Source organism: Pelodiscus sinensis, chromosome 1 (assembly GCF_052426305.1).
Source record: "Pelodiscus sinensis isolate ZL-2025 chromosome 1, ASM5242630v1, whole genome shotgun sequence".
Lineage (NCBI taxonomy): Eukaryota > Metazoa > Chordata > Testudines > Trionychidae > Pelodiscus > Pelodiscus sinensis.
Window position 1 is genome coordinate 356657626 of NC_143052.1, and position 70291 is coordinate 356727916.

The window sequence follows — 70291 nt, forward strand, 5'->3', positions numbered from 1 at the left end:
CCCAGACTCCTTCCCCGCCATCAATCCCCACCCTAAGTTTTGCTGCTATTTTTGGTTTTTTGGCCCCGGTCAGTTCCGGTTTTTGTTACTCAACAAGTTTTGCTGTTACTGGGGTGGGGGAGAGCAAGGATGTCTCAAAAATCAAAAATGGGGTGTGATACCGAAAAGTTTGGGAACCACTGCTCTACAGCATGAACTAAAAGCCAGCTGGCTTCCAGCAAAGGCAGTAAAGCAGACTCATTATTGTCTCTGTAAGTGGTTTAAATGTCACTAAATGGGATACTGTACAACACCCAGAATATGTGCGGGTTACACCTCAACTTTAGCAATAATACAGGTTTTCACCCAAAACTGTCCACTATCTTGACTGTGAAAGGTGATCTTTTGTGCTGTTTAATAAACTCTTTTTCAAGAACTTCCAAATTTCATTCCTGGTTTTTTGGTCTATTTTTTTTTTACTTCAGATATGCGGAACCAGTCCCTTTTGAAGCACTAAGGCTGTGTCTACATTGGCATGATTTTGCACAAAATCGGCCGCTTTTGCGCAAAAACTTGCTGCCTGTCTACACTGGCGGGGAGTTCGTGCGCAAGAACACTGATGTTCTAATGTGTGAAATCAGTGCTTCTTGCACCAGAACCATGATGCTCCTGCTCAGGAAAAAGCCTTTTTGCGCAACTGTTCTTGCGCAAGAGGTCAGTGTAGACAGGAAACATGAATTTCTTGCACAAGAAAGCCCGGTGGCTAAAATGGCCATCGGAGCTTTCTTGTGCAAGAGAGTGTCTACACTGGCACAGATGCTTTTGCGCAAAAGCACATCTCTTGTGCAAAAACACATTCCAGTGCTCTCTGAGCAGATACTTTAACGCAAAAACTCTTGCGTTAAAAGTATTTGCACTAAAACTTGCCAATGTCGACGTAACCCAAGTGTCTATAAATGTTACCAGTTGGGAATTGTTCTCAGTCTACCTTAGGCAATTAATTCCATTCTTTATTCTCCCTTCCTCTGTCATATGTCCTCTTCTGTGTCTCTTCTCTGAACTGGACAGCCCCAGACATTTCAAACTGTCTGCATATGGCAGCCTTCCCTATTCCTACCGACCGTCTTTCTTTCTATCTGCTATATCCTTTATAGCGACTGGGTGACCAAAATCACCATGTGCCCAGAGCAGATTTTTCCCCACCGCAATCCTTAGGTATCCCAAGATTATATTTTGCTTTCTAGTGCATAGAAAGAGGTGTTTCCATTCAACTGCTAGGAGACACCCAGGTCTTTTTCCTGAGATGAGTTCTGGTTGGGAAGTTTCCCTCTGGTACATATCATGGCAAAGATTATTTTTCCACTCTCAGATTTTGAGCAATGGGGTGAATGTGGAACACCCTAGAGCACAGATTCCTTAACCCAAGATTCAATTGCAATTCCTACTTGTGTTTCCTACAGGTATAGGAAGGGTTCACCATACCATGACGTGTAGAACTTTTTGGGTGTGTCTAGACTACAGGGTTTTGTCGACAAAAGTGGACTTTTGTTGACAAAACTATACCTGCGTCTACACTGCCGCTGAGTTCTGTCGACATAACGTCGACAGAACTCAGCAGTTTTGTTGACGGCTGTAAACCTCATTCTACGAGGAATAACGCCTTCTGTCGACAGAGTTCTGTCGACAGAAGGCATTATTGAATCTACACTGTCCTTTTCATCTACACTCTCATGTCGACAAAGTGGCTTGCTTTGTCGACAGAACTGGATGTAGTCTAGATGCTCTTTGTTGACAGAAGCTTTGTCGACAGTATCTGTTGACAGAACTTCCATCAACAAAAGCCTGTAGTCTAGACATACCCTTTGATGCACAGACCACCATCAAATATGGATGTGGCATTAGCAGGGTCAATTGTTTATAATTAATTTCTCCAAATAAAGTAAGTCATTTTACAGTCTGTGAAACGAGACCATGAGGAAATACTCCAATTGTGCATGTAGTAACATGTAGTAACATTGTGTCTCCATCCAGGTATATGCAATGTGTTCTTCAGCTTAGACACTGACAACCTACAGGAAGTCAGGTCAATGCACGGTTCATGAAGAAGCCATCGTTTTGCCTCAGAGTTGGACACCTTCTCCTCTTCTCCATGGCAGATTCCAACACAACCGACTTCACCAACCCCTCCGTCTTCATCCTGCAGGGCATCCCTGGCCTGGAGACAGCCCATGTCTGGATCTCCATCCCCTTCTGCATCATGTACATTATCGCCACCTTGGGGAACTTCACCATCCTATACATTGTGAAGACAGAGCCAAGACTCCATGAGCCCATGTACTATTTCCTCTGCATGCTGGCCATCACCGACCTGATCCTATGCACATCCATTGTGCCCAAAACACTGAGCATTTTCTGGTTCAATTCCCAGGAGATAAATTTCAGTGCCTGCCTCACCCAGTTGTACTTCGTTCACTGCTTTTTAGTGACAGAGTCGGGAATCTTCGTGGCCATGGCTTTGGATCGCTACGTGGCCATCTGTGATCCCCTGAGACATTCCACCATCCTCACAAATCCAGTCGTGGCCAAGATTGGCTTGGCTGTGGTGCTGCGGGGTGGCATCCTCGTACTTCCATATCTCCTCTTGACAAGGATGTGGCCGTATTGTAGAACCAACATCATCCCCAACACCCACTGTGAGCACATGGCCGTGATGAAGCTGGCTTGTGCCGACATCTGCATCAACAGATACTATGGGCTCTTTGTGGTATTCTCTGTGATTGGTTTGGACGTGTTTTTTATCGCTCTGTCCTATGCGCAGATCCTCAGGGCCATCTTCCGCCTCCCCACCAAGGATGCCCGGCTCAAGACTTTTGGGACCTGCGGCTCCCACCTCTGTGTTATGTTAGCCTTTTACATCTCAGCTCTTTTCTCCTCCCTCATTTACCGCTTTGGCAATAACGTGGCTCCACATTTCCACGTTCTCCTTTCCAATGTGTACCTGCTGGTGCCCCCAACACTAAACCCCATCATCTATGGGGTGCGGACCAAACAGATCCGGGACAGCCTGCTCCGCCTTTTTACTCATAAAGAAACCTAATTTTTTCTCCAGGAGCTCTGCCTCTCCAACAGAGCTCTTTGCAGAGTTGGGTAGCAACAGGGTGGAGGGCCCTCTTCTCTGAATCCCTGACTGGGCCATCAAAAATCTATTCAACCCTTTCCTGACTGCACTGTGCTGTGTCAGCGTGGCCACCTGGGTAATCCTATTGTGTACAGCTCACTCATTGATATGGATTTCCCCTCCATAATCCCTCATCTCTGAACCCCTGAGATCCTGCCCCCTGTCCTGCCTCTTCCTTCAAGGCCCCTGCCACTTTCTACTGTCCTTCCTTCCCCCACCATTCCCTGGATGATTTACCACCTTCTTCCCCCTCACCTGGGCTCCCTGGCTCCAGGGAGGGACTGGGGGCTGGTGCAGCCTGACAAGGAGACTGCTGTGAGGGCAGGGAAAATGCAGTTCTGAGGCCAAGAAGTCAGTAAGGAGCGGAGGAGGAAGACAGGCAACAGGGGGTTGGGGCTGTGTGGCAGGTGGAGAGGCTGAGCATGATACAGTGTATGGGCCTAGCACACAGCTCCAAAGTCCTGAAGGAGGAGACCTTTGTGTGGCTCATTTTGTTAGCTCTCATTTCCCGTTGGTTCCTCCTGATGGAAGGCAGGTGAAGGAGAAAGGAAGAGCCTGAGTCATGGGCCTGGTGGAAGGCCTGAGACCTGAACCAAAGTCAGCAAGAGTGATAGACAGGCCTTGTCAAAAGCAGATGTTTGCCTGCAAGTCAGTGTCTGGGGCATGAAGTCGGCACTGTGATAGCACATGAAATATGTAAATACATTCCAGCAGGACAGGACAAGGACACCCTGAGACAAATGGACACCCAAATGATAACATGCATCTGTAAATGTTGGGCTACCTCAGATTAACGCTTAGTCTGGCCTAGAAGGTAATAAGGATCCCATACTAATGACTGAGCAGAATCCATTGTCACGGGTCCAAATGCATAGGGGCTCGGGGGATGTCTGATTACTGACAAATGTTGCTTCACAACACACCTGACTCGGGTGCCTTCGTATCTTATCTGAGTCTGTGGACTTTGGGGGCTTCCTTTAAACCTATTGTGCTAGTTACCTGCACAGAGCTGGCACGATATACTGAGAGAGCCTACGAACACGCACGCAGATGAACATTTATCATCACTGATGGAGCAGGAAACCTGTGAGGACACCACACCAGTGAATCCTGAAATTACATAAGAACATAAGAACAGCCACACTGGGTCAGAGCAAAGGTCCATCCAGCCCAGTGTCCAATGCCAGGTGCCCCAGAGGGAGGGAACACAACAGGTAATCGTTACACGATCCCTCTCCTGTCATCCATTTCCAGACAAATAGAGGCTAGGGACACCAATCCTACCCATCCTGGGGGGACCTTACCTCCATGAATCTATCTAGCTCTTTTTTGAATGCAGTTAAAGTCTGAGGGTACGTCTACACTACAGCGCTAATTTGAACTAACTTAGTTCAAATTAGTGAATTCGAACTAAGAAATTAGAACTAACGCATCTAGACTAAAAAACTAGTTCGAATTAGCGTTTGGCTAATTCGAACTAGCATGTCCACACAGAGTGGACCCTGAACCGAGGTTAAGGATGGCCGGAAGCAGTGCCGGCAGGGCATCAGATGAGGACTTAGAGAGTGGAGCTGCTGTCTCAGGCTAGCCGAGGGCTGTGCTTAAAGAGACCCGACCCCTACCCCACCTCAGGGGTGCCCCACTTGCAAAGCAGTCCTGGCTTGGATTGCCCGGAGTACCCACACTGGGCACATCACAGCACTCGGCCATCAGACCGGCTGCACTTGCCGCAGGCTGCCATCTGGGGAGAGGGGACAATTGGGGGGCCGCAGGAGAGCTTCCACCCCCAGAAGCCCGCAGAGCCAACCCAGTCCTCCCCATCGGGGGCTCGTACCCCATTCCTCCCTCACCTCCTTCCACTTACCCCTCCCTAGCCCCCCCTTCCTGATGTACAAAATAAAGAAAACGTGTGTTCAAAAATAGAATCTCTCTTTATTGAACAAAACTCGGGGAGACTGGGAAAAGGAGGTGGGAGAGGGGAAGCGAGAGGGTGGGAGAGGGGAGGGCAACTAAAATGATCAGAGGTTTGGAAGAGGTCCCATATGAAGAGAGGCTAAAGAGACTGGGACATTTCAGTTTAGAAAAGAGGAGACTGAGGGGGATAGGATAGAGGTCTATAAAAGCATGAGTGGGGTGGAGAGGGTGCATAAAGAAAAGTTCTTCATTAGTTCCCATAATAGGACTAGAGGACACCAAAGGAAAGGAATGGGTAGCAGGCTTCAGACTAGTAACAGAAAGTTGTTCTTCACAAAGCAAAGAGTCAACCTGTGGAACTCCTTGCTGCAGGAGGCTGTCAAGGCTAGAACTAGAACAGAGTTTAAAGAGAAGTGAGATAAAGTGATGGAGGTTGGGTCCATGGAGTGCTATTAGCCAGGGGGTAGGAGTGGTGTCCTTGCCCAAAGTTTGTGGAAGGCTGGAGAGGGATGGCACGAGACAAATGGCTTGGTCACTGTCTTCGGTCCATCCCCTCCAGGGTCCCTAGGGTTGGCTGCTGTCAGCAGACAGGCTACTGGGCTAGATGGACCTTTGGTCTGACCCAGTACGGCCATTCTAAGCTCAGGGCTCAGGGTCAGGGGTCTCAGTGAACCACCTTGATTTTCATGCACACCTGCTCCTGGGTGGCCAGGCTGGCAGCTCTCCTGCCCTAGACGGCCACTTTCCTGTGCTTAGTGCAGAGGTCGTGGATGAGGTCCACGATGTCTGCACTGGACCAGGCGGGTGCTCGCCTCTTGCGGTCCCGGGCAAGCTCCCGGGAGCCGCCAGCCTGGTCCCGGGAAGAGGGGGAGGGCTGGGGGGCATCGGGTGGCTGGCTCGAGCCGTGCCAGGTGCAGGGTCTGCTGGCTGGGTGCTGACAGGCTTGCACCTGGCACGGGCATCATAGCCAGCCCGTGCCCCTTGAAGGGGTCCGGGGCCGGGAGGGGGGCAATAGAGTTTCCAAGGTGTTGGCCAGAGTGGCCACCAGGGAAAGCTGGGGAGGGCTAGCCTCCCACTAGTTTGAATTAAAGGGCTACACACCCCTTAATTCGAACTAGTAAATTCTAACTAGGCTTCGTCCTCGTACAATGAGGTTTACCTAGTTCGAACTAAGCGCTCCGCTAGTTCGAATTAACTTTGTAGTGTAGACATACCCTTAGTCTTCACCACATCCTCTGGCAAGGAGTTCCACAGGTTGACTTTTCCGTTAAAAGCATGTGTGGAAAATCATGCCAGTCTAGACGTAGCCCTGGAGGTTAGATCTATCACTACTCATTAACCAGGATGGGTAGGAACGGTATCCCTAGCCTCTGTCAGGTTGGAAATGGGTGACAGGGGAGGGATCACTTGACGATTCCCTGTTCTGTTCACTCCTTCCCAGGGATTTGGAATTGGCCACTGTGGGCAGACAGGACACTGGGCTAGATGGACCTTTGGTCTGACCCAGTCTGGCCGTTCCTATGTTCTTATGACGAAGTGGGCTCCAGCCAATGAAAGCATATGCCTAAAGAAATGTGTTAGTCTTTAAGGTGCTACCGGACTCATTATTTTTGAGGGAAATTGGAGTCCCTTCCATTTCCAGAGGACAGAGACCAATGAGATAAAAGAGGTTGGACACTGTTATGGACATGCTGAGAATAGGCAGACTCACCGTATAAAAAGGGGGTGTCCAGACTCGAAAAATTGAACTCGCTCTAGGGGAGACTCCAGCAGGAACCCCTCGTTTACTGGAGATCAAGCCATGGGTGACACTTTGGACCCTGACACTGTTATCAAAGTGTGAGTATGACTGTATTTGTAACGGGGTCGCAGGTCTGTACAGAAATTGTATATACTTGGGTAACTGTAACTTCAATAAGACGTAGACAGTAGACTAGGCCTTCTACTGATGAGTGTCATGGCCCTTGGTTGGTATGAGTTCCTAGAGACACCAACACCAAAGCAAGTGATTTTCACTCTGGTCAGCGTGGAACTGTAGCGGCCAGAGCTGAACTCAGCATGAAGCAACACGAAGCTATAAACACAGGTCACATAGGCTCACCCCACCATCAATCACTCGCGCGCCAAGCAGGAGGACTTCCCGAGGAGTCATGACGCCCCTGTCCATTTGTGCCAAACCCACTGGTCACGTGGTCTCTGTGTTCTCTTGGGGGGCGGAAAAGACGGCACATCGATTGACACATTGCAAAAGATGCAAATCACTTTGTCAGATGCACGAAGAGAAAGAGAAAGAAACAGGTAAAGGGATACAGAGAGGGGAGAGCCACATTAGGGTGGGTGTGGACAGGACGCTGAGAATACCAACAGTGAAAAATTACTTAAGAACGTAAGAATGGCCAGATGGGGTCAGACCGAAGATCCATCCAGTCCAAAACCCTGTCTGCCCACAGTGGCCAATGCCCGGTGGCCCCAGAGGGAGGAATCATCAAGTGATCCCTCTCCTATCATCTATTTCTATCCTCTGACAAACAGAGGCTAGGGACATCATCCCTGCCCATCCTGGCTAAGAGCCATTGATGGACCTAGCCTAACTAGAATATATCTAGTTCTTTTTTGAACACTGTTAAAGTCCAGGTCTTCACAGCATCCTCTGGCAAGGAGTTCCACAGGTTAACTGTGCGCTACATTAAAAAACCTTTCCTTTTGTTTTTTCTAAACTTGCTTCCTATTAATTTCATTTGGTGACCTCCTAGTTCTTATATTATGGAAACAAGTAAAAAACTTTTGATTATTCACTTTTTCCAAACCTAATGGCTGTGTCTACACTGGGCCACTTATTCCAGAAAAGCAGCCGCTTTTCCGGAATAACTTGCCAGCTGTCTACACTGGCCCCTTGAATTTCCGGAAAAGCACTGACGATCTACTTTAAAATTGTCAGTGTTTTTCCGGAAAAACTCTGTTGCTCCCATTCAGGCAAAAGTCCTTTTTCCAGAAAAGGGCCAGTGTAGACAGCACAGATTTCTTTTCCGCAAAAAAGCCCCGATCGCGAAAATGACGATTGGGGCTTTTTTGTGGAAAAGCACGTCTACATTGGACACGGACGCTTTTCCAGAAAAAGTGCTTTTCCAGAAAAGCATCCTGCCAATGTAGACGCGCTTTTTCCGGAAATACTTATAACGGAAAACTGTTCCGTTTTAAGCATTTCTGGAAAAGGGTGCCAGTGTAGACGTAGCCAATAAGATTTTATACACGTCTATCATTTGTCCATGTAGTCTTCTCTTTTCTTAGGTGAGAAGTCCCAGCTTTATTCAGTTCTTCTCATATGACAGCTGTTCCATCTCCTAATCATTTTTGTTGCCTTTTTCGGGACCTTTTCCAATGCTAGTATGTTACATTACCTTTCATTACATGACGTCACATTACTTATTGAAATGTAATGAGAGAGCCATTCCAAGTCCCTATTGTGAACTATTCTGGTGGTATCAAATTTGTATACGAATTCCAGCTCCGTTGTTTCCTATTGCAGCTGTTCCATACCTCTAATAATTTTTGTTGCCTTTTTCTGAATTTTTTCCAGTATTAGGATATAATGTATGAGATAAGGCAACCACATTGGCAAGCAGTATTCAAGATCTGGGTGTACTATGAGCTTATACAGAGGCAATCAGATATTTACTGTCTTATTTCTATCCTTTCTGAATGATTCCCAACATTGTGTTTGCTTTTTTGACTGCCGCTGCACACTGAGTTTATTTCAAAGTGAATAGTGAGGGGGGATTTCATAGCAGCCTTCAACTTCCTGAAGGGAGGTTCCAAAGAGGCTGGAGAGAGGCTGTTCTCAGTAGTGACAGATGGCAGAACAAGGAGCAATGGTCTCAAGTTGTGGTGGGAGAGGTCCAGATTGGATATTAGGAAAAACTATTTCACAAGGAGGGTGGTGAAGCACTGGAATGGGTTCCCTAGGGAAGTAGTGGAGTCTCCATCCTTAGAGGTGTTTAAGTCTTGGCTTGACAAAGCCCTGGCCGGGTTGATTTAGTTGGAATTGGTCCTGCCTAGAGCAGAGGGCTGGACTTGACCTTCTGAGGTCTCTTCCAGTTCTATGATTCTATGATTCTATGAAATTGGGAGGATCTACACAACACTTATTTCAAACTCGAGCACTCTTCCTCCGACTTCCTTTACTCCTCGTTCAATGAGGGTTAAAGGAGTTGGAATACGAAGTCCTCCAGCTTGACTATTTCAACATTATTTCAAAACAATGCCTGCTGTGTAGACATGGACTAAGTTACTTCGAAATAATGCTAGTGATTCCAAAATAATTTTGCTGTGTAGATGTATCCTTAGTCTCCATTACACATCATAGGGATTATATTTTCCAGCATTTATTGCTTTGCATTTCAGTCCACATCTGTAGATCCACTAATCTATGCTGGGCATTTCCAGAGTACCTGACTCAATGGAGAAATAAACATTCACTCTAATTTTCTTCCAAATCAACTATAATTTTTACACAAGTGCCCAGAGCAGCCAATTCCTCCCTGACTCAGCCCAGAGCCCAGGAGTTCCCCTCGTCCTTTGGGAAAGGCCCTTAATTGCTGTTTGCTTCTAAAACAGAACAAACAGCTCAGAAGACCAGACAGGCTGGTCTCCAGCCTCTTTACATTCGGATGCTGCTTCTCCCTTAGGGGTGGAGCAATTGCCTCTAGGACAGCCCAGATCTATATTATTCACAGTGCAACCCCTGCGTTGCTCTGGCGCGGGACGCTGCTGCAGACGCTGGGCTGAGAGAGGTGCGGGATGCAGCTGCCTGAGGGGGTTCCCAGGGAAGACACGTCCCTCTCAGCACTTACAGGTACCAGCTCTAGCTGAGGAGCTTCCCTGCTCCACAGCCCCAGGGCAGCGTGGGTGTGATGAGGGAGGGAAACTGTCGGTGACTCTTTTCCTCCTTCATAGTCTGGATGATGCATGGACTCCAATATTATGAGCCAAAATTTCCTACTTTTAAGTTCCATCCCTTTTCGATTGCCTTCACCTCCAAATTTGCTGCTGTGATGGACCAACGCCCTCTCCAGACATGAATATACATAACTCAAAGGTGCTTTGAACAAATGATTTTGTATAACCCATCACTCCTGGAGGGAGGGATAGCTCAGTGGCTTGTGTGTTGGTCTGCTAGGCCTAGGGTTGTGAGCCCCATCCTTGAAGGGGACATCTAGAGAAAATCTGTCAGGGAAGGTACTTGGTCCTGCAGTAGGCTGGACTTGATGACCTCTCAAATGTCCCTTCCTGTACTATGATATAGGTATATCTCCATGTTATAATCTGCTGATTCTGTTTCTTTACTGTGTGTGTAAAAGTAAACATGTGGGCTACATCTACACTGGCATGATTTTCCAGAAATGCTTATAACGGAAAAGTTTTCTGTTAAAAGCATTTTTGGAAAAAGCGCATCTACATTGGCAGGATGCTTTTCCGCAAATGCACTTTTTAAGGAAAAGCATCCGTGGCCAATCTAGATGCGCTTTTGCGCAAAAAAGCCCCGATCGTCATTTTCGCGATTGGGGCTTTTTTGCGGAAAAGAAATCTCTGCTGTCTACACTGGCCCTTTTCCGGAACAGTTTTCCAGAAAAGGACTTTTGCCCGAACGGGAGCAGCATAGTTTTTCCGGAAAAGCACTGATGATTTTACATTAGATCGTCAGTGCTTTTCCGGAAATTCAAGGGGCCAGTGTAGACAGGTGGCAAGTTATTCCGGAAAAGCGGCTGATTTTCCGGAATAAGTGGCCAGTATAGACACAGCCATGGAGAGGGGGATACTTTGTGGGGTTAAATGTGTGAATGAAAGACATGGAGGTTATGTCTACACTGTCAGGTTCTTGTGCAAGAACACATCCACATGGCCATGTGCTTTTGTGCAAGAGCATCCATGGCCGTGTGGATGCTCTCTTGTGCAAGAAAGCTCTGATGGCCACTTTAGCCCTGTTGTGTGTGTGAGAGGGCTTACACTTGCTAGAAAAGAGTGTAGCTCTTGCACAAGAAGTCCTCCCTTCCCACACTTTACTGTAAAACTTCTTGTGCAAGAGCGGATGGGCAGTGTGGATGCTCTGTGGAAGAACGGCCGTTCTTGCTTAAGAACCTGCCTATAGACACAGCCGGAGGGTGTTACCCTCAAGGTCTTGATGAGCTACTGTTAAACAATCTCTTTTGTCCTTATATCTGAGCAGGGGTTGGTAGGAAGTGGCCTCAATTCCTTAACAAAGAATAGGGAAGCAGAGGCCTGGGTCTTTTGGCCGGGCTGCACCTGAAGGAAGGAGCCAAAGACCCCAGGGTCGGGGAGACAGGCCTGGTTTGGAGGGGCAGCTGGAGAAGAGGTTCTAGGGTGAGTGTGAAGAGTTTGTGCCGAGGTTTCAGTGGAGAACTAGCCAAGCGGTTTTGTTTCTCTTGATTTGTAACCGGCTTGGCTCGGCGTGTTCTCAATTATCACCACTTCAGTCCTACTGCTGGTACTTCATAAAATCACTTTTATTTTCTGTCAAACCCAGCGTAAATAATTGTTACGTGCAGGGCAACCAGTGTGCACACACCCCCTTTCATTGTTAATGGGGGCTTGCCTAATTCGTTGGGGGTTGATCCCTTGTGGGGAGTGGTACCCCAGGAAGCTGGGCCCTACGCTGCACTGGCCTTGGATATGAAGAGGTTCAGTGTCTGCTCGGGTGATGGGGTGGACTCGATCTCAGCTCACTGTCTTGGCTGGGGAGACCAGCAGAGTTGTGCCAGTGGGACTGGGCGGTGAGGAGCCCCAGAAAGCGGGAAAGCGAGTGGTAGAGGGCATGTCAGCACTCTGGGAGCCCCCCCCCCTGCAAGGGGTCATCTATGACCACCCCCATCACAGCTGCATTTCACTGGCCCATTGTTTGCTCAGGCAAAAGTCCCCATGGAGGAAGAACTGATTAAAGCCCTCAGGAGCCAGCTGTGTGTCACTGCCCAGACACGGTCACCTCCACCCCTTGCATCTCAGCGCGCTGGCTGTTAACAGGGGGTTGTTACCTGACGTTTGTCTGCTGGAGAGCAGGGAGGAACTAGAGCTCTTCCCTGGAACAACTGTAAGAATGTTTCAATGTGGGCGAGACACCTTCTCTCCTTGCTTCATTGGCGAGGTCTCCTGAGCTGTGATGTCTCAGATTTAACAATCAGACAGAAACAGACAGAAAACAATTCAGCCAGAAGCAGACTCCCAGGGTGGGAAATACCCGTTCAAATGCGAAAAGCTGGGCAAACTGATATCCATCAGATAATGAGCTCTTTTACACGGAAGGTGCCGGACGTCGTATCAGTAAAAGTGGCATTAACGGCCCTGTGAATTAGTGAATCCCATTCACCTAAGCTTTTAGCGGGAATATTATCTGTAGCAAGGAGTTCCAGTGGCCAAATATGTGTCATGTAAATCACTTTAATTTCACAGAATCATGTTCAGAGTTTCAATATAATTCAATGTCCCCTTGTACCTGTGTGTTTTAAGACACAGTAACAGTGAAGGACAGCTCTGTTTGTTTTTTGATAATGTCATAGGTTTTGAGGTCAGAAGGGATCATTAGAACATCCAGGCTCACCTCTTGTAAAATTTGGGGCTTCAAATGTTACCCATTTACCCTTAACTCAGCCCAATGACTTGGGTGTGACTAAGACCTGCCTTCACTAGGATTGTGCATCATAGAATGATAGAACCAGCAGGTGATGAGTAGGGTCAGCTATTCTATCCCCCTGCCAATATGCAGGGCTTCTTGCTTCTGAACCATTAGAACGTGAGATTTAATCCGAAGTAAAGTGTAGGATCTTGTCCAAGAGGTTAGTATAGCTGGACTGCTGGGAAAGAGTGACCATAATATAATTCAATTTAACATCCCTGTGGTGGGAAAAAAACACCACAGCACCCAACACTGTGGTATTTAATTTCAGAAAAGAGAACTACACAAAAATGAGGAGGTTAGTTGAACAGAAATGAAAAAGCACAAAAGGCACAGTGACAAAAGTAAAATCCCTGCAAGCTGCATGGAAACTTTCCAGGACACCACAACTGAGGCTCAACCTAAATGTATCCCCCAAAGAAAAAGAAAAACCTACAGGCAGTGTCTACACTAGCACCTTTTTCCTGAAATGCTTAAAACGGAACAGTTTTCCGTTATAAGTATTTCCAGAAAAAGAGCGTCTACATTGGCAGGATGCTTTTCCGGAAAAAAGCCCCGATTGTCATTTTCGCGATCGGGGCTTTTTTGCAGAAAAGAAATCTCTGCTGTCTACACTGGCCCTTTTCTGGAACATTTTTCCGGAAAAAGGACTTTTGCCGGAGCGGGAGCAGCATAGTTTTTCCGGAAAAGCAGTTGATTTCTTACAGTAGATGTCACTGCTTTTCCGGAAATTCAAGGGGACAGTGTAGACAGCTCACAGCTTATTCCGGAAAAGCGGCTGCTTTTCCGGAATAAGTGGCCCAGTGTAGACACAGCCACGCAGTAAGAGACCCAAAAAGTGCCACCATGACACAACAATGAAGTAGAAGAAGTGGAAGTTACATCCAAGACAGGAAAATAGAAAGGAGCATAAACTCTGTCAAAGGAAGTGTAAAAATATCATTAGGAAGGTTAAAAAGGAATTTTAAGAATAGCTAGCCAAAAATTCAAAAAGTTATTTCTGAAGCAATTTTTTTTCAAATACATCAGAAATTTCTGTCTGACACTGTGCCCTTTCTTTCGTTCTTTCTTTCACTCTCTTGCTACCCAAGTACATACTGTGGTTCTGATCAGGTGTGGTTAATCAGTCAATTCATAACTTGTCTACTTGTGATTCTACGGTTCTACTAATATCCTCCTTCCGCTAAAGGACGGGCTAGCGTTTCATCACCTGGGCTGTGTCTACACTGGGCATGCAAAGAGCATAACAAAATCTGTATTTAAAGCAGTGTTCTTCACAAAATTGACAACTTTGATGGCTAAATTCAATGAGTCACATAGGTTATCTGGAAGAGTTTTAGCAGCCAACTCTTGTCTATGTATGACGCAGTGAGTTGTAGTTACGGCTGGATTTTTTTTCTTTCACCAACGTCACAAATCCAGAGTGAGAGCCAAGCATCACTGGAGCACTCTCTGTGCACACACCAACCAGTTTTCCCCATGAAAGTCTATTTTCTTCAAAAAAGTCAGAAATCATTTTCATAATATCAAAAGCCTTTGATGTGGTCATCAATTCCTTCGAAAAAAGTAGTTCTTCCTTCACAGTTCCATTGTTAACTAATCGAACGTAGACATGCAACGGACAGCATTGTGCTACATCAGTGGTCTCATCGCACAGAACTGCAAAAAAACGAGAAGCCAACACTGCCTCCACAACTTGAAGTTCATTATCTTTCGTCAGCTCATCGATGTGACGTTTCACGGAATTGTCAGAAAGCGCATTTTTTCTTGCTTTTGACACAAAGCACAATATCAGCTGCTTTCAACAAGCAAGGCTTCCCAAGCATTTCTCCAATTATGTGCACTTTCTGGGCTTTAGCGATAAGCAATGACAGTTCATAAGATGCTTCTAGTGCTTTGGCTGATGCTTGATGAAAAGCTCCAGTCGTGTCCAGCTTCATGCGTTTCAAATTTTGAAGTTTAGCAGCAAAAAACTTTTGGTTCATCTGTCAAAATGCTGTGGAGCATCGTCAAGTATCACTCAAGATGACTAGATCTCAAGGCGTCATTGCTAAGAACCGTGTGGCATATTACGCATTGAAGATGATCGATCCCATTTTTTTCCATGCCATACTTAATGTAGTCTTCATCATATTTCCTTTTCTTAATCGCAGCCATAATATATTAATTTAAAAAAATCTATAAAAATAAATTTCCCAATTACAATAACTTTAACGATCCTCTTCTCCTTTCCCTGGGGTGTGGCCTAGTTGAGATTCAGTATCCACATTTGCATTTCCTGCGGGTGATGATCACAGTTTTCTTGTGGTAATTACAGTGAATGGAGCAACATAACACATGGGGTTGGTGTTACAAGGCTCTGTTCCTCACAATCTGTGATGCTGAAAAATGAAAATGTCATTTCCCAGTGTGGGGAGAACGACCCTTCTGTGTAATTCATGGGAAGAGCCTCCAGTAGCGCATGTCGTGTCTCATACTAACATTGTCTCTCCCTCCAGGTATTTGTCCCTCGACCGTCACCCTGGAGCACAGGCAAACACAGGAACTCAGGGAAATTGACTGCACACGCAGGAGACTCCATTCTGCCTTGAAGTGGGGCAGCTTATCCCCTACCTTATGTCAGACACCAACACAACTGACTTCACCAACCCCTCCACCTTCATCCTGCTGGGCATTCCTGGCCTGGAGGCGGCTCATGCCTGGATCTCCATCCCCTTCTGTGCCATGTACCTCATAGCCCTCTTCGGGAACCTCCTTATCCTATATGTCGTGAAGATGGAGCCAAGCCTCCATGAGCCCATGTACTATTTCCTCTGCATGTTGGCCATTGCCGACCTGGTCCTCTGCACGTCCCTCCTGCCCAAATCGCTGAGCATCTTCTGGTTCAATTCCAGGGAGATCAATTTCAGTGCCTGCCTCACCCAGATGTACTTTATTCATGGCTTCTTCATGACCGAGTCTGGGATCTTTGTGGCCATGGCGTTTGATCGCTACATCGCCATCTGCAATCCGCTCAGACATGCTACCATCCTGACAAACCGTTTAGTGGCCATGATCAGCCTGGCTGTCTTGCTCCGTGGCTGCATAATTGTCCTGCCCTATATCCTACTGGCGAGTCAGCGACCTTATTGCAGAACCAACTTCGTCCCCAACACGCACTGCGAGCACATGGCCGTGGTGAAGCTGGCCTGCGCCGACATCCGCGTCAGTAGCTACTACGCGCTCTTTGTGGTATTTGGTGTGACTGGTCTGGATGTGGTTTTTATTACCGTGTCCTACACCCGGATCCTCAGGGCCATTTTACGTCTCCCCACAAAGGCCGCCCGGCTCAAGACTTTTGGGACATGTGGTTCCCACCTCTGCGCTATCTTAGCCTTTTACATCCCACGACTCTTCTCCTTCCTCACACATCAGTTCGGCCAGAATGTGCCCCTGCATGTCCATGTTCTCATTTCTAACATGTACCTCGTCGTGCCCCCCCTACTAAACCCCATCATCTACGGGGTGAGCACCAAACAAATCAGGAGCCATCTGTTTCGGCTTTTTATTAAGGACATGCCTTAAAATTTTCTCCTGGCGCTGTGGCTCTCAGACCGAGCTTTGTGCAGAGCTACCTGGTGACATTGCACTGAGCCCTCTTCCCTGAATCACTGAGTAGGCAAGAAGACGTTAAATCCTTTCCTCACCACACTGTACTGTGTCAGCTTGACAAAGACATTAACGCCTTAGGTGGCCATGTTTCCTATTGCTGGTAACAAAAGCCCCCGGGCCCAGCCTCTTCTCTTCCTCCAAGGCTCCAGCATGGGATGTATCTTCCCTCGGGGCCTCACCCACTTCTGCATCCATTCTCCAAGGCAGCTCCTCTCACTATCTAGATGTCAGCCGACGGTAAGGGCAGTGTGTGTGTGTGTGTGTGTGTTACCAAGAAAAGGTTTAACGTCTGTGTCTTTACCGCTAGGACCAGGGTCTCGTCGCAGAGGGCAGCCAACAGGCTGACAGACGCCCCAGAGTTTATAGGAAGAGCTTATTTCAACTCAGATTTCAACTGCTTGGATACAAGATCCCTGTGCAGTGGGCAGTCTAGGGAAGACTGAGATATGCCCCAACGGATCTGTCACCTGGGAGTGACACGATCCAAACGCCCAAGCTCTTCCTATACCTGTCCCTTATGACCGGCTGAAGTTCTTTTAAATTGTGCTTGGTTCTGTTACAGCAACTGAAGGAGTCAGGTTAAAGCTTAAACTGTTACAGGTTTATTAAAGAAGCTTATAAATCATATGGTTACAATGGCTATTGCTCTATTTCTTAACTGCTAGCAAATATACATCTTAAAAATGGTTACAAAGAAAATAAAGATAGAAGGAAATAATGGTACCAAGTAACAGCTTAATCTTTAAAGAGCTCTAACTCTATGTGTACACTTGAGACAAAGGACCACATTCAGGTACAATTTTTACCCCCTTCTGTGCCTCTCTACTCCAGTGGGTCAAGCCAGGCCCGGTCCCTCAATTCCTAGGAAAGACCAATACGAGGTGGGCGCCCCGTGGAACCTTGGGCGGTCAATAACCTACCCCGACCAGTAGGTAGATGGTAGATTGACATTCAAAGTGAGTGTGCTGCTGGACCCATCTTTAAACCCATGGGGTCACATATTTCTCTTTCTTATCTGTGATGCCAAATTGTACTGGTCTGTCTTTTGTGATGCCAGTTCTTACAAGGGAGTTGTGAACTTAATTTACACTTGTAAGAGAGAAAACTAATTTGGAAGTACTGGGCATTCTTTTCTCAGCGGGAGATTCCTCTCCCAGGGACTGTGTGTGATCTTATCAATATAGGTGCCAGCCAGGGCAGTTCTCGCAGTCTTGAGGTCAGCTATTGCCTTAATCGTTCTCTTCTCATATCTATGTTTTCAGCTTGCTCAGGCTCAGAGGAGCCCGCATATTCTGATCTCACATTGAAGCTTAATGGCTATGCTGACTTTTATTGCTCCTTCTCTGCCCTGTATACAGGCACCTCAGCGGGGCAAGCAAGATTGATGTAATCGGGGGGGGGGGGGGGGCATGTCTGGCTACACTAGATCATCTCAACCTCCAACCTCCTCACAGCAGAGTTCCCTCAGCTCCCGGGTGGGACAGGCCCTGCTCCAGGGTGACAAGGAGCGTCCGCTGAGAGTGGGGGAGGAGGAGGGTTAGCTCTTGGACTGGCGGTTCGATAAGTAGAGAAGAAAGCCCAGAAGTTATAGAAACGCATCTGTGAGTTGGGAGCAGTGTTGTGTGACAGATGCACATGATTGCGCATCAGATGCCTGGTTGGGTCCTTATGGTGTGGCTTGATTGATTTTAGATCCAAGGGAAACCAGGACAATGCAGGGCTACTTAACCACTTTCTTATGTATTGCAAGCGTTAAGCAGATCATACAGATGGGCTGTGTCTACACTGGCCCCTTTTCCATAAAAGGGATGCTAATGTAGCACATTGGAAGAGGCAAATCCGCGGGGGATTTAAATATCCCCCGCGGGATTTGCATTTTCATGGGCGCCGCTTTTTTCCGGCTTGGAGATAAGCCGGAAAAAAGCGCCAGTCTGGACGCGATCCTCCGGAAAATAAGCTCTTTTCCAGAGGATCTCTTATTCCTACACTGTTATTCAAAACATTCCTTCCTCATGGGTTCTCCCTCGGCCTCGCCTACGTGCTTATGTGCACCAGACTTGAGACAGGCCTGGGTTTTGCTTCTTACTTATGTGCCCTGTGGACAAGGCTGACATCACCTTTTATGGTCCAGGCAGGGTAGTCCAGGATCCCCTGCAGTCCTCACACTGAGCTACGAATTCCTGAGGGAAGAGTCTATTGGGTGTCTTCAACATAAGAACGGCCAGACGGGGTCAGACCACAGGTCCATCCAGCCCAGTGTCCTGTCTGCCAACAGTGGCCAATGCCACGTGCCCCAGAAGGAATGAACCAAACAGGTAATGATCAAGTGATCTCTTTCCTGACATTCATCTCCATCCTCTGACAAACAGAGGCTAGGGACACCATTCTTTACCCATACTGGCTAGTAGCCAATAATGGACTTAACCTCCATGAACTGATCTAGTTCTCTTTTCAACCCTGTTATAGCCCTAGCCTTCACAATCTCCTCAGGCAAGGAGTTCCACAGGTTGAGTGTGTGCTGTGTGAAGAAGAACTTCCTTTTATTTGTTTAAAATCTGCTGCCCATTAATTTCATGAGATGGCCCCTAGTTCTTATGTTATAGGGACAAGTAAATAACTTTTCCTTATTCACTTTCTGCACACCACTCATGATTGTATAGACTACTATCATATCCCGTATAGGTCTATTAGCTTCCAATTTCCTTCTGTGCCCCCTGGCTGAGGCCTGTAGGAGGCAGGATGGCTGTAAAGGGTTCGGACTGGGAGCTCTTTGCCCTGAGCCAGGCCTTAGGGATCAGCATTTGTGCTAAGTGCACAGCAATTGATAGAGGCGATAGGAGAAGCGTCAGTGTTAGGGATGTTGGGCAGAGGCTGGGGGTGGATTCAGGATGTCACAGGGCGGGAGATGAATGGCACAGCCTCCATGAGCTGGCACTTTATACCCACGCATGGCACCTTCTCTGAGGCTCCAGGGCAGCCACTACCCAGGGATTAAAACTGAGAAGTGAAGCTGAATCTAACTTGCGCTCTTCATGGTGCTATTTGTCACGGCTGGAATCTCTGTCATTAGATTGAGTGGGCCAAGTTACCCCGCCCCACCCCCCAAGGACAGAGTGAGCCACAGAGAGATAACGCGATTTACCCCAAACCTCAAATGAGCTGGGAATGGAAACGAGGTGTCCTGACCCCAACACCACTGCTCTGGCCCCTAACTGGATCTGCCTCGTAATACCAGACTGTCACCAATAATCTTTATACCAAGAAACGTGCACAACCCCCATAATCCAGCCTTCCCATGGACACCTGACAGGACATCCTGCATGTCGCTGTGCGCCCCACACACTTTATTGAAATACGCATGTGACTATGACATAACTCGCATATGCAAAGCGTGTCTTGTGACACAACATTAGAAACTTTATTATCTGCTGTAGAATAGTGATAGAAATGTAGCCGTGTTAGTCTGGTGTAGCTGAAACAAAATACAGGACTATGTAGCACTTTAAAGACTAACAAGATGGTTTATTAGTCCTCCTTCTGTTCTGAATTTTGATTTGTCCCTTTCATATGTGTTTATTTTTTTTAATTGTATCCTTTGGTATATATGGTTGTGACTATTTTATTCCACTATTTGATCTGAGGAAGTGGGTCTGGCCCACGAAAGCTCATCACCTAATAAACCATCTTGTTAGTCTTTAAAGTGCTACATAGTCCTGTCTTTTATTATCTGCTGAATGTCTGTTTGTGCCCATGTCGCATTCCTGTATGTGAAAGTAGAAAAAAGCAGCAAAAAACTCCTTGTTTTATCCCGTAAGCTTTGACAATAGTTGGTCCTGCCAAGGCATGTAGCCAGGTCACCTAATACTCGAACCCATTTTGGACATTGTACTTTTCCACTCTACGAGTGAAAAGTTGAAGCTGAACACAAAGGATTCCCACCTTTGGAACAAGGAATAGAAAAGTGTGAAACCAAACCATAGGGGCAGCAACCAGATACAAGGACAATCCTGCTAACCACCCAAGATGACTTACTTAACCACCCTGCGTGACTTACTTTGATGTGTCTGCTATTACTTGCAACCACTTGAATCCAACATTTTGTACTTTCTACAATTTTATTTATCAACACATCCAGTGTAAATCATCGTTTACAGAGGAGCAAGTACCTGTGCATTTCTCTCTTTCACTCAACAAGCGGGTAGGCATTTTATGAATTTCCCCTGAATTAAACTTAAAGCAAAGTAAACAGGATTTATCTGGGCTTCTAGACCCACTGGGACCGTGCACCTGGGCACTGAGTCATGTCCCTTTAACTGAGTCTTCCCAGGGCTCATCTAATCTCATTGTCTCTGTTACTCCCCTGTCTGCTGTAACCCCAAATCTGTGCCAATGCAGGGAGAGATCAGAGGACCTGGCTGAGCAGGACAAGGTGGTGGAGCATCCCAAAGGGCAGGCTGGCAGACCAAGTGGTATTTCCTCACACTTGATGACAGTCTTAAGGGGATGTCATAGAATCCTAGAATCCCAGGGCTGGCAGAGACCTCAGGAGTCACTGAATCCAGCCCCCTGGCAAGAGCAGGACCAATCCCAACTCAGTCATCTCAGCCTGTGTCTCAGGGAAGCGGGCCTGGCACCCTGTCAGCTTTCAGCTCTGCCTGAGAGCCACAGCACCAGGAGAAAACATTCCCCCCACAATGAGTGACGAGGTGGAACAGCCTGTCCCGGATCTGCTTGATCTTTACCCCGTAGATGATGGGGTTCAGCGTGGGGGGCAGCAGGAGGTACATGTTGGCACTCAGAATATGAAAATACAGGGGCATGTTCTCGCCAAAGCGGGACGCGAGCGAGGAGAAGAGACGTGGGATGTAAAAGGCTAAGATGGCCCCCAGGTGGGTGCCGCACGTCCCAAAGGTCTTGAGCCGGGCGTCCTTGGTGGGAAGTTTAAAGATGGTCCTGAGGATCTGGAAATAGGACAGAATGATAAAAACCACGTCCAGACCGGTCACAAAAAAGACAACAAAAAGTCCATAGTAGTTACCAATGTGGACGTCGGCACAGGCCAGATTCAATACGGCCGTGTGCTCACAGTGAGTGTGGGGGATGATGTTGGTTTTGCAATATGGCCTCTGCCTGGCCAGCAGGAGATAGGGCAGGATGATTATTCCCCCGCGCAGCAACATGCCCAGACCGAGCTTAGCCACAACATGGTTTGTCAGGATGGTGGAATGTCTCAGGGGATGGCAGATGGCCACGTAGCGATCAAACGCCATGGCCACGAAGAGCCCTGACTCAGTCATGAAGAAGCTTTTTATGAAGAACATCTGGATGAGGCAGGCATTGAATTCGATCTCCCTGGAATTGAACCAGAAGATGCTCAGTGTTTTGGGCAGGATGGATGTCACGAGGACCAGGTCAGTGGCAGCCAGCATGCAGAGGAAATAGTACATGGGCTCATGGAGTCTTGGCTCTGTCATCACAATATATGGGATGGTGAAGTTCCCTAAGAGGGCTATGACATACATGGCGCAGAAGGGGATGGCGATCCACACATGAGCTTCCTCCAATCCAGGGATGCCCAGCAGGATGAAGGTGGAGGGGAGGGTGTAGTGGGTTGTGTTGGAATCTGACATGGCGTAGCGGAGAAGGTGCCCAACTCTGAAGCAGAACGGTTTCTCCGGCATGTACCGTACGTTACCCTGAATTCCCGTGTGTGCAGGTTCTTGTGCAATCGTCGAAGCACAAATGCCTGAAAGATAGAGAGAGTGTTACTACGAGAGACAACACGCGCTACTGGTGGCTGTTCTCGTGAAGTAATTGGGTTGATCGCTTTTCACACGCTGAAACATATTAGCTCCCCGGACTCCCATATTCCTCCTATTGCTCAGCAACTGAGAGCGAGAAAAACACAACAGAAACCAAAGCTTTGCCAAGGGAACAATGCAGAGAAAACAGGTGTCAACAAAGCTGAGGCATTTCAGTGAATCAGAGAAAACATCCAGCTACAGAAGGAACAATCAACCGTATCGTCCTTGTGAGGCACTGAACACGGGCTAACGACCAACGGGCTGAAAGTCCTATTGATAGGCCTTTGTCAGTGAATGGGGGTTGTGATGCGGGGGTGGTCACAGAAGACCCTTTGAGGTGCTTCCTGGAGTGCTGACAATGCCACTAACACTCACTTTCTTGCTCTCTGGGGCTCCTCACTGCCCGATCTTGCTGGGCCAGCTCCCTGGTCTCCTCCAGCCAATGCACAGAGCAGAGCCTGGGCTGGCCCTACCTTGAGGTAAACTGAGGCAGCCTCTTCAGGCATCAGACTGTGGGGTTGGGGGCGCCAATAGGACCAAGAGCGTAGAAAATTGTGTCTGCTGTTGGTTCCTATGTATTTTCTCTGCTCTAGATGCACAGAGACGGGGGAGTGCTGTGCTGGAGGAAGGAGAGCACAGGAGAACTTTCAAAGTTTTGGCCCAAGCGAGGGCGTATGGGGGCATCATTTGAGCTCCCTGCCTCAGGTGCCCCAATGCTGTGGGCCGGCCCTGAGCAGAACTCACGGACCCCCTCCCTCCGAAGAGCAGTATAGACACTGAAACACCTTGCCACATGAATTACTGCAGCTAAGAGCTTATCTGACTGGGATTGGCTATTACTCTTAATAGCACTGCTCTTTAAGCAAATCTGACACCTTCCATTAGCGGGGCCCATTTTCAGAGGCATCTCATTTTGCCCGGGTTTACACATTTGGACTAAAATTTCCAAACCTGGGTGTCTGCATCTGGTGGGACTGGTTTTTGTAAATCTCAGATATCACCGTTGGAGAGATTTCCTGACTGATGCAAGTCCAGATGTCCTGTCTAGGATAAAAAACAATGGTTCAATTGTTCCAGAGAGGAGCCTTAGCACCTCCATGTTTTCCAGCAGCTTCAAGACAGATCAGACCCCTCCCAACTTTTCCAGCCAGCACCCTGAGATGCCGGGAGGAGTGACAGTGTCTGGACATTCACACACACCTGGGTGCTGAGGGTTTCCCTCAGATCTCACTGTAGGGCTGCGTATAAAATCGCCCTTTTCAATAACGATATGGACCAATGTGACAGTATGTGTGTAACCTCCGGAATTGTGGCCCATTTTTATGAATGGGATTTGAATTAATTCATTGGTAACCTTTTAAGAATTGCCTTCGGAGAATCTGTTTTTTTGGTAACTTTTTTAATCTATTCCCGCGGATACCTCGTTTTCCCCTGTTGCACGGCATTAAGTCTGTTTAAAGCTAGGTGTGTGTCTCCGCAAAAGTGTGAATCAGCCGCTGCAGCCAGCCTGGCTTGAGACCAGCTGCCAGCACCACCTCGAGGGGGAAAGAACAATGCCAGTGATGGCTGTGGCAGAACCCGCCCAAGCAAGAGAACAACCCCAGTTCCATCAAGAGAAGAAGATCTGAGTCCCGTTTGCTAGAATCTGAACACTCACGGCCCTACAGTGTCCTGGAGACATGGGACAGCACAAGGTCTATGAGCTAAAACATACAAAAAGCATGGGAGCAAAACTACAGCGTTGGGTCCTGTCTTGTCGGCATGGGCGTATCGGTCCGGACATTCCTCACTCAGCCCCTCCCTCGCACTCACCTGGCCAGGGCGCAACAGGGAGCAACAGAGTTGTAACTAAGCCCTGACCCGATAGCGTGTGTGTCTGGGTGGGTGTGAGTACGCGGGTCTGGTATATTATACGCGTATCATGCAATAGTGAGGTATTGCCAATATAGGTGGCATCTTCCCTTGCCCCACGCAGAAGATCCTGCACAGTTCTTTAAAGTACAACATTACGGATATGACTGCGGTTCTCAAGTATCCAAAAGGGGGTTACAAGGAGGAAGGGAGACAAATTGTTCTCCTTGGCCTCTGATGACAGGACAAGAAGCAATGGGCTTAAACGGCAGCAAGGGAGGTTGAGGTTGGACATAAGGAAAAAGTTCCCACCTGTCAGGGTGAACAAACACTGGAATAAATTGCCTAGGGGGTTTGTGGAATCTCCATCCCTGGAAATATTTAAGAGCAGGTCGGACAGAGACCTGTTGGGGATGATCTAGATGGTGTTTGGTCCTGCCATGTGGGCAGGGGACGGGACTCGATGACCTCTCAAAGGTCCCTTCCATTTCTAGTGCTCTATGATTCGATGAGCACTCCCAGGGCACGTTTCCCTCAGAGGGCCCTGAGCAAACAGCGGCCACTGAAATGCAGGTGCATAACACAGTGCACACGCAGCATCAGCAGAAAAGCTGCTCAGAGTGCAAAGGGTTGTAGACACGTGCTCAACCTCAGCACGGCCACAAAGCCCTGCGGTTCGTGGACAAGTCGGTTCTCAGACAGAGCTGGTACCTGTGAGTGCTGACAGGGACGAGTCTTCCCTGGAACCCCCCTCAGACAGCCGCGTCCCGCACCTCTCTCAGCCCAGCGTCTGCAGCAGTGTCCCACGCCGAAAGCCGGCACAGGGCTGTGCAGTGTAATATAGCTCTGGGACGTCCCAGAGGGGTTCCCTCAGGCCCTAGCGGAGAAGCGGCATCTGAATGTAAACAGGCTGGAGACCAGCCTGCCTCTGCTCTGGGGCTCTTTAGCAGTAACAAGTAAACAGCAATTAAGGCCCTTCCCAGAGGGCGAGGAGAACTCCTGGGCTCTGGCCTGAGTCAGAGAGGAATTGGCTGCTCTGGGTGTTTCTGTGCATCTAAAAAGTGCAGTTGATTAGGAAGAAAACGAGGGACAATGCCCAGGTCTCCACAGCGTCTGTGGCTTGTCACTGCCCGAGGGAATGGGCAGACAGTGACAGACAGATCTGGAGAGAGCTGACCGTGGGGGACAGGAATTCCTTCTGCAGGAGCGCAGGCTGTGGCTAAGGGAACACAGATCAGTCATTCTCCTCAGCAACGACCATCGCTCTGGGCAGCACCTTCCATTGAGGGATCGTAAAATCACCTAGCTCAGGAAAGTCACATGGTACACATGGGTAAACTGAGGCACAGGGAGACGTGATTTGGCCAAGGTCAGACTGAGAAGGAGTGTCAGGATGACGGAGTGACCTGGGAGCCTGGGCGTCCCGGCAGAAACCTCTGTTGGTCTGTGATACCGAGAGGGACGTGTACTCCCGCTTGGACAGGGGCTGCTCATTGGGTAGAAGGCAGAGAGAAGGCTGGGGGAGGGAGGCTGAGTCTTCCCCGTCCTCCCCAGGTGAATCCAAGGGTCTCAGAACTAGCTGGAGTATGGGAGATCCCAACTTCTGGGAGGGGTTGCGACTGCTCTGGAGGATAGGGTCATAATTCAAAATGACCTGGACAAATTGGAGAAATGGTCTGAGGTAAACAGGATGAAGTTTAATAAAGACAAATGCAAAGTGCTCCACTTAGGAAGGAACAATCTGATTCACACATACAGAATAGGAAGCGACTGTCTAGGAAGGAGCATGGTGGAAAGGGATCTAGGGGTTATAATGGACCACAAGCTGAATATGAGTCAACAGTGTGATGCTGTTGCAAAGAAAGCAAACAGGACTCTGGGAGGCATTAACAGCTGTGTTGTGAACAAAACACGAGAAGTCATTCTTCCGCTCTGCTCTGCGCTGGTTAGGCCTCAGTTGGAGGATTGTGTTCAGTTCTGGGCACCGCATTTCAAGAAAGATGTGGAGAAATTAGAGAGGTCGAGAGAAGAGCAACGAGAATGATGAAAGGCCTAGAGAACATGACCTATGAGGGAAGGCTGAAAGAATTGGGTTTGTTTAGTTTCGAAAAGAGAAGACTGGAGAGCGGAGGAGAAGGGGGCACATGAGAGCCATTTTCCCGTATCTAAAAGGGTGTCATAAGGAGGAGGAAGAAAACTTGTTCATCTTAGACTCTGAGGATAGACCAAGAAGCAATGGGCTTAAACTGCAGCAAGGGAGGTTTAGGTTGGACATTAGGAAAATGTTCCTAACTGTCAGGGTGGCCAGACACTGAAATAAATTGCCCAGGGAGGTTGTGGAATCCCCATCTCTGGAGATATTTAAGGGTAGGTTAGATAAATGTCTATCAGGGATGGTCTAGACAGTATTTGGTCCTGCCATGAGGGCAGGGGACTGGACTCGATGACTCATGAGGTCCCTTCCAGTCCTAGTATTCTATGATTCTATGGGGTGTATGAGGGGCTCAGGGCAGGGGGGTTGGGAGTATGATGGGCTCATGACACAGATTTGCAGTGTAGTGGCAGAAGACTGGGGATGTGAGAGGCTCAGGACAGGGGGTTCCATAGACTCAGGGTTGGAGGTCTGGGGGGCGCAGGAGGGTGTGTCTAGACTACATGCCTCCATCGACGGAGCCATGTAGATTAGGCTGATCGGCGAAGGGAAATGAAGCCGCAATTTAAATAATCGCGGCTTCATTTAAATTTACATGGCTGCCGCGCTGAGCCGACAAACATCTGATCAGCTGTTTGTCGGCTCAGCGCGGCAGCCATGTAAATTTAAACGAAGCCGCGATTATTTAAATCGCAGCTTCATTTCCCTTCGCCAAACAAACAAATCTACATGGCTCCATCGACGGAGACATGTAGTTTAGACATACCCAGAGTGTTATGATGCTGTGGCCAGATGGGGGCTTGGCCCCGATTGGGGCCTTGTGGGCCAGGCTTCCTTTTTCAATACAATATGTCCAGCACAAACGTTTCAGTGTTATCTTTATTTATGGGACGGGTGGAGAACCTGTTCTGGGTCAGGGGTCACTGACCCACATAATAATAAGTCAGAGACCACAAAACTGAGATGCAAAAAAAAACCCCAAATCCTCCTAGCACCCCCAAACCTCACTGATGGGGCCCCAACTGAGATTCCTACCTCCCCTGGCACCGTAGTCCCATGGAGGCATGGTAGGTAGGACTGAGGTTCAAGGCCTCAGGCCAGATTAACTCTTCTGGTGTTCCAGAGTTTGTGGAAATTGTGGGCCCCTCTACACTCTGAGGTGGGGCCAAAAATAAGGAATCTGGTGTGTGGGACAGGGCTGCCAGTCCATGGGATCAGGATGGGATGCAGAATATGGGTGGAAAATAGGCTCCAGGGACAAGCTGGGGGCAGGTGTCTGGCCAGGAGGTAGGGGGCAGGAGCAGAGGTCAGCGGAGAGGTGGGACCCTGAGCAGGGGGCAGGTGATGCTGAATAATGAAAATGTCATTTCCCAGTGTGGGGAGAACGACCCCTCTGTGTAATTCATGGGAAGAGCCTCCAGTAGCGCATGTCGTGTCTCATACTAACATTGTCTCTCCCTCCAGGTATCTGCATCGCGACCGTCACCCTAGAGCTCAGGCAAACACAGGAACTCAGGGAAATTGACTGCACACGCAGGAGACTCCATTCTGCCTTGAAGTGGGGCAGCTTATCCCCTACCTTATGTCAGACACCAACACGACCGACTTCACCAACCCCTCCACCTTCATCCTGCTGGGCATTCCTGGCCTGGAGGCACCTCATGCCTGGATCTCCATCCCCTTCCGTGCCATGTACCTCATAGCCCTCTTGGGGAACCTCATTACCCACTATGTCGTGAAGATGGAGCCGAGCCTCCCAGGGCCAGATTAAGTCATGGGCTGGACGGGCAGCTGCCCAGGGTGCCAACCTATGGGGGGGGCACCTAATGGCAGCTGTAATGGGCGTTTTGCAGCCGGGCGTGTGGAGCCCCTTAGAGCTGCCTTCAGGCGCCATGCACCCAGCTCCCAGATCGCAGGCTACTGCAGCTCCCAGTGGCCACCCTGCAGCGGCCGCCGGGGGAGGGGCCCGTGTTAACCACCACAGGCCATGTTAACCCTTACCCCGGCGGCTGTGAGGCCCTGCATGGCCAGGCTTGGCCAGCCCCGGGTGGCCCAGGACTGCGCACCAGCGGCTGTAGCCGGGCTGGGCCATGCTGGGCACATGTGTCCTGCCGCCGCCAGCTCTGTGTGACCTCCCCCACGCGCAGGGGGAGGGACTGTGTATGCACCCTCCCTCATGAGCCGGCGCAGGGGCGGGGACATACATGCACCCTCCCCCAACCCAGGGTGCAAGTAAACTGTCTGCTCAGGGCACCAGAATTGCTGCATGTTGGTCATCACCGACCTGGTTCTCTGCACATCCTTCTTGACTTGCCCAAATCGCTGAGCATCTTCTAGTTCAATACCAGAGAGATTGATTTCAGTGCCTGTCTCACCCAGATGTACTTTATTCATGGCTTCTTCATGACTGAGTCTGGGATCTTCGTGGCCATGGCGTTTGATCGCTACGTCGCCATCTGCGATCCACTCAGACATGCTACCATCCTGACTAACCGTTTTGTGACCATGATCAGCCTGGCTGTGTTGCTCCATGGCTGCATAATTGTCCTGCCCTATATCCTACTGGCGAGTCAGTGACCTTATTGCAGAACCAACATCGTCCCCAATATGCACTGCGAGCACATGGCCGTGGTGAAGCTGGCCTGTGCCGACATCCGCGTCAGTAGCTACTACGTACTCTTTGTGGTATTTGGTGTGACTGGTCTGGATGTGGTTTTTATTACCGTGTCCTACACCCAGATCCTCAGGGCCATTTTACGTCTCCCCACAAAGGACAACCGGCTGAAGACTTTTGGGACGTGTGGTTCCCACCTCTGCGCCATCTTAGCCTTTTACAGCCCACGACTCTTCTCCTTCCTCACACATCAGTTCGGCCAGAATGTGCCCCTGCATGTCCACGTTCTCATTTCCAACATGTACCTCATGGTGCCCCCCCTACTAAACCCTATCATCTACGGGGTGAGCACCAAACAAATCAGGAGCCGGCTGCCTCGGCTTTTTAATCAGAATAGGCCTTAAAGTTTTCTCCTGGTGCTGTGGCGCTCAGACCAAGCTTTGTGCAGAGCTGCCTGGTGACATGGCGCCGGGCCCTCTTCCCTGCATCACTGAGTAGGCAAGAAGACATTAATTCCTTTCCTGACCTCACTGTACTGTGTTAGCTTGACAAAGACACTAATGCCTCAGGTGGCCATGTTTCCTATTGCTGGTAACGAAAGCCCCCAAGCCCAGCCTCTTCTCTTCCTCCAAGGCTCCAGCATGGGACATGTCTCCCCTCAGGGCCTCACCCACTTCGGCATCCGTTCTCCAAGGCACCCCCATCACTATCTAGATCATCTCCCCCTCCCCTTTTCCCTGCTCCAGCCTGACAAGGAGCCTCCGGTGAGAGCAGGGGAGTAGCTCTGGGACTGGAAGGTCGATGAGTGGAGAGGGAAGCCTGGAAGCCGTAGAAAGGCATCAGTGCCTGTATTTGGTACATCCCACTCAGAATGTTGCTGCTAGGTGCAGAGTTGACACTTTCACATCTGCCTCTGCAATTTTTGCTGATCAGGAACAGAAGTACCTGTACAGGGCTGCTTGTCCTGCGTTCTTGACGTGGTCTCGCGGACCGGGCTTAACCTGCACTGTTATTCAAAACATTCCTTCCTCATAGGTTCTCCCTTGGCCTCGCCTACGTGCTTATGTGCACCAGACTTGAGACAGGCCTGGGCTTTGCTTCTTACTTATGTGCCCTGTGGACAAGGCCGACATCACTTTTATTGTCCAGGCAGGGTAGTCCAGACACCCCTGCAATCCTCAAACTGAGCTACAAATTCCTGAGGGAAGAGTCTATTGGGTGTCAGAGGCTGGAGAGGGATGGCAGGAGACAAATCGCTTGATCATTGTCTTCGGTCCACCCACTCTGGGGCATCCAACCCAGTGTCCTGTCTGCCAAGAGCGGCCAATGCCAGGTGCCCCGAAGGGAATGAACCAAACAGGTAATGATCAAACAATCTTTCTCCTGCCACCATCTCCATCCTCTGACAAACAGAGGCAGGGGACACCATGCCTACCCAGCCTGGCTAATAGCCACTAATGGACTTAACCTCCATGAATTGACCTAGTTCTCTTTTCAACCCTGTCATAGCCCTAGCCTTCACAATCTCCTCAGGCAAGGAGTTCCACAGGTTGAGTGTGCGCTGTGTGAAGAAGAACTTCCTTTTATTTGTTTTAAACCTGTTGCCCATTAATTTCATTTGGTGGCCTCTAGTTCTTATGGGAACAAGTAAATAACTTTTCCTTATTCACTTTCTCCACACCACTCGTGATTTCATACAACTCTGTCATATCCCATTTGTCTTTAGCTTCCAATTTCCTTCTGTTCTTCCTGGCTGAGGCCTGTAGGAGACAGGATGGCTCAAAAGGGTTTGGACTGGGAGCTCTTGGCCCTGAGCCAGGCCTCGGGAGCAGGACAAGGGATTAACGTTCGTGCTAAGTGCACAACAGTTGTGAAAGGCGATAGGAGAAGCATCTGTGTTAGCCGGGCGCCGCCATTTTTAAATGCCGGCTAGTTCGGACTCCGTGCCTGTGGCTACACGCGGCACGGACTAGGTAGTTTGGATTAGTTTTCCTATTCCGAACTACCGTTACTCCTCGTTCCATGGGTGGAATGCCACATACATGGGACAGCTGAAGGGACCAGGTAGTTCCATGAGGAGTAACGGTAGTTCGGAATAGGAAGCCTAATCCGAACTCCCTAGTTCGTGCTGCGTGTAGCCACGGGGCACGGAGACCGAACTAGCGGACATTTAAAAATGGCGGTGCCCGGCAAGATGCAAATGAAGCCCGGGAAATTCAAATCCCGGGCTTCATTTGCAACTTCGGTTGCCTATATTAACCACCCTAGTTCGAACTAGGGTGGTAGTGCAGACATACCCTATGTGAGGGTCGAAAAAAGCAGCAAAAACCTTCTTTATTAAATTAGATGTGTTACATGAGGGCCATTAGTTGTGATCAGGAACTAAATTCCCTGCTACTCTGGTCTGTGAATAGTCTTGTTTTATCATGTAATTTTTTACTATGGTTGGTGCGGCCAAGGCATGTTGCCAGGTTGCCTAATACTGGAACCCATTTTGGACGTTGTACTTTTCTGCTTGACGAGTGAAAAGTTGAAGCTGAACACAAAGGATTCCCACCTTTGGCACCAGGAATAGAAAAGTGTGAAACCAAAGCATGGGGGCAGCTACCAGATACAAGGACAAGCCTGCTAACCATCCAGGATGACTTACTTTGATATGTCTGCTACTATTTGCAACCACTGGAATTCAACATTTTGTACTTACTACAATCAATTTTATTTATCAACACATCCAGTGTAAATAATCGTTAACGGAGGAGCAAGTACCTGTGCATCTCCCTCTTTCACTCATCAAGGAAGTGGGCATTTTATGAATTAGATCTGAATTAAATTTTAAGCAAAGTAAGCAAAGCTTCTAGACCCACAGAGACTGTGCACCTGGGAACTGAGTTATATCCCTTTAACAGAGTCTTCCCAGAGCTGATCTAATCTCATTGTCTCTGTTACTCCCCTGTCTGCTGTAACCCCAAATCTGTGCCAATGCAGGGAGAGATCAGAGGGCCCAGCTGAGCAGGACAAGGTGGTGGAGTATCCCAAAGGGCAGGCTGGCAGACACAGTGGTATTTCCACACATTGGATGACAGTCTTAAGGGGATCTCATAGAATCCTAGAATCCCAGAGCTGGCAGAGACCTCAGGAGTCATTGAGTCCAGCCCCCTGCCCAAAGCAGGACCAATCCCAACTCAATCATCCCAGCCAGGGCTTTGTCTAGTCTGGACATAAACATCTCTAGGGATGGAGATTCTACCCTTTCCCTAGGGAACTAATTCCAGTGCTTCCCCACCCTCCTAGGGAAATAGTTTTTCCTAATATCCCACCTAGACCTCCCCCACTGCAATTTGAGACCACTGCAGGTCACTGAAGTCTGCTTTCAAATCTGGGGACAATCTCTAGGACTAAAGCCAGTGTGAATGTTTCACTTGTAGAATTTCACTTCTTTCATCTCATGTGACAGCAGCCTGGGCACTAGCAGGGAAAGTGGCTGGAACTCTAGAAGATCCTGTCCCTCCTACGGAGGAGGAAAAAGTCCGGGACAAATGGCAGGGGGCCATCTGTGAACCTGGCTCCCATGCGGGCATGGGCATATAAAGACAGCCAAGCGCCACGGCTTTGCCCAACCTCAGGTTTGAACCCTGAGACTGAGTGCTCCAGGCCTCAGAGAGGTTGCCGCTCCCTGCTCGTTGTCAGGGCCCTTGTGGGACAGGTCCATGTGCAACTGGTCACAGATGGTGTTTATCAACCAGACCAGTGAAGAGAGGAAGCAGGAGAACTCTTCATGCCTTGATGGGGATGGCTGGTTCCCCTGTCTTCTCCCAAGCTGGCCCTAGGCCCTCAGATCCCTGTTATGGTTGACACACTAGTGACTGAACCACAGAGACAAGCCAGGTTCTCACAGAAGGCTAGACACACTACTTCTACACCACTCGCAGCCAGACAACATGGCGTCCTGACCCTGGACAAAGAATCCAAGGGAGACCCCTCAGTTCCCACCATTGTCGTGGCTGATCAGTCAAGTCCAAGCAATGGTGCAGTGGTGAAGGAGCAACAGATGCCATCCCCCTGTATTTGTCCCCCAGCCTAGTGGAGAGCCCTGATTTTGACTTCCACAAGGTAAAGGAAGCCTCAGAGTTTGATTGTACACAATACCCAGGATCATGGATCTCCTCCATTGTCCCGCCAGACCCTGGTGTAGCACAGTAGACCTCTCTCTTACTAAGTCCTGCACTCCAACCCCCACAACAATGTCATTGCCAAATGGAAATAAAATGGATGGTAGAGATGATCAAGAAAGTGACGGTGGTGGGAGGAATCGGAGACAGTGAAAGGAGCAAGGCCTTGGGAAAAAAGGTCACTAGTCAGCGGGGCATGGAGGGAAGACACGGACCATGGTGGAATCTTGGTGGAGGAGAAGAGGCTAGGCCGGAGGGCTTTGGTTACCAGCAACAGGGAGTGCAGCGGCCTTAGGCGTCAATGAGTTTCTCTTCCTGACACAAAATAACATGGCCAAGAAAGGATTTGATATCTTCTTGGCCAATCTGTCTCAGGGAAGCAGGCCTGGCACCCTGTCAGCTTTCAGCTCTGCCTGAGAGCCAAAGCACCAGGAGAAAACTTTCCCCCCACAGTGAGTGACGAGGCGGAACAGCCTGTCCCGGATCTGCTTGATCTTCACCCCGTAGATGATGGGGTTCAGCGTGGGGGGCAGCAGGAGGTACATGTTGGCACTCAGAATATGAAAATACAGGGGCATGTTCTCGCCAAAGCGGGACGCGAGCGAGGAGAATAGACGTGGGATGTAAAAGGCTAAGATGGCCCCCAGGTGGGTGCTGCACGTCCCAAAGGTCTTGAGCCGGGCATCCTTGGTGGGAAGTTTGAAGATGGTCCTGAGGATCTGAAAATAGGACAGAATGATAAAAACCACGTCCAGACCGGTCACAAAAAAGACAACAAAAAGCCCATAGTAGCTATCAACACGGATGTCAGCACAGGCCAAATGCAATATGGCCATGTGCTCACAGTGCGTATGGTGGATGATGTTGGTTCTGCAATATGGCCACTGCCTGGCCAGCAGGAAATAGGGCAGGACGATTATGCTGCCACGCAGCAGCATGGCCAGACCGAGCTTGACCACAACATGGTTTGTCAGGATGGTGGAATGTCTCAGGGGATGGCAGATGGCCACGTAGCGATCAAACGCCATGGCCACGAAGAGCCCTGATTCAGTCATGAAGAAGCCTTTTATGAAGAACATCTGGGTGAGGCAGGCATTGAATTCGATCTCTCTGGAATTGAACCAGAAGATGCTCAGTGTTTTTGGCAGGATGGATGTCACCAGGACCAGGTCGGTGACGGCCAGCATGCAGAGGAAATAGTACATGGGCTCATGGAGTCTTGGCTCTGTCAGCACAATATATGGGATGGTGAAGTTCCCCAAGAGGGCTACGACGTACATGGCGCAGAAGGGGATGGAGATCCACACATGAGCCGCCTCCAGGCCAGGGATGCCCAGCAGGATGAAGGTGGAGGGGTTGGTGAAGTGGGTTGTGTTGGGATCTGACATGGCGTAGTGGAGAAGGTGCCCAACTGTGAAGCAGAGCAGTGTCTCCAGCATGTACCGTAGTTTACCCTGACTTCCCGTGTGTGCAGGTTCTAGTGCAGTTGTCGAAGCACAGATGCCTGGAAGATAGAGAGAGTGTTACTACGAGAGACGACACACGCTACTGGTGGCTGTTCTCGTGAATAAGTGGGTTGATCACTCTTCACACACTGAAACACACAAAGCTTTGCCAAGGGAACAATGCAGAGAAAGCATGTGTCAACAAAGCTGAGGCATTTCAGTGAATCAGAGAAAACATTCAGCTACAAAAGGAACAATCAACCGTATCGTCCTTGTGAGGCACTGAACACGGGCTAACGACCAACGGGCAGAAAGTCCTATCAATAGGCTTTTGTCAGTGAATGGGGGTTGTGATGCAGGGGTGGTCACAGAAGACCCTTTGAGGTGCTTCCTAGAGTGCTGACAATGCCACTAACACTCACTTTCTTACTCTCTGGGGCTCCGCACTGCCCGATCCTTCAGGGCCAGCTCCCTGGTCTCCTCTAGCCAACACACAGAGCAGAGCCAGGGCCATTCCTACCATGAGGCAAACTGAGGCAGCCCCCTTAGGTGCCAGACTTGGGTGGTGGGGCACGCCACTAGGACCTAGAGTATAGAAAATTGTGTCTGCTGCTGGTTCCTATGTATTCTCTCTGCTCTAGATGCACAGAGATGAGGGAGTGCTGTGCTGGAGGAAGGAGAGCACAGGAGACCTTTCAAAGTTTTGGCTGAAGCGAGGGGGTATTGGGGTGTCATTTGAGCTCCCTGCCTCCGGTGCCAAAATGTTGTGGGCTGGCCCTGAGCAGAGTTCACACACCCTCCTCCCCGCAAAGAGGAGAATAGACACTGAAACTCCATGCCACAGGAATTACTGCAGCCAAGAGCTTATCTGAATGGGATTCACACATGATTGGCCATTACTCTTAATAGCACTGCTCGTTAAGCAAATCTGACACCTTCAATTAGTCGGGCCCATTCACAAAGGCATCTCAGTTTGCCCAGCTTTACACATTTGGACTGAAATTTCCAGACCTGGGTGTCTGCATCTGGTGAGACTGGTTTGTGAAAATCTGAGATATCACCGTGCGGTAGACGTCTCGACTGACGTGAGGCCAGATGTCCTGTCTAGGGTAAAAAACATCAGTGCAATTGTTCCAGTGTGGAGTCTTAGTACCTCCATGTTTTCCAGCAGCCTCAAGTCAGGTCAGACCCCTCCCCACCATTACCAGCCAGCATCCTGAGTTGCCGGGGGGAGTGACAGTATCTGGGTATTCACACACAGCTGGGTGCTTTGGGTTTTCCTCAGATCTGAACCTCTAGCTATCACCTTTTGAAAATCATGGGAGACAGGAGAGATTCCAGAAGACTGGAAAAGGGCAAATCTAGTGCCCATCTATAAAAAGGGAAATAAGAACAACCGAGGAAACTACAGACCAGTTAATTAATTTCTGCGCCAGGGAAGATAATGGAGCAAGTAATTAAGGAAATCATCTGTAAACGCTTGGAAACTGGCAAGGTGATAGGGAACAGCCAGCATGGATTTGTAAAGAACAAATCATGTCAAAACAATCTGATAGTTTTCTTTGATAGGATAATGAGCCTTGTGGATAAGGGAGAAGTGGTGGATGTGGTATACCTAGATTTTAGTAAGGTGTTTGATACTATCTTGCATGATATTCTTATCAATAAGCTAGGCATATACAACTTAGATGGGGGTATTATATGGTGGGAGCATAACTGGCTGGATAACCATACTAAGAGAGTAGTTATTAATGGTTCACAATCCTGCTGGAAAGGCACAAAAAGTGAGGTTCCGCATGGGGTCTGTTTTGAGACTGGCTCTGACCACTATCTTCATCAACGATTTAGATATTGGTATAGAAAGTACACTTATTAAGTTTGCAGATGATACCAAGCTGGGAGGGGTTGCAATTGCTCTGGAGGATAGGGTCATAATTCAAAATGATCTGGACAAATTGGAGAAATGGTCTGAGGTAAACAGGATGAAGTTTAATAAAGACAAATGAAATGTGCTCCACTTAGGAAGGAACAATCAGTTTCGTACATACAGAATGGGAAGCGACTGTCTAGGAAGGAGTACTGCAGAAAGGGATCTAGCGGTTATAGTGGACCACAAGCTGAATATGAGTCAGCAATGTGATGCTGTTGCAAAAAAAGCAAATCTGATTCTGGGATGCATTAACAGGTGTGTTGTGAGCAAGACACGAGAAGTCATTCTTCCGCTCTACTCTGCACTGGTTAGGCCTCAGTTGGAGGATTGTGTTCAGTTCTGGGCACCGCATTTCAAGAAAGATGTGGAGAAATTGGAGAGGGTCCAGAGAAGAGCAACGAGAATGATGAAAGGTCTAGAGAACATGACGTATAAGGGAAGGCTGAAGGAATTGTGTTTGTTTAGTTTAGAAAAGAGAAGATTGAGGGGGGACATGAGAGCCGTTTTCTGGTATCTAAAAGGGTGTCATAAGGAGGAGGGAGAAAACTTGTTCGTCTTGGCCTCTGAGGCTACAACAAGAAGCAATGGGCTTAAACTGAAAAGAGGGAGGTTTAGGTTGGACGTTAGGAAAAAGTTCCTAACTGTCAGGGTGGTTAAACACTGGAATAAATTGCCCAGGGAGGTTGTGGAATCCCCATCTCTGGAGATATTTAAGAGTAGGTTAGAGAAATGTCTATCAGAGATGGTTTGGACAGTATTTGTTCCTGCCATGAGGGCAGGGGACTAGGCTGGACTCGATGACCTCTCGAGGTCCCTTCAAGTCCTAGTATTCTATGATTATATCTCACTGAAGGGCTGTGCATAAAATCGCCTTTTTGAATAACGATATTGACCAATGTGACAGTATGTGTGTAACCTCATGAATTGTTTCTAATTTTTTATGAATGTGATTTGAATTAATTCATTGGTGACCTTTTAAGAATTGCCTTTGGAGAATCTGGCTTTTTGGGGGAACTTTTTTTAATCGATAGCTACGGAAACCCTATTTTTTACCCTTTGCACGGCCATAACTCTGTTTAAAGCTAGGTGTGTGTCTGTGTAAAAGTGTGAATGTGTGTGTGTGGGGGGGGGTGGGTCAAGGGATCAGCCGCTGGAGCCAACCAGGCTAGAGACCTCCTGGCAGCATCACCTTCATGGTGGGAGAACAATGCCACTGAGCTCTGCGACAGAACCCGCCCAAGAAAGAGAAGAACCCCAGCTCCATCAAGAGAAGATCCGAGTCCCATCTGTTGGTACCTGAGCACTCATGGCCCTACAGTGTCCTGGGGTCATGGGACGGCACAAGATCTATGAACTGACACATACAAAAAGCATGGGAGCAAAATTACATGACCAGTCAATATGGGCACATCGGGCCGGACAGTCCTCACTCAGCCCCTCCACCTTGCTCTCCTGGCCAGGGCATGATGAAGAGTAACACAGTTGTAACTAAGCCGTGACTTGACGGAGCGTGTGTCCGTGTGGGCGTGCGTACATGGGTCTGTTATTTGTATGCGTATCATGCAATAGTGAGGTATTGCCAATATAGGTGGCATCTTCCCTTGTCCCCCCACAGAAGATCCTGCGCAGTTCTTTAAAGTACAACATTACGGATACGACTGCGGTTTTCAAGTATCCAAAAGGGGTTACAAGGAGGAAGGGAGACAAATTGTTCTCCTTGGCCTCTGAGGATAGAACAAGAAGCAATGGGCTTAAATGGCAGCAAGGGAGGTTTAGGCTGGACATCAGGAAAACGTTCCTAACTATCAGGATGGTGAAACACTGGACTAAGTTGCCCAGGGAGGTTGTGGAATCTCCATTTCTGGAGATATGTAAGAGCAGGTTGGACAGACACCTGTGAGGGATGATCTAGACGGTGCTTGGTCCTGCCATGAGGGCAGGGGGCTGAATTAAGGACCTCTCAAGTGCTCTATGATACTATGAACACTCCTGGCTCAGGTTTCCCTCACAGGGGCCTGAGCAAACAGCGACTGCTGAAGTGCAGGCGCATACGACCGGCACACACATCAGTGGAAAACCTGCTCTATCTCAGCATGGCTACAAACCTCTGCAGTTGTTGGGCAAGTCAGATCTCAGCCAGAGCTGGTACCTGTGAATGCTCAGATGTTCGAATCTTCCCTGGGATCCCGCCTCAGGCAACCGTGCCCCTCACCTTTCTCAGCCCAGCGTCTGCAGCACCGTCCAGTGCCAAGAGCCGGCACAGGGCTGGGCAGTGTAATATAGCTCTGGGACGTCCCAGAGGGGTTACCTCAGGCCCTAGCAGAGAAGCAGCATCTGCATGTAAACAGGCTGGAGAGCAGTAAGTAGTAAACAGTAATTAAGGGCTCTTCCCAGAGGGCGAGGAGAACTCCTGGGCTCTGGGCTGAGTCAGGGAGGAACTGGCGGATCTGGGTGTTTGTGTGCAACTAAAAAGTGTGGTTGATTGGGAAGAAAACGAGGGACAATGCCCAGGTCTCCACAGCGTCTGCGGCCTGTCACTGCCCAGGGGGATGGGCAGACAGTGACAGACAGCTCTGGAGAGAGCTGACCGTGGGGGGACAGGAATTCCTTCTGCAGGCGCACAGGCTGTGGCTTAGGGAACACAGATCAATAATTCTCCTCAGGAACAACCATCGCTCTGGGAAGCACTTTGCAGTGAGGGATCGTAAAAGCACCTAGCACAGGACAGTCACTCTGCATGTATCTCCATGGCACACATGGGTAAACTGAGGCACAGGGAGACGTGATTTGGCCAAGGTCAGACAGAGGAGTGTCAGGATGACGGAGCGATCCAGGAACCTGGGCTTCCCGGCAGAAACCTCTGTTGGTCTGTGACACTGAGAGGGACGTGGACTCCTGCTCCGGCAGGGGCTGCTCATTATCAGGAGGCAGAGGAAAGGCTGGGGGAGGGAGGCTGAGCCTTCCCCATCCTCTCCGGGTGAATCCGAGGGTCTCAGAACTAGCTGGAGTGTGGGAGCTCCCCACCCCCGGGAGAGGTGAACGCCGAGACTCCCCTTCGCCTCCTGCTCAGCGACCTGCCCACCCAGCACAGTCTTTGGGGTCACTTAAGGGGAAAGAAACTCAGTAAAATACCCCCGCTACCCTCCGCACACAACTGCTCCTGTGGATGGGGACAGAGATCTCGCTGTGCCCTGAAAGCTGCCCTGGAATAAGTGGGAGACCCATGGCCAGAGGCCAGATGGGCATAGGCGTTGGGTTTGTTCTCTTCCTCTCGGTCCATTCCCTCCCCGTGTCTCCCAGGGGAACTGGAATGGGATGTGCCGGGCTGAGTCAGACTTCCCAGCTGTGCCCTGGCTGGAGGGAGCTTGGATCCCCAGCGTTGGACTCTCAGCCTCCCCTCTGGCTCTTTGGGGGTATTTCATCTCTGCGGAGCACCTGGGGGTTTAGACAGAGCTTTCCTCTAGCTTTTAGGAAGTTGCCAAATGATTGTGTAACCTGCACTTGTCATGAATGTGTGCGGTGAGCATCAGTTTTGTGCAATTTGACAGGAGTGAATTAGCTGGAGGATTCGGGGAGCAGGGTGTTCAGCAGCAGATGGTGGGTGTGGGAATTCCCTGGCTGGCTCCGTTCTGTGGGGATCTGCTTACACCGAGGTTGGAAATATGCCAATGACTGTGCCACTCACAAGATAGATCACAGAAACACACATCTGCAAGGGACCTCCCAGGGAGAGATCACGACGTCCAGTTCCCTGGCCTCACGGCAGGGCCAAGCACCGTTCCTGACAGGTGTCCGTCCAACATGCTTTGAAATATCTCCAGTGATGGAGATTCCACAACCTCCCTGGGCAACTTATTCCAGTGCTCAACCACCCTGACAGGTAGGAAGTTTTCCCTAATGTCCAACCCAAACCTCCTTGGATACCTGAAAAGTGCTCTCATGTTCCCTCTCCGTCTTTTCCTTTCCAAACTAACCAAGCACAATTCTTTCAGTTTTCCCTCCTAGCTCATGTTTTCTAGGCCTTTGACCAATTTGTTTAAGCTTTTCTCCCTCCTCGTTGTCACACCCTTTTAGTTACTTGAAAGCTGTCCTCAAGGAGCTTGGCTTGTTTACTTTAACCAAAAGAAGGCTGAGGGGGGACATGATTGTACTTTTTAAATATATTAGAGGGATAAATACCAGGGAGGGAGAGGAATTATTTAAGCTTAATACCAATGTGGACACAAGAACAAATGGATATAAGCTGGCTAGTAGGAAGTTTAGATTTGAGATTAGACGAAGGTTTCTAACCATCAGAGGAGTGAGGTTCTGGAACGGCCTTCCAAGGGAAGTAGTGGGGGCAAAAGATCTATCTGGCTTCAAGATTAAACTAGATGGGTTTATGAAGGGGATGGTTTGATGAGATAACAGGATCTTGGTAACTAATTGACCTTTCATTATCAGTGGGAAATAGGTCAATGGAGGGATGATAGGAGTTACTATAGAGAACTTTCTGGGTGTCTGGCTGGTGAGTCTTGCCCACATGCTCAGGGTTTAGCTGATCGCCATATTTGGGGTCAGGAAGGAATTTTCCTCCAGGGTAGATTGGCAGAGGCCCTGGAGGTTTTTCGCCTTCCTCTGTAGCATGGGGCACAGATCACAGCTAGAGGATTCTCTGCTTCTTGGGGTCTTCAAAATATTTGAAGGCTTCAATATCTGAGATCTAGGTGAAAGGATTATTCTGGGAGGGGTGGGTGAGATTTTGTGGCCTGCACTGTGCAGGGGGCCAGACTAGATTATCATAATGGTCCCTTCTGACCTTAAAGTCTATGGGTATGTCTACACTACCCCCCTAGTTTGAACTAGGGGGGTAATGTATGCATACCGAACTTGCTAATGAAGCCCGGGATTTGAATTTCCCGGGCTTCATTAGCATAAAGCCGGCGCCGCCATTTTTAAAAGCCGGCTTGTTTGAACGAGGTGTACAGATAGTTCGGAATGGCTTGCTAGTTCGAACTATCTAGCCCGTGCCGCGTGGCTACACGCGGCACGGGGTTCGAACAAGCCGGCATTTAAAAATGGCGCCGGCCGGCTTATGCAAATGAAGCCCGGGAAATTCAAATCCCGGGCTTCATTTGCAAGTGCGGTATGCCTACATTACCCCGCTAGTTCGAACTAGCGGGGTAGGGTAGACATACCCTGAGTCTTTAATTTTTCGCTTTTTCAAACCACATAAACCCAATTCTTTCATGTTCTCTCGACCTTTAACCATTCTTGTTAAAGACATTACATCCTTTCCTGACCACACTGTTCTGTGTCTGCTTGACAAAGTCATTAATGCCTAAGGTGGCCATGTTTCCTATTGGTGGTAACTAAAGCCCCCGCACCCAGCCTCTTCTCTTCCTCCAAGTATCCGCCATGGGACATGTCTTCCCTAGGGGCCTCACCCACTTCTGCACCTGTTCTCCAAGGCACCACACCATCACTTTCTAAATCATCTCTAGATCTCTCGAGGCAGCTAGATCTCTTGAGGCATCTCTCGAGGTGGCTTTCTTGAGGCATCTAGATAGACTTATGTGTAGTGCTGGGGAGGAGCCGGTGGTCGTGGTACATGTAGGTACCAATGATGTAGAAAAGGGTAGGAGAGATGTCCTGGAGGCCAAATTTAGGCTGCTAGGAAAGAGACTGAAATCCAGGACCTCTATGGTGGCATTCTCAGAAATGCTTCCAGTTTCACGCGCAGGGCCAGGTAGGCAGGCAGAGCTTCAGAGTCTCAATGCGTGGATGAGACGATGGTGTAGGGAAGAGGGGTTTACATTTATTAGGAACTGGGGACACTTCTGGGAGAGGGGGAGCCTATACAGGAAGGATGGGCTCCACCTAAACCAGGGTGGAACCAGACTGCTGGCACTAAACATTAATAAGGCCGTAGAGCAGTTTTTAAACAAAGAGATGGGGGAAAGCCAATTGGTGCAGAGATGCACATAAATCGGAGGGAGACTTCTCTTAGAGGAGAATCCATTGATAGAGATTCTCTAAGCTGTAGTCGGATAGAGAGGAGGGGAGAGGGCAAACCATGGGCCAGAGCAGACAAACAACCGCATCCAAAGGAATCCAATGCATCAGGGAAGGGCAGACAAATAACCAGTGGCAAATTTTTAAAGTGCTTCTACACAAATGCTAGGAGTCTGACTAACAAAATGGGTGAACTGGAGTACCTCGCATTAAAGGATGAGATTGACATAATAGGCATCACTGAAAACTGGTGGAGTGAGGAAAATCTGTGGGACACAACCATACCAAGCTCTGCCAAAGCAATGAGTAGAAGATCTACTATGATACAATAATAAAGCCTAGTTTGCTTTCACTTTACCCGTATGCTACCCACAGTGCAGGCAGGAGGCTGTGGTTGCTTTTCTTCCCACGCGATGGAACGCCAGGCACTGTGGCGCCAGTGTGAAGGGCCTATTTACTTCTAGTGACATCGAGTAGGACGGGTGGGTCATTCCTGACCATTCCCTCCCATCGACTGACCTTACTAAGTCCATTTTTTAGCAAAGCGAGCCTTGGTCGTTCCAATAATATTTACCAATTGACGACGTACTGTGCAGCGTACACCCAATGCCCCTGTTTGGATACATCCCACTCAGGATGTTGCTGCTAGGTGCAGAGTTGACACTTTCACAGCTGCCTCTGTAATTATTGCTGATCAGGAACAGAAGTACCCGTACAGGGCTGCTTGTCCTGCGTTCCTGACATGGTCTCGCGGACCAGGCTTAACCTGCACTGTTATTCAAAACATTCCTTCCTCACGGGTTCTCCCTCGGCCTCGCCTACGTGCTTATGTGCACCAGACTTGAGACAGGCCTGGGTTTTGCTTCTTACTTATGTGGCCTGTGGCCAAGGCCGACATCACCTTTTATTGTCCAGGCAGGGTAGTCCAGGCTCCCTGCAGTCCTCACACTGAGCTACGAATTCCTGAGGGAAGAGTCTATTGGGTGTCTTCAACATAAGAATGGCCAGACAGGGTCAGAACAAAGATCCATCCAACCCAGTGTCCTGTCTGCCCACAGTGGTCAATGCCAGGTGCCCCGGAGGGGATGAACCAAACAGGTCTTTCTCCTGCCACCATCAAGCAATCTTTCTCCTGCCACCATTTCCATCCTCTGACAAACAGACACTAGGGACACCATTCCTTACTCATCCTGGCTAACAGCAAGGAGTTCCACAGGTTGAGTGTGCGCTGTTGTAAAACGAGTTTCCTTTTATTTGTTTTAAACCTGTTGCCCATTAATTTCATTTGGTGGCTTCTAGTTCTTATGGGAATAAGTAAATAACTTTTCCTTATTCATTTTCTCTACACCACTCGTGATTTCATTCCACTCTGTCATATCCCATTTGTCTTTAGCTTCCAGTTTCCTTCTGTGCCCCCTGGCTGAGGCCTGTAGGAGGCAGGATTGCTGTAAACGGTTTGGACTGGGAGCTCTTTGCCTTGAGCCAGGCCTTGGGGATCAGCATTTGTGCTAAGTGCACAGCAGATGAGAGAGGCAATAGGAGAAGTGTCAGTGTTAGGGATGTTGGGCAGAGGCTGGGAGTGGATTCAGGATTTCACAGGGTGGGAGATGAATGGCACAGCCTCCCTGAGCCGGCGATTTATACCCACACACAGGACCTTCTCTGGAGCTTCAAGGCACCCACTGCCCAGGGGTTGAATCTGAGAAGTGAAGCTGAATCTAACGTATACTCTTCATCGTGCTATCTGTCATGACTGGGATCTCTGTCACTAGGCCCCTGGGCCGAGTTACCGCTCCTCCCCCATGAACAGAGTGAGCCGCGCAGAGGTAACTCGATTTATTCCAAGCCCCAAATGAGCTGGAAACAAGGTGTCCTGACGCTGCACACCAGTGCTCCGTCCCCTAACTGGATCTGCCCCATAATACCAGACTGTCACCAATAATCTTTATACCCAGAAACGTGCACAACCCCCATAATCCAGCCTTCCTATGGACACCTGGCAGGACATCCCACGTGTTTCTCTGCGCCTCACGCTCTTTATGGATATGCACGTGCGACTATGACAGAACTTGAATATGCTCTAGGCAAAACACGTCTTGTCACACAACGTTTGAAACTTTATTATCTGCTGAATGTCTGTTTGCGCACATGTCGCATTTCTGTATGTGAAGGTAGAAAAAATCAGCAATAAAACCTTCTTTATTAAAATAGATGTGTTACCTGAGGGCCATTAGTTGTGCTCAGGAGCTAAATTCCCTGATACTCTGGCCTGTGAATAGTCTTGTTTTGTCCCGTAAGCTTTGAATATGGTTGGTCCTGACAAGGCATGTATCCAGGTCGCCTAATACTCAAACCCATTTTGGACATTGTACTTTTCAGCTCAACGAGTGAAAAGTTGAAGCTGAACAGAAAGGATTTCCCCTTTTGTCACTCGGAATAGAAAGGTCTGAAACCGAACCATAGGGCCAGCTACCAGATACAAGGACAACTCCGCTAACCAACCAAGATGGCTGCTGGAAACATCTAATACAGAATGGGGTGGCAAGGGCCAGCGGAGAATCAGGTACAGACTGGGAGGCTTGTGAAGAAAGGTGTTTAGAAATACCATGAGGGCAAGAAATTACATGTTATAAGTGTCTTAGAATATTAAACTTAGCTGGGGTGGTTGGTTTGATTTTGCTTAGTGACTTACTTTGATGTGTCTGCTATTACTTGCAACCACTTGAATCCAACATTTTGTACTTACTACAATCAATTTTATTTATCAACACATCCAGTGTAAATAATCGTTAACGGAGGAGCAAGTACCTGTGCATCTCCCTCTTTCACTCATCAAGGGAGTGGACATATTATGAATTTGCTCTGAATTAAACTTAAAGCAAAGTAAACAGGATTTATCTGGGCTTCTAGACCCACTGGGACCGTGAACCTGGGCACTGAGTCATGTCCCTTTAACTGAGTCTTCCCAGAGCTCATCTAATCTCATTGTCTGCTGTAATCCCAAATCTGTACCAATGCAGGGATAGATCAGAGGGCCCGGCTGAGCAGAACAGGGTGGGGGAGCATCCCGAAGGGCAGGCAGGCAGACGCACTAGTATTTCCTCACATTGCATGACAGTCTTAAAGGGATCTCATAGGATCATAGAATCCCAGGGCTGGCAGAGACCTCATAGAATCACAGAATCCCCGGGTCTGGTCATTCCAAGCAATGGTGCATTGGTGACAGAGCAACAGATGAAATCCCCCTGTATTTGTCCCCCAGCCTGGTGGAGCACCCTGATTTTGACTTCAACAATGTAAATGCAGACCCACGTGTAGCCCAGCAGAACTCCCTCCTCCTAAGTCCTGCGCTCCAGCCCCTTCGTAGATTTCATTGCCTAATGGTAACAAAAGGAATGGTAGAGATGATGAAGATAGTGATGGTGGAGGCCGGAAGCGGAGACAGTGACAGGGGCAGGGCCTTGGGAAAAAAGGCCACCAGCCAGTGGTGCATGGAGGGAAGACATGGACCATTGCAGAGCCTTAGTGGAGGAGAAGAGGCTGGGCCTAAGGGCTTTGGTTACCAGCAACAGGAAGTCTGGCAGCCTTAGGAGTTAATGAGTTTCTCTTGCTGGCACAGAACAGTGTGGTCCGGAAAGGATTTGATGTCTCCATGGCCAGTCTGTGTCTCAGGGAAGTGGGCCTGGCACCCTGTCAGCTTTCAGCTCTGCCTGAGAGCCACAGCACCAGGAGAAAACATTCCCCCCACAATGAGTGACGAGGCGGAACAGCCTGTCCCGGATCTGCTTGATCTTCACCCCGTAGATGATGGGGTTCAGTGTGGGGGGCAGCAGGAGGTACATGTTGGCACTCAGAATATGAAAATACAGGGGCATGTTCTCTCCAAAGCGGGATGCAAGTGAGGAGAAGAGACGTGGGATGTAAAAGGCTAAGATGGCGCACAGGTGGGTGCCGCACGTCCCAAAGGTCTTGAGCCGGGCGTCTTTCGTGGGGAGGTTGAAGATGGTCCAGAGGATCTGGAAATAGGACAGAATGATAAAAACCACATCCAGACCGGTCACAAAAAAGACAACAAAAAGTCCATAGTAGTTACTGATGCTGATGTCGGCACAGGCCAGATTCAATATGGCCACATGCTCACAGTGCGTGTGGGGGATGATGTTTTTTTTGCAATATGACCACTGCCTGGCCAACAGGAGATAGGGCAGGACAATTATGCTGCCACGCAGCAGCATGGCAAGACCGAGCTTGATCACGACATGATTTGTCAGGATGGTGGAATGTCTCAGGGGATGGCAGATGGCCACGTAGCGATCCAATGCCATGGCTACGAAGAGCCCTGATTCAGTCATGAAGAAGCCTTTTATGAAAAACATCTGGATGAGGCAGGCATTGAATTCGATCTCTCTGGAATTGAACCAGAAGATGCTCAGTGTTTTTGGCAGGATGGATGTCACCAGGACCAGGTCGGTGACAGCCAGCATGCAGAGGAAATAGTACATGGGCTCATGGAGTTTTGGCTCTGTCAGCACGATGCATGGGATGGTGAAGTTCCCTAGGAGGGCTATGACGTACATGGTGCAGAAGGGGATGGAGATCCACACATGAGCCGCCTCCAGGCCGGGAATGCCCAGCAGGATGAAGGTGGAGGGGTTGGTGAAGTGGGTTGTGTTGGGATCTGACATGACGTAGTGGAGAAGGTACTCAACTCTGAAGCAGAACGGTGTCTCCAGTATGTACCGTACGTTACCCTGACTTCCTTTATGTGCAGGTTCTAGTGCAATCCTCGAAGCACAAATGCCTGGAAGATGGAGAGAGTGTTACTATGAGACACAACACGCACTGGTGTTGGCTGTTCTCGTGAAGTAAGTGGGTTGATCGCTCTTCACACACTGAAACACACTAGCTGTATGGACTCCTGCATTCTCCCCATTGCTCAGCATCTGAGAGAAAGAAAAAAACAACAGAAACCAAAGCTTTGCCAAGGGAACAATACAGAGAAAACAGGTGTCAACAGAGCTGAGGCATTTCAGTGAATCAGAGAAAACATTCAGCTACAAAAGGAACAATCAACTGTATCGTCCTTGTGAGGCACTGAACACGGGCTAACGACCAACGGTCAGAAAGTCCTATCAATAGGCCTTTGTCAGTGAATGGGGGTTGTGATGCAGAGGTGGTCACAGAAGAGCCTTTGAGGTGCTTCCTGGAGTGCTGACATTCACCAACACTCACTTTCTTGCTCTCTGGGGCTTCTCACTGCCCAATCCTGCTGGGCCAGCTCCCTGGTCTCCTCCAGCCAATGCACAGAGCAGAGCCAGGGCTATCCCTAACATGAGTCGAACTGAGGCAGCCTCCTCAGGTGCCAGACTGTGGGGGGCGGGGGAGGTGCCACTAGGGCCCAGAGTGTAGAAAATTGTTTGTGCTGGTGGTGCATATGTAGGTATCAGAGCAATACCATGAGAGGAGTAGAACAGGAAGAAGGCAGCATTGAGACCTCTCAAAGTTTTGGTCCAAGCAAGGGGCCATGGGTGTGTCTTTTGAGCTTCTCGCCTCCGGTGCCAAAATGTTGTGGGCTGGCTCCGAGCAGAGCTCACTCCCTACGCCCCCAAGCGCAGTTGAGACACTGAAACTCTTTGGCTACGTCTACACTGGCCCCTTTTCCGGAAGGGGCATGTAAATTTCACCTATCGTAGTAGGGAAATCCGCGGGGGATTTAAATATCCCCCGCGGCATTTAAATAAAAATGTCCGCCGCTTTTTTCCGGCTTTTAAAAAAGCCGGAAAAGAGCGTCTACACTGGCCCCGATCCTCCGGAAAAAGCGCCCTTTTCCGGAGGCTCTTATTCCTCCTTTGAAGTAGGAATAAGAGCCTCCGGAAAAGGGCGCTTTTTCCGGAGGATCGGGGCCAGTGTAGACGCTCTTTTCCGGCTTTTTTAAAAGCCGGAAAAAAGCGGCGGACATTTTTATTTAAATGCCGCGGGGCATATTTAAATCCCCCGCTGATTTCCCTACTACGATAGGTGAAATTTACATGCCCCTTCCGGAAAAGGGGCCAGTGTAGACGAGCCCTTTAGGTCCAAGGAAATTATAGTGTAGGGCCCAGCTTCCAACGACACCTTTCCCCAACTGGCATCAGAACCCCTAAGGAATGATTTAGGCAATGTCCGTTAGGCAATGAAATGGGAATGTGCACACTGGTTGCTCCTCCAGGTAACGATCATTTACTAAGTACAGGCAGCAGGATTTAAGTGGTTGTGAGTGAAAACAGGCAGAGCAAAGAAGATTACAAACCTAACATATAAAGGAGAATGTTTGTATGTTTGTTCACTAATAACTTGGACACTATAAGGGTATGTCTACACTGCCACCTTAGTTCGAACTAGGGTGGCTAATGTAGGCATTCGAACTTGCAAATCAAGCCCGGGATTAAAATATCCCGGGCATTATTTGCATGTTCCTGGGCGCCGCAATGAGGAGTAACAGTAGTCCAAATTAGGGGCTTTAGTTCGAACTATCTAGCCCATGCCGCGTGTAGCCGCGGGCAGGTAGTTCGAACTACGGGCATTTAAAAATGGTGGCGCCCAGGAAGAACATGCAAATGAAGCTCAGGATATTTTAATCCCGAACTTCATTTGCAAGTTTGAATGCCTACATTAGCCTCCCTAGTTCGAACTAGGGTGGCAGTGTAGACATACCCTAAGAGCTATCGCAACCAAACTTTGCATGGATAACCTTTCCTCCAGGAGAAGGTTTGAAGGTACTTTTGGACCCGATCGAGCCTGATCTCAAGCTGTAAAAATAAAAAACTAACCCGCCGTGCTATAGGGGGCTCGCTGTACCTGATGGAACTACATTTCCCATGAGGCATCGCGGGGCAACTATGTGTTAATGCCTGGTGTTTGGTCCATTTCAATGTGTGTGAGGGAGACTGTGAAATGGCTGCTGAGGTTGCTGCAGGTCGTGCCGTATCCTGGGGCCCAGAGGAGTCGCCCCTGCTGCCCTCGGGGGAGCGGCCTGGACATCCCTGGGGGAGCGGCAGGAGGCAGTGGGCACCAGTTGGAGAGCCTGTCCAAGGCAAATGGATCAAGCTGAGCCAGCCCTTCCTGGTGAGGCCCATCCAGGTGGGGCCAATGCCTCCATTCGCCCTGCCCGGCCTGCCCCTGGCTGCAGCCGCGGGGCTCTTCACCGTCTCTCCTCTCAGCCTGCCACAGGAGCCTCCGCACCAGGAGCAGCACCATCACCACCGCCACCGCCTGGCTGCGGACTCTGAGCCCGGCCACCCTGCCGGGGCCAAGCCACACAAGGAGAAGTGGGGGAGCCCCAGGGACAGGGCAGCGGGGTGGTCCAGCAAGCAAGGTGAGGGGGTGGGCAAGGTCCCGGCGGGGGGTGTGTGTGTGTATGGGGGGAGGCTTGGCAGGAGGAGTGGGAGGAGGCTTGAGGCACCCCAGCGGTTGTCACCCTGAGCAATGCCTTCACGTGGCTGCGTGAGCCTGCAGGGCACGTCTCTTCCTGCCCCAAGAGTTACCCGGGAAACCGGAAGAACAAAATTTAGAAAAACAGTAGTGCCAGGTAAACTCTCTTGAACCTACTGGGATGCCGCCTCACAATTTAGTGCTTAAAACTGGTTCTGCGATTATTCTTCTAAGGAATCTGGATGCAACACGATTATGCAATGGGACGAGATTGTGTACAAAAAATTAATGCCCCACGTAATAGAAGCAACAATTTTAACAGTTTATGCGAAAGGTGAGGACATATTTATACTACGCATACCAATCATCCCTACAGATACGCCCTTCGAATTTAAACAGCTTCAGTTCCCAATACGACTCGCCTTTGCAATGTCCATAAACAAAGTGCAAGGACAGTCACTTAAAGTAGCTGGAGTTGATTTGGAGACACCTTAGTTTTCTATGTTGCGTGTTCACGAGTGGGAAGTGGAAAAAATTTGTACATAATATATACAGTAGCCCAATGTCGGTGACTCTGTAATGCTGTAGCATTACATTTTGCCTCTGGGGGGTACTGTTGCCTCCTGCCGTGGCACTCGGCTGACCTCTGTGCCACTGAGCCGGGCTGCCGTGGGGGAGCACAAATGGCCACTTGCTCCCCTGCGGCGGCCTGACTGAGTGGCGCAGAACTCAGCCAAGCACCACAGCGTGAGGCGAAGGGGGGAAGGGTGGTAACGTACACGCCCAGAGGGTGGGGCCTGGATGAGCGTGCATCCCCGACAGAGACAGAGGAGAGCGGAGAAAGAGTGAGAGGAAGGAGGAGGAGAAGAGAAAGAGAGAGACGGAGCGGAGAGAGAGTGAGAGGCAGGAGGGGGAGAAGAGAAAGAGATAGATGGAGAGAGAGGCAGAAGGCGGAGAAGAGCAGAGAGAGAGAGAGAGAGAGAGAGAGAGAGAGAAGGAGTGAGAGACCAGAGGCTCAGGAGAGAAGACCAACATGGAGGAGAGACCAGAAAATCCCACCTTATGACGGGCTAATTATCTAGTTTGTTAAGAATAATGGAACAACAACTATAGTTTACGATAAAGTTTTTGATGATAACATGTAAAATTGGTTGTTTCATAATTTTTTGTCTCTATATTGTAAACCCTATAGAAATCAGTGCACCTTTTCTACCATTCAAAAAAAGAAAATGGACTATTGTTTTTCTAAATTTCGTTCCTCCGGTTTCTCGGGCAACGCCGGGTAACTCCAGCTAGTTTTAAATAACAAAAACCACGTAGATAATTCTAACATACACTTTTGCTTGTTACAAAGCCCCACAAAAATGGTTCTTGTTCCAGCTAAGCCTCAAAAACCAGGGAAGTCTCCTTTTTCCTCCGCACAAATTTGCATCGCTTCTCCTGATCCCTTTTTTGGAAGAGTTTTTTTCAAAAAGAAAAAGCAGTCTAGACAGGGGGTTTCAAAAGAACCCTGTAAACTTCATTTTTTCAGAGAGAAGTGTTCTTTCGAAAAAAGGGGGGCTTTTTTTGAAAACCCCGATCTACTCTGGTTTTTTTTCGAAAAATACTCTTCTGAGAAAGGGATCAGAAGAAGAGATGCAAATTCGCACTAAACTTGCATATCTTCTTTCGAAAGCCATGGGCAATGTCGACTTGCCCTCCGAGTGCAGAAGCTGGGGTCCCGCAAAGAGCTCAAACCTTTGCCTCTACAGGCTCCGGTTACAAAAACTTCCCCTCAGAATCCTAATACACAGATTTTGGGGAATTGCTGCCTTCTCCATGTTCTTTTTATCCCTAAAACTAGGGGTGGTCACTTGAGCCCACCCCCCAGTGGTACCCCAAGGTCTTTGCCCCAAAAGAACTTGAAAAAAGAAAAGAGAAAAACAAGCAGCAGTGACTGGTAGCTGACCCCTCCATCAGGCTGTGGCTACACTGCTGGGTTTTTTTCTGGAAGAAGATGTTCAAATCCTGCTCTTATTTGCATATCTTCTTCTGATTCTTTCTGTGGAAGAAGTTTTTCCAGTATTTGGCCCCGTGTAGATGGGGACAAATGTCAAACAACCCCCGTCTTTCGCAAGACCCTATAAACCTTGCAAAAGAAGGAGGGGTTTCTGACATTTCGCCCTGTCTATATGGGGCCAAATACTGGTAAAATCTCTTCCTCAAAAAGAATCGGAAAAAGATATGCAAACGAGAGCATGATTTGAATAGCCTCTTTCAGAAAAAAACAGCAGTGTAGCTGTAGCCTCAGATGCCTGCAGACACACACACACACACACACACACACACACACACACACACACACAGACCTTCCAGGACACAAGAATCAAATCATCACCTGAAAAGATGTTTATTAGAAAAGATAAGATAAACTTGATGCAGCAGACTTGCTTACTAGATGTTACAAAGCAACTAAGGAAAGCAAATGAAAACAGAGAAAAAAACTCTGGAATAATGCTTAGATGGCAAAGGGGGAGGGGAGGCAGAGTTTCACACAGAACAGTTCAAACCAAACCCCAAAATAAAGAAAAATGACCCTGAACGTGGCTGGATTCACTTTCCCCTGCTACTTACTTCTGATTTTCTCTTTGTTCAGTCCACTTCCATGCCTTGAATTCTATGGAGGCCTGGCAGTCTTGTCTGGGTTTCAGTCATTCTGTGTGTCTCAACTCCTGGTTTCTCTCTCCCACACAAAGAAAGTGGGCAGGGAACCTAGATCCAATTCAAATTTGAACCCCCTATCTTGATTGGCTCTCCCAGCCCCTTGGCCCACACCTTTGCTAGGTACCTGAGTTAACCCCTTAGTCACTGGATGCCAGTCAGTGCTCTCCCTGTTCATGATACCTGGATCTTCAGTTATCTTCTTGGGTGTGCCACACCAGCCAAAGACAAAGAAACGGCTCGTTTCCCATTGTTTTCTAGATTTCCACTTAGGGTGGGAATTCTGTTTCTACATCCCACCCTTCGGTGGGAAGTTAGCTGGCCAGCCCCTATTAGTTAAGGAGATCACATGACTTCCTAGGACCAACCACTGCTAAGACTTGAAGGACCAAAGGGGCCATTTACAGATGACTAGACCTTGAGAGAAACACCGTTTTTTTTTAATTAAAAAAAGTTAATGGAGATTGCCTATCTCCTAAACTGGAAGGGACCTTGAAAGATCATCAAGTCCAGTCCCCTGCCTTCACAGCAGGACCATCCCTGACAAATTTTTGCCCCAAAAAAACCTCTGCAAGGATGGAACTCACAATCCCGGGGTTAGGAAGCTAATGCTCAAACCACTGAGCTATCCCTCCCTACTGGTGGTTTGTTTGGACACATTCAAAGCCACAAACCATTCCAGACTCCATAAAGCTATCTTTACACACAAGGATGGTACCTGCACTGAAGTAACATGAACAGACCCAGTGGATTGGACATGAGGACTGATGGGTTACATGAAGCAATTTGCTCCAAGCATCTTTGAGTGAGGCATCTTTGGGTCCATAAGTCCATTTCAAAAAGCACAAGGGAGGGGTCACCACAGTTTGGTTCAGCCCAGATCGGTTCTAGACCTGACGCCCTTCACTATTTTTATGAATGAACTGGAAGCAAATAGGAAATGGTTGTGGATAACATTTGGAGAGAGCCGAAAGATTTGCGGAAGGGTGACAGTGAGGAGGCCAGGGCAGGTACACAGACTGATTGGCAGCATTTGGTGAAGAAGCAAGACCCAGTGGCAGGAAGCACAAGTTTGGATAAGAGGAAATGGAGGGGGACTATGACGGCCATCTTCAGAAAGCTGAGAAAAGTCGTTTTGCCTTGCCCAAGAGGGCAGGACAACAGACAAGGGGTCTAACTCCATCAGAGCAGATTTTGATGAAATTGCAGGGAAACTTTCTCCCCTATCAGATCAGAAGCAGCATGGAAGAAATGCCTCAGGAGATTGTAAAAGCTCTTAATGGAAAGTTGAAAAAAGAGGCTGGCCAGCCAGCCATCTTCCATGGTTCAGAAACAAACATCTTTCCAGGGGCTAGAACACTGACCCTAATCTCCCTTTTCACCCATAGGTTCTGGGATTCTAGGATGTAAATTTCATGGCAGGTCATGGGGACACACCTGTCATTTGGCCCCTTGTAGAGGTAACTGAGTGAAATCAAAAGGCCGGAATTGTACAAGAGCTCAGACTGGATGATCTAATGGTTTCATCTCACCCTTGCAACCTACGACTCTATCAAGAAAGAAAGAAAGAAAAGCTGCCATTTAAACTTGCTGTGTCTTACAACACAGGAACAAGGAGACAGCAAATTATATGGAAACCCTGAATATGGAACACTAATAAAAGAAAACGGTCCACATAATACATATTCGGCCTGTGGAACTCCTTGCCACATGAATTACTGCAGCCAAGAGCCTAGTTAAATGGGATTCACACATGATTGGCCATTACTCTTAATTGCACTGCTCGTTAAGCAAATCTGACACCTTCCATTAGTAGGGCCCATTTTCAGAAGCATCTCAGTTTGCCCGGCTTTACACATTTGGACTGAAATTTCCAAACCTGGGTGTCTGCATCTGGTGGGACTGGTTTTTGAAAATCTGAGATCACCGTTTGGGTGATCACCGACTGATGCGAGGACAGATGTCCTGTCTAGGATAAAAAACAATGTGCAATTGTTCCAGTGTGGAGCCTTAGCACCTCCATGTTTTCCACTCCTCCCCTGAAACGCAACGGGAGAGGCGACAGTGTCTGGGCATGAACACACACCTGGCTGCTGAAGGCTTGACTCAGGTCTCACTATAGGACTGTGCATAAAATCGCCCTTTTAAATAACGATATCGATCAATGTGATATTATGTCTGTAATCACATGAATTGTGGTCCATTTTTTTATGAATGTGATTTGAATTAATTTGTTGGTAACCCTTTTAAGAACCTCTGGAGAATTTGGGGATTTTAACCTTTTAAAATCTATTGCAACGGAAAACCCATTTTACCCTTTGCACCTTAACTCTGTTTAAAGCTAGGTGTGTGTCTGTGCAAAAGTGTGAATGAAGGGGAGGGATGTCCAGGGATTGGTCCCTGCAGACAGCCTGGCTGGAGACCAGCTGCCAGCACCACCTTGATGGCCAGAGAACAAAGCCAGTGAAGCCTGCGATAGAACCTGCCCAAGAAAGAGAAAAACTCAAGCACCATCAAGAGAAGATCCAAGTCCCATCTGCTAGCTACTGGGGATTCATGGTCCTACAGTGTCCTGGGGCCATGAGACAGCACAGGTTCTATGAACTAAACCATACACAAAAGATGGGAGCAAACCTGTAGCATCGGGTCTGGTCTTGTCAACATCGGCGCATCGGTCCAGATGGACAGGAACCCACCTCCTCACATCCCCCTCTCCATCTCACTCACCTGGCCAGTGAGTGATGGGAAGCAACACATTTCTAACTCGGCGGAGTGTGAGTACATGAGTCTGGTCTTACCAAAACATGTGACATCTTGCCTTGCCCCCCTTGAAGAAAATCCCATGCAATTCCTTTAAATACAACATCAGAGACATGACAGCTGTTTTCAAGAAGCTAAAGGGGCGTTAGAAGGAGGAGGACAAGAAGCAATGGGCTTAAACTGCAGCAAGGGAAGTTTAAATTGGACATGAGGAAAAACATCCTACCTGCCGGGGTGGTTAAACACTGGAATAAGTTGCCTAGGGAGGTTGTAGATTCTCCATCTCTGGAGACATTTAAGAGCAGGTTGCATGTACATCTATCGGGGATGGTCTAGATGGTGCTTAGTTCTGCCGTAGGGGAAGGGGACTGGACTGGAGGATCTCTCGAGGTCCCTTCCAGATCTAATGTTCTAGGATCACGACCAGGGCAGGTTACCCTCAGAGGTGCCTGAGCAAACAGCGGCCACTGAAATGCAGGCGCATAACACCGGCGCACACGCAGTCAGAGAAAAGGCTGCTGGGGAGAAAAGGTCACCGCTGTATTCTCTACCTCATCACGGCCACAAAGCTCTGCGGTTGTCGGGCAGGTCAGTTCTCAGCCAGAGCTGGTATATGTGAATGCTGAGAGGGACGTGTCTTCCCTGGGAACTCCCCTCAGGCAGCCGCGTCCCGCACCTCTCTCAGCCCAGTGTCTGCAGCAGTGTCCTGCGCCGAGAGCCAGCACAGGACTGTGCAGTGTAATATAGCTCTGGGCAGTCCCGGGGGGGTTCGCTCAGCCCCGAGCAGAGAAGTGGAATCTGGATGTAAACAGGCCGGAGACCAGCCTGTCTGTGCTCTGGGGTTTTTTAGCAGTGAGTAGTAAACAGCAATTAAGGGCCCTTCCCAGAGGGCAAAGAGAACTCCTGGGCTCTGGGCTGAGTCAGGGAGCAATTGGCTGCTCTGTCTGTTTGTGTGTATCTAAAAAGTGCTGTTGATTAGGAAGAAAACGAGGGACAATGCCCAGGTCTCCACAGCGTCTGAGGCCTGTCACTGCCCAGGGGGATGGGCAGACAGTGACAGACAGATCTGGAGAGAGCTGACCATGGGGGACAGGAATTCCTTCTGCAGGCGCACAGGCTGTGGCTAAGGGAACACAGATCAGTCATTCTCCTCAGGAACGACCATCGCTCTGGGCAGCACCTTCCATTGAGGGATCGTAAACGCATCTAGCACAGGAAAGTCACTCTGCATGTATCCCCATGGTACACATGGGTAAACTGAGGCACAGGGAGACGTGTTTTGGCCAAGGTCAGACAGAGAAGGAGTGTCAGGATGACGGAGCGACCTAGGAGCCTGGGCGTCCCGGCAGAAACCTCTGTTGATCTGTGAAACCGAGAGGGACGTGGACTCCCGCTCGGGCAGGGGCTGTTCATTAGGCAGGAGGCAGAGGAAAGGCTGGGGGAGGGAGGCTGAGCCTTCCCCATCCTCTCCGGGTGAATCCAAGGGTCTCAGAACTAGCAGGAGTGTGGGAGCTCCCCACTCCCGGGAGGCGTGAACTCTGAGGGTACGTCTAGACTACATGGCTCCGTCGACGGAGCCATGTAAACTAGTTTATCTGTCATAGTCAATGAAGCAGGGTTTTAAATAATCCCCGCTTCATTAAAATAAACATGGCCACCTTGCTGTGCTGTCAATCAGTTGACAACGGAAGCATAAGGGAGCGACCAACAATGACAACAATGACCATATTCAGTCAGAGGGGATCACATAGTATTGTTCCCCCCGAGCTCCACTACAGTGGCCGGCCCCTACGGAAGGGACGTTGTCCAGGCTGCAGCAGGGGAAGTGGCTAGCCTGGCTGAGCACGTCGTTCACTGTGTACCTGAAGTGACACACACTGACTCCCTCTGGATTTGAAATGTGCTCGCACCTGCAGCTACGGCTCCAAGGCCGGTTATGCAGAGTCTGGCGGACACAGAGAGAAATGCGGGTCCAAGACCGAATGAGCCAAGAAAGAAACAGATCCCCAGCTGATGGACACCTAAGTGTTCTTCAAAGGAGTCCCATCTGCACGACTAACCATTTTTGGTCAGAGAGCCCCACTTCCTGGTTGGGAAATCTGGCCCCTTCTAAGAGCTGGGATCTGAGTGGTTTCCATTTAATAGGCAATCCCTCGGGGACTTCTGGCATTGGCCATTGTCAGCAGACAGGACACGAGGCTGGATGGACCTTTGGTCTGACCCCATCTGGCTCTTCCCATGTCCTTATGTTCTTAAGAGGCTCAGTGTGCTACCAGCAAGCCCTAGGTTATTACCCTGGCTATTTCCGGAGATTAATTATAATTTTACTGTATCTGATTGTCTTTAAGGGTCTAACAGACCCAACATCATCCTCCCTGTTTCTAATCATGGTGGCAACCTGTCTTAGAGTCCAAGAGTCCCACAATCTCTGTGTTACTCTGGAAAATAATAATGACATTACAAAAATGTAAATCTTCCCAAGATCGTCTTCAAGAGGAGAGAGGTTGAGGTAACGCCTGGGCATGTAAATATAGCTGTCCAAAAGCTTTGGGTGATAACTGACTATTAACATAGAGGTATAGAATCCTAGGGCTGTCAGAGACTTCCGAGTCCAGCCCCCTGCCCGAAGCAGGACCAACCTCAACTCAATCATCCCAGCCAGGGCTTGGTCAAGCCGGGACTTAAACACCTCTAGGGATGGAGATTCCACCCCCTTCCCTAGATAACCCATCCCAGCACTTCCCCACCCTCCTAGGGAAATAGTTTTTTCGTCATATCCAATCTAAACCTCCCTCACTGCAACTTGAGACCATTGCTCCTCATTCTGCCATCTGTCACCACTGAGAACAGCCTCACTCTAGCCTCTGGTACCTCCTTTCAGGAACTTGAAGGCTGCTCTCAAATCCCCCCTCACTCTTCTCTTCTGCAGACTAAACAAAGCCAAATCCCTCAGCCTTTCCTTGTAGGTCATGTGCGCCAGCCCCCTAATCATATCTGTTGCCAAACGAAAACCAAACGGATGGCAGAGATGATCCAGACTGTGATGGCGGAGGGCAGGAGAGGAGACAGTGACAGAGGCAGGGCCTTAGACAAAAAGGCCACCAGCCAGTGGGACATGTAGGGAAGACATGGACCAGGGCAGAGCCATGGCAGAGTTATGGAAGAGAAGAGGCTGGGCCTAAGGGCTTTGGTTACCAGCAACAGGGAGTGCGGCAGCCTTAAGAGTTGATGAGTTTCTCTTGCTGCCACAGAACAGTGTGGCCAGGAACAGATTTGATGTCTCCTTGGCCGTTCTGTAAGGGTATGTCTATACTAGCCCCCTAGTTCGAACTACCTGCTATTCCTCCTGGAATGCGGTTTAACAGGTAGTTCGAACTAGGGCTTTACTTCGAACTAGTGGGTCCCTGCCACATGTAGACGTGGGCAGTTAGTCCCGACTTGTAAATTTCAAAAATGGCAACCAGTCGGGATATTTAATTCCCAGGCTTGATTTGCAACTTCAAATGCCTACATTAGCCTCCCTAATTTGAACTAGGGGGCTAGTGTAGACAAACCCTAACTAGGGAAGTGGGCCCAGCACCCTGACAGCCCTCAACTCTTCCTGAGAGCCACAGCACCAGGAGAAAACTTTTCCCCCACAATGAGTGAAGAGCCGGAGCAGTCTGTGACGGATCTGCTTGGTCTTCACCCCGTAGATGATGGGGTTCAGTGTGGGGGGCAGCAGGAGGTACAGGTTGGCACTGAGAATATGAAAATACAGGGGCATGTTCTCGCCAAAACGGGAAGTGAGCGAGGTAAAGAGACGTGGGATGTAAAAGGCTAAGATGGCGCACAGATGGGTGATGCATGTCCCAAAAGTCTTGAGCCGGGCATCCTTTGTGGGGAGGCGGAAGATGGCTCGGAGGATGTGTGTATAGGACAGAGCAATAAAAACTGCATCCAGACCAGTCACACAGAATACCACAAAGAGGCCGTAGTAGCTACTAATGCGGATGTCGGCACAGGCCAGTTTCACCACAGCCATGTGTTCGCAGTGCGTGTGGGGGATGATGTTTGTTCTGCAATATGGCCACTGTCTGGCCAGCAGGAGATAGGGCAGGACGATTATGCCCCCACGGAGCAGCATGGCCAGAGCGAGTGTGGCCACCACACGGTTTGTGAGGATGGTGGAATGTCTCAGGGGGTGGCAGATGGCCACGTAGCGATCATACGCCATGGCCACGAAGAGCCCCGACTCAGTCATGAAGAAGCCATGAATGACATACAGCTGGGTGAGACAGGCGCTGAAATCAATCTCCCTGGACTTGAACCAGAAGATGCTCAGCGTTTTGGGCAGGATGGATGTCACCAGGACCAGGTCGGTGACGGCCAGCATGCAGAGGAAATAGTACATGGGCTCATGGAGTCTTGGCTCTGTCTTCACAATGTATAGGATGGCGACGTTCCCCAAGATGGCTACGATATACATGGCGCAGAAGGGGATGGAGATCCAGACATGGGCTGCCTCCAGGCCAGGGATGCCCAGCAGGATGAAGGTGGAGGGGTTGGTGAATTCGGTTGCATTAGAATCTGACATGGAGTAGACAAGAAGTCGGTGAACTCTGCAGTAGGTGGGTATCTCCTGCCTATACAGCAACTTGTACCTGAGTTCTAGGATGATGGTCGCAGTACCAATGCCTGGGAGGAGAGACAGCGGTAATATGAGATTTTACACGTGCTACTAGAGGCTGTTCTCATCCATTAAGCGGGCTGATCGCTCATCACACACCGAAATACAATATGAGATATAGGGATTCCCCTATTCACTCCGTTGCTCCAAATCTACATGCAACAACATGCTCTGGGTATGTCCTCAATATTGGCCACACACGTTTGACAATAAAGGGCAGAGCAGAGAGCAAGGGGGTTGACAAGTCTGCCAATGAGACTGGCGGAGGCCACCATGTGCAGACAGACAGAAATGTCTGGGACTGTTTAGTCTGGGGAGTAGACAAAGGGGCAAATCTGGGAAAACAAAAAATGGAAGCGATCACATTGGAATGGGCAAATAGAGAACCCCTCCTCACCTGTGGCATCTATAGATAGGGCTTCCAAAGGGCCGAGTCCCCAAACAAAGGATCAGGAAAAAAAGGACGAGGAGGAAAAATGTAGAAAGAAAAACGGGAAAGAAACGTGGAAGTTCTGTCAGAATTAGTTTATGAGATGATTGCAAAAGATTCCCTAGTCAATGACGGGGAACAAACGTGGCTCAAAACCCATCCATTTGCTAAGGAAGAGCATCAATTCATGGGGAAATAGGAATATGTGTATCAATGGGGGTGGGAGGGAATATAGATAGCAAGCCACACCGATTGGAAGTTACGAAAATTGATAGGGAATGTTAAAGACGTTAGGGAAACCTCTATGCTTAACAGGAGTTAGGATCAGAATAGGATTTTTTTTAAATAAGAATCTTCAGGACAAAAAAACTCTTGGAAAAGTTTAAGGCCGATTACTAGACAGAGAAAGGCATTTTAATGTGATGTAGAATTATGAATCCCAGCGTTACCAATTGACTCTTCTCCCCACATCTCAATAAGATCCAGGTCTACTAATTCAGATACCAGGAGAGCCAAATAAAAAAGGAGGTAAAATTAGGGTAATTATGTTTTATATGTAGACATTTAAAAAAATAATAATGTGCTTTTTTAAAAGAAAGGTGTGACAAGTTTAGGAAACTATGGAAAAGTTGGTATGAGATTGGGGGGAAAAAAGTCTAGGAATATAATTAATGCCATTTGTGGCAGTGTCATGGCTCCTTCCCCACTCTGGCATGATAAATGCAGAAGTGGGGGCCAGCAAGTGTACCCCAAAGCCTTATCTACCAGGCTTTGGTATAAAACTTCCCCCCAAGATCTTAAAACCCTAGATCTTGGGAATAAAACTTCCGCTGCCACCACCCAAATGTTGATAAAGAAACCAGGGGAAAGATCATTTGGGAAATCTCACCCCTAAGATAAAAATCAGCGCACACCATTAACCACTGCCAGGTTAATAAAAAGAAAAGAAAGAACTTTTATTATTACAACAATATTCCTGTTGCAAACATCATGGCTACGTCTACACTGGCCCCTTTTCCGGAAGGGGCATGTAAATTTCATGAGTCGTAGTAGGGAAATGCGCGGGGGATTTAAATATCCCCCGCGGCATTTAAATAAAAATGTCCGCCGCTTTTTTCCGGCTTTTGAAAAAGCCGGAAAAGAGCATCTACACTGGCCCCGATCCTCCGGAAAAAGCACCCTTTTCCGGAGGATCTTATTCCTACTTTGAAGTAGGAATAAGATCCTCCGGAAAAGGGCACTTTTTCCGGAGGATCAGGGCCAGTGTAAACGCTCTTTTCCGGCTTTTTTAAAAGTCTGAAAAAAGCGGCGGACATTTTTATTTAAATGCCGCGGGGGATATTTAAATCCCCCGCGCATTTCCCTACTACGACTCATGAAATGTACATGCCCCTTCTGGAAAAGGGGCCAGTGTAGACGTAGCCATGGAGAAACTCCATGGGCCTAGAACTTAGTTACAAAGAAAAGCCAAAACATCTTTTAAACAGTGCCAGATCTCAGATCCCATACCCAATCCTTAAAACAATAAAACCTAACGAAACTACCTAAACTTTACCCTACTTACGGAAAATGAAGAATGGTGTCTTGGAGAGAGAGAGACATGCTTGTCCCTCTCTGTAGCTGCAGAGAGCTCACTCAGAGACACAAAAGGGAGAAAGGAAAAAAACCCAAATTCCTTTGTCCCAGTTTGAAAAGTCCCACCTACGTTCCTATTGGTCACTCCACCTGGCTAGGTGTAGTTAACCCCTTAATCCCCAGGCTGCTGGCTAACCCTCATAATCATGACAGGCAGGGCCCGCCTTACATAGCCACAGCTCCCTGTTATGGTTTTCAGTCCTTACTTCCCTTTTTCCCAAGTGTCCCCATCTCCAGGATGGGTTAGAGTTTGTTCCGAGTCCGATAACAGTCTCCCGAGAGCTGCCACTTGTCTTTACCTGGGGCCTCTGGTTGGATACTCTGGGGCTGTGTCTTCACTGGGCCACTTATTCAGGAAAATCAGCCGTTTTTCCGGAATAACTTGCCAGCTATCTACACTGGCCCCTTGAATTTCTGGAAAAGCACTGACGATCTACTGTAAGAAATCAGCCGCTTTTCTGGATAAACTATGCTGCTCCCGTTGGGGCAAAAGTCCTTTTTCCGGAAAACTGTTCCGGAAAAGGGCCAGTGTAGACAGCACAGTAGTGTTTTCCGTAAAAAAGCCCTGATCGTGAAAATGACGATCGGGGCTTTTTTGCGGAAAAGTGCGTCTAGATTGGCCACGGACGCTTTTCCGGAAAAGCACTTTTTCTGGAAAAGCATCCTGCCAATGTAGACGCGCTTTTTCCAGAAATACTTATAACGGAAAACTGTTCTGTTTTAAGCATTTCCGGAAAATCATGCCAGTGTAGAGGTAGCCTGGTTGCCCTCTGCTTTCCGGCATCCCCCTCCTTGCCAAGGAACCTGCCAGGGGAGGACAACCTGCTATGCCAGCCAGCGCTCACCGTCCCCCCTTCTTGGAGCTAGGTGGCTTCCTTTTAAATCCCCAGCTTCAGAGGCAGTGCCCAGGGACACGTCACTCGCGCCATGTCCACTGGCCCACCTTCCTGCAGGGTCCTAAAGCCACTGCTTCTCATGGCCACTAGCACACAGGCGCTGCAAGTCTGGCGCAGCTTGGTGTATCCGAGCCAGCACGGCTTCCATCCAGGGGCCTAAGGCTGCTGCTTCTCATGGCCGCTAGCACACAGGTGCTGCAAGTCCAGTGCGGCTCAGTGTATCCGAGCCAGCGTGGCCTCCGTCAGGGTCCTAAGGCCGCCGCTTCTCGGGGTCGCTAGCACGCAGGTGCTGCAAGTTCGACGCGGCCCGACACATCCCCTGTCACACCAATCAACAGGGGTTATGTAAAACAAAAGCACCTGAGTTCAGGTTTGGTGGCTCACGGGACCAATGCAGATCAAATAGACTTCAGTTAATCGGAGTCAAGTATCAGAGGGGTTGCCGTGTTAGTCTGAATCTGCAAAAGCGGCGAGAAGTCCTGTGGCACCTTATAGACTAACTAACTTCAGTCCACAGGACTCCTCGCCGCTTTTGCAGTTTATCGGAGGCTTTTCATTCAGTAGGAGAAAACATTCAGATACAGAAGGAAAACTTACTCTGCAACCTCACACTTCAACGGGACTGAAAACTGGCTCATTGCCAGCTACGAGAAAGCCGTTGTCCACGGGCTCTCGTCAGGGAACGGGGCTGTTTCCAGTTCGGTTCTGCAGGGATCAGAACGAGGCCTGATGCCATCCGTTCTTTTCATTCATGATCTGGATGCAAACGGCAAATCTTTGCAGATGGCCCAGAGATTTGCGGAGGGGTGACAATGAGGAGGCCAGGGCAGGCACACAGACTGATTGGCAGCATTTGGTGAGCTGGGCCAGGCAAGCCAACTGTTTAATACAGTCACATGCAAAGTTATCCTAGTGGAACAGGGACTCCAGACCCGACACACAGACAGGAGCCTGGTGCTGTGGAACGCAGGAGCCCCGAAAGGAAATTAGGTTCAATGTGGACACCCAGTTCCCCATGGGCTCCCAGTGCAATGCTGGGGCTGAAAGGGCTGATGGGACCCTTTGGTGAATAAACAGGGGAGTGATGAGTTGCAGGGAAAAGACAAGAGGTTCAAAGTCCATCGAAGCAGATTTCAATGAAACCGCAAGGAAACATGCCCAGCGGTAAGAACAGAAGGCGCTGGGAGAAATGCAGCGGGAGATCGAGGAAACTCTTCATGGAAAGCATGAAAAAGAGGCAGGTTAGTCATCCATCTTCCACGGTTCGGAAACAAACTATCTTGCATCTCGGCGGGGGTTCGAGTAACTGATCCTACCTGTCTCTTTTCACCTACAGCTTCTAGGATTCTGTGATGTGAAATTCTAGGGAAGGCAGGGGTCATACGCACACCCCCGTCATTTGGCCCAACGCAGGGGTAACTGCATAAAATTGAAAGGCCTGAATTTTACAAAAGCTCAGATTAGATGATCTAATGGTCCAACCTTGAAACCCACGAATCTATCCGTAAACAGAGAAAAGCTGCCATGACACTGGCTGCGTCGTACGGCACAGGGACAAGGGCACATTGAATTGTATGGAAACTCTGAACATGGCTGACAGAACATATATTGTGCCGGTGGAACTCCTTGCCACTAACATTACTGCAGAGCGTAGCTGAATGGGAACCACACTCGGATTGGCCATTGCGCTCATTAGTTCAGCAAATCTGACACCTCCAATTAGCAGGGCCCATTTTCAGACACTTCCCAGTTTACCCAGCTTTATGCATTTGACCTGAAATTCCCCAGCCTGGGTATGGGTCGGGTATGAATGGGATTGAAAATCTGAGACGTCACCATTCAGGGGACTTCTTGACTGAAGCGAGGGGAGAAGATGTCTTGTCTAGGACCCAGAATTGTACAATTGTTTCAGAGTGGAGCTCTGGCACTTCCAGGCTTTCCTGCAGATAAAAGCCAGGTCGAACGCCCTCCCTGCCATTAACACCAGAGCCCTGTGAGGGGGAGGTGACAGTATCTGGGCCATCACACACAGCCGGCTGCTTAGGGCTTTCCTCACTTCTCACTCGAAGGCCAGGTTTCCCGCACAGGGGCCTGAGCAAAGAGTGCCCACTGAAATGCAGGCGCATAGCACTGGCACACGCAGCATCCGTGGAAAGGATCCAGGCTGCTCAGAGGGGAAAGAGACACAAACATATTCTCTATCTCAGCAAGGCCACAATTTTCTGCGTTTGTTGGGCAGGTCATTTCTCAACCAGAGCTGGTACCTGTGAGTGCTGAGAGGGACGTGTCTTCCCTGGGAATCCCCCTCAGGCAGCCGCGTCCTGCACCTTTCTCAGCCCAGCGTCTGCAGCAGCGTCCTGCACCGAGAGCCGGCAAGGGCTGGGCATGGTTATAACAGCTCTGGACTGTCCCCTTGGGGTTGGCTCAGCCCGTAGCAAAGAAGCAGCATCTGTATGTAAACAGGCCAGAGACCAGCCTGTCTGTGCGCCAGGGCTCTTTATCCAGCTTTAGGAGTAAACAGCAATTAAGGGCCCTTCCCAAGGGGAGAGGAGAACTCCTGGGCTCTGGGCGGAGTCAGGGAGCAATTGGCTGCTCTGGGCATTTGTGTGTGTTTAAAAAGTGCAGTTGATTAGGAAGAAAATGAGGGACAATGTCCAGCTCTCCATAGCGTCTGAGACCTGTCACTGCCCAGGGGGGATGCTAAGGGACAGGAATTCCTTCTGCAGGCGCACAGGCTGGTGCTAAGGGAACACAGATCAATAATTCTCCTTAGTAATGACCATCACTCTGGGCAGCACCTTCCATTGGGGGACCTTGAAAGCACCGAGCAAAAGAAAGCCACTCTGCACATATCCCCATTGTACACGTGGGTAAACTGAGGCACGGGGAGATGTGATTCTGTCACGGTCAGACTGAGAACGAGTGTCAGGATGGCAAAGCAAGCCCAGGAGCCTGGACTTCCCTGCAGAAAGCTCTGTGGCTCCGTCACACCGAGAGGGAAATGGACTCCCGCTCAGGCAGGGCTGTTCGTAGGATGGGAGGCTGGGAAAAGGCTGGAAAAGGGAGCCTGAGTGTTCCCCATCCTCCCAAGGGGAAGCTGAGGTTCTCTGAACAAGCATGGGAACTCCCCAGCCCTGGGAGGGGTGAACTCCAGGACTCCACTTCCCCTCTCGCTCAGAGACCTGCCCACACAGCACGGTCCCTGAGGTAACTTAAGGGAAAGAGATTTAGTAAAGGAGTTCCCCTCCCCCACGACTGTTTCTATGGCTAGGGACAGAGGTCTTGCCCTCCCCTGAAAGCTGCCCTGGAATAAGTGTGGCCCACAGGCAGGACAGAGACTGGATGAGCGTTGGCGTTGGGTTTGTTCTCTCCCTCTGGGTTCATTTCCTTCCCTTGTCTCCCTGGGCAACTGGAACGGGATGTGCCAGGCTGAGTCAGACTTTCCAGCCCTGCCCCGGCTGGAGGCCACTTGGATTCATAAATCATGGAATCCGTCGACCGAGCCATGTAGATGAGCTTTGTAGACCTAGGAAAAGAAAGCAGCAATTTAAATAATCACCGCTCCATTTACATCAAAATGGCTGCCGCGCTGTCCCGACCAGCTGTTTGTTGGCACGGCGCGGTAGTCTGGATGCTCCGCGGTCGACATCAAAAGCCTTTGTCGACCGCCTTGTTATGCCTCGTGGGATGAGGTTTACCGGGGCGGTCGACAAAGGCTTTTGCTGTTGACCGCAGAGCATCCAGACTACTGCACTGTGCCAACAAACAGCTGATTGGCACAGCGTGGCAGCCATTTTGATGTAAATGAAGCGGCGATTATTTACATTGCCGCTTCATTTTCCTAGGTCTACAAAGCTCATCTACATGGCTCCATCGATGGAGCCATGTAGTGTAGACATACCCCTAGAGTTGGAGGAGACCTCGGGAGTCATCGAGTTCAACCACCTGCCCAGAGCAGGACCAACCCCAACTCAATCATCCTAGCCAGGGCTTGGTCAAGGCAGGACTTAAATTCCTCTAGAGATGGAACTTCCACCCCCTCCCTAGGGAACCCATCCCAGTGCTTCACCCCTTTCCTTAGGAAATAGTTTTTCCTAATCTCCAACCTAGACCTTCCCCATGGCAACTTGAGACCATTGCTCCTCATTCTGCCATCCGTCAGCACTGAGAACAGCCTCTCTCCATCCTCTTTGGAACCTCCCTTCAGGAAGTTGAAGGCTGCTCTCAAATCCCCCCTCACTTCTCTCTTCTGCAGACTAAACAGACCCAAATCCCCCAGCCTCAGAGTCGTAACTAGCTAATTTGGTTCCTGAGGCAAGACCCTCGTCAGCGCGGGTGGAGGTGCTGATGCGGTGCAAGGCACAAGTGAAGACAGCACAGTCACTGTCTTTTGTGGGCCCCCTCACCTATGTGCCCTAGGCAAATGCCTTACTCACCTGGCACTTGTTACGACCCTGCTCAGCCTCTCCTCATGAGCCATGTGCTCCAGCCTCCTCAGCATTCCCAGAACTGGACTCTTTGCCTGCCTGTCTGACTCATCAGGGATATTTCTCCAATGCGGAGCACCTGGGTGTTTAGGTACTGACTGAATTCTCCTCTCCCAGCTTTGGGGAAGCTCACAAATGACTGTGAAATCTGTATTTGTCATGAATGAGTGTCAAGTCTCAGTTCCACATGATACGACATGTGAATTACCTGGAAGATTCTGGGAGCAGGTTTTTTTTTTAGCAGCAGACGGTTGGTGTGGGAATTCCCTGGTTGGCTCCATTCAGCATGTGCTAACGCTGAGGCTACATCTAGACTACTGAGTTTTATCGGGAAAAGGTACGCAAATTTTTCCGATAGTTTTGTTGGAAGAGGCTTTTCCAAAATGTTGCCTGTCTATTGTAGACCAAATTTTGGAAAAACCTCCTTTCAGAAGAGCCCTTCTTCCTCGTGACATGAGCTTTACAGGGCTTCTGAAAAAGCGTGTCTGCCCTTCCACATGTGTTCCCTGGACACGGCGAGTTTTTCCGGGATACCAGAGGTATCCCGCAAAAACTTTGTATTCTAGACATAGCCTCGGTTTGGGAATATGTGTTCCTTTTGGTGCGGTGAATACTTCACGTGAACTGCTACCACCCCAAACTTCAGAGCGCACTTTAGTTGCGGCATTGTGAATTAGATTTAAAGGCAAATATTTGATTTTAACACTGTTTTCAGCTGCATGGCTAGTACTGGTAGGCATGACACACTGGAGTCCTTTGTCTATTTAGATCTGGTAACGTAAGAATAACAGTTTCATTTACATTGGCTATATTGCCACGTGCCCAATAACAGTAGATACTTGTGGGGGAAAAAAATTGGAATTGTGACCATAACACCCAAGATGACCAAACTAGAATTACCTTTCATTGCAGGAGAGGGGGGCATGTGTGACGGACCAGGCTAAGTCTGGGCACCACTGAGGGTGTCCACTCAGGCTGAATTGCTCAAAACCAGGCCTGCTTATAGCCCCGGACTGGAGACCTTTCTCAAATAGGTCACAAACCAATCACACCGAGTACTCCAGCTGCCAATCCAGCCAGCAGGAAGACTCACGAGCAAAACCCATCTGCCACCCCAGCTCTCCCTGTGTCCCAATCCACCCTGGGTTTGCACACAGCTGAGGGGTTATGGAACCCAATCTCACCTACCCCGAACGTGTCCTCCCAGCCCCAAAGAACCAGTTCCCCGGTCAGTTTACACTTTGTATCTTACCCACAAGATCACGCTGGGCCAATGCTTTAGAATCTGAAATTTAAAGTTTTATTAATAAAAGAAAGAAAAGCATGAGAGTAAGGTTGTTAAGGAGAATACATCACATGCACCAAATCACCAAGTTCTCAATGCAGGCTCTCAGCAGAGATGTTACAAACTGCTAGCTTAAAAGTCTCTGGTGTACATCCTATGTAAGGATGGGTCAGCAATCCTTCCCGTCTCTCTGTCCCTTGCAAGGCTGCAGCTGGGATCAGCAGCAGGATTGAGGAGAAAATGGAGTCTGCCTCATTGCAATTTCTATCCATTGCTGGTGTCTCTCCAGTGGAGCAGGTCACATGGTTGAGTGACCTATCTCTGTTTCACATGCAGCAGCCATTTTGCCCTGGCTGGTTTGCATGTTCCCAGACGCAGTCCTCAGGTGTGTATTGGGCACCTTGAGAGCCTTTGTCCCTGGAGCCGTGCTACTTAGCACAGCCATTCAAATAAATTAATGGAGATTGCCTATCTCCTAGAACTGGAAGGGACCTTGAAAGGTCATCAAGTCCAGTCCCCTGCCTTCCCAGCAGGACCAAGTACCACCCCTGACAAATTTTTGCCCCAAATTCCTAAATGGCCTCCACAAGGATTGAACTCACAACCCTGGGTTTAGCAGGCCAATGCTCAAACCACTGAGCTATCCTTCCCCTAGTCACTAGAGAGTCCTTCCTTACTGCAAGCAGAGACCATCCACAGTACAAGCACAGAGTCCATATTCATAACTCCACACACAGACATCACACAAGTACATGAGTAGCATACTCAGAATCAGTAGAACATACGCTTTCATTTGACACCTCACATGGCCCCCTTTGTACAGATTTTGAGGCAAACAGCCCTCCCATGGGTACAGCAGTGATCTGGCTGCTTCCCTTAAAATCCAATAACGTGACAGGGAGTTATTGCCAAAACCCCACCCCACCTACAGACCTAGCAATGCCCCTTTTGAGTGCTACAGGGAATCCAGGGGACTCTTTGTCGTGGGGCATGGAAGTGATACCGCACCAGTGAAGCTACTTGCATTTATGCCTTACAGATACAATCTTCTACGTGACTGGTGCAACGGTCAGTGACCTGAGGAGCTGCATCCATGTGTGCATGGATGAGTAATGATCATGTGAAAGAGACATAAAGATTGTAACATGTCACAGGTTTTACTTAAATACCATGTGCCATGAGTTGAATTTGGTGTCACAGATCTGACGTTTCTCACTGAACCAAATGTGATAGATAGACAGATAGATAGAGTGGGTGGATGGGTATGTGGAGATAGATAGACAGACAGACAGACAGACAGATAGATAGAGGGGGTGGGTGGGGATAGATAGATAGATAGGTAGATAGATAGGTAGATGGGGAGGGTGGAGATAGATAGATAGATGGGGTGGGTGGGGATAGATAGATAGATAGATAGATAGATAACTTTCCTGGAGAAGTTGAGAGTTGGTGATGTAAAACCCATATTTAGGACCACTAAAAACGTTGTAAAACTTTGAGAAGAAAGCAGATTTCAGCTTGGTCTGTGAATCAAGATGCTTACATGTTACATATGGTTGTGTCCAATTGGACATGCAATGGCAGGTGGATTAGCTAGATATGGCCACCTTTTCTAGCCACAAAGATGGCTCTAAATATGCTTTCCCAGTAGCAG

At 49.1% G+C, this 70291-nt stretch overlaps 7 protein-coding genes across 7 annotated transcripts; 3 read left to right on the forward strand and 4 right to left on the reverse strand.

Moving 5' to 3' along the window:
* Positions 1-2077: 2077 nt before the first annotated feature.
* LOC102450268 (olfactory receptor 52E4-like) lies at positions 2078-3076 on the forward strand. Its single transcript, XM_006127838.3, has one exon. The coding sequence runs from the start codon at positions 2078-2080 to the stop codon at positions 3074-3076; it is 999 nt and encodes a 332-aa protein (XP_006127900.3).
* A 12295-nt stretch (positions 3077-15371) lies between these two features.
* On the forward strand, positions 15372-16319 carry LOC102450029 (olfactory receptor 52E2-like). The gene has a single exon (XM_014575845.3). The coding sequence runs from the start codon at positions 15372-15374 to the stop codon at positions 16317-16319; it is 948 nt and encodes a 315-aa protein (XP_014431331.3).
* Positions 16320-21019: 4700 nt separating this feature from the next.
* On the reverse strand, positions 21020-22036 carry LOC102449775 (olfactory receptor 52R1-like). The gene has a single exon (XM_089772781.1). The coding sequence runs from the start codon at positions 22034-22036 to the stop codon at positions 21020-21022; it is 1017 nt and encodes a 338-aa protein (XP_089628907.1).
* A 6799-nt stretch (positions 22037-28835) lies between these two features.
* On the forward strand, positions 28836-29231 carry LOC142830951 (olfactory receptor 52L1-like). The gene has a single exon (XM_075939259.2). The coding sequence runs from the start codon at positions 28836-28838 to the stop codon at positions 29229-29231; it is 396 nt and encodes a 131-aa protein (XP_075795374.2).
* Positions 29232-33367: 4136 nt separating this feature from the next.
* Positions 33368-34384, reverse strand: LOC149526105 (olfactory receptor 52R1-like). Its single transcript, XM_089772839.1, has one exon. It carries the CDS (start codon positions 34382-34384, stop codon positions 33368-33370), a length of 1017 nt encoding a protein of 338 aa, XP_089628965.1.
* An 11223-nt stretch (positions 34385-45607) lies between these two features.
* Positions 45608-47979, reverse strand: LOC149526106 (olfactory receptor 52R1-like). The gene has a single exon (XM_089777296.1). It carries the CDS (start codon positions 47048-47050, stop codon positions 46034-46036), a length of 1017 nt encoding a protein of 338 aa, XP_089633422.1. The 5' UTR covers positions 47051-47979; the 3' UTR covers positions 45608-46033.
* Positions 47980-58794: 10815 nt separating this feature from the next.
* LOC102449304 (olfactory receptor 52E4-like) lies at positions 58795-59811 on the reverse strand. Its single transcript, XM_075939343.2, has one exon. The coding sequence runs from the start codon at positions 59809-59811 to the stop codon at positions 58795-58797; it is 1017 nt and encodes a 338-aa protein (XP_075795458.2).
* Positions 59812-70291: the final 10480 nt, after the last annotated feature.

Bases quoted from the DNA above. Each gene is read 5' to 3' on its own strand.
- LOC102450268 (XM_006127838.3), top strand. From the start codon at position 2,078: ATGAAGAAGCCATCGTTTTGCCTCAGAGTTGGACACCTTCTCCTCTTC.
- LOC102450029 (XM_014575845.3), top strand. From the start codon at position 15,372: ATGTCAGACACCAACACAACTGACTTCACCAACCCCTCCACCTTCATC.
- LOC102449775 (XM_089772781.1), bottom strand. From the start codon at position 22,036: ATGTCAGATTCCAACACAACCCACTACACCCTCCCCTCCACCTTCATC.
- LOC142830951 (XM_075939259.2), top strand. From the start codon at position 28,836: ATGGCCGTGGTGAAGCTGGCCTGTGCCGACATCCGCGTCAGTAGCTAC.
- LOC149526105 (XM_089772839.1), bottom strand. From the start codon at position 34,384: ATGTCAGATCCCAACACAACCCACTTCACCAACCCCTCCACCTTCATC.
- LOC149526106 (XM_089777296.1), bottom strand. From the start codon at position 47,050: ATGTCAGATCCCAACACAACCCACTTCACCAACCCCTCCACCTTCATC.
- LOC102449304 (XM_075939343.2), bottom strand. From the start codon at position 59,811: ATGTCAGATTCTAATGCAACCGAATTCACCAACCCCTCCACCTTCATC.